The 72,089-nt window shown below is 45.5% G+C and overlaps 1 protein-coding gene across 2 annotated transcripts; it reads right to left on the bottom strand.

Moving 5' to 3' along the window:
• Window positions 1–1,672: 1,672 nt before the first annotated feature.
• Window positions 1,673–45,644, bottom strand: LOC128451209 (protein jagged-2). 2 transcript variants are annotated; one of them, XM_053435008.1, is made up of 26 exons: window positions 45,323–45,644; window positions 44,196–44,519; window positions 31,375–31,432; window positions 25,393–25,647; window positions 24,862–24,922; window positions 18,949–19,079; window positions 18,278–18,397; window positions 18,067–18,180; window positions 17,549–17,662; window positions 16,054–16,170; window positions 15,158–15,204; window positions 14,484–14,657; window positions 14,243–14,393; window positions 13,993–14,157; window positions 13,488–13,601; window positions 13,094–13,207; window positions 12,480–12,593; window positions 12,245–12,361; window positions 11,522–11,549; window positions 10,404–10,489; window positions 9,731–9,844; window positions 9,463–9,578; window positions 9,079–9,339; window positions 7,964–8,095; window positions 4,863–5,022; window positions 1,673–4,251 (listed from the first exon to the last, which is right to left on the bottom strand). In XM_053435008.1, the coding sequence occupies exons 1-26, from the start codon at window positions 45,389–45,391 to the stop codon at window positions 3,746–3,748; spliced, it is 3,762 nt and encodes a 1,253-aa protein (XP_053290983.1). In that variant the 5' UTR covers window positions 45,392–45,644; the 3' UTR covers window positions 1,673–3,745. The 2 variants fall into 2 exon arrangements, with proteins under 2 accessions (XP_053290983.1, XP_053290984.1); XM_053435009.1 differs by lacking the exon at window positions 16,054–16,170.
• Between the last annotated feature and the right edge of the window lie 26,445 nt (window positions 45,645–72,089).

Raw genomic sequence — 72,089 nt, forward strand, 5'->3', positions numbered from 1 at the left:
TCCGTCTGGAGACAGGAAGTGAGAGAGTTTCAGTCAAACGGAGAGACGGATTCCAGTCGTCCAAGACGAGCATGCGTCAAATGGAGCATGAAACCAGTCTGAATGTTTCACACCAGTTACTGTCGTCTGGGCCTGAACTGTGGTTTGAGGAAGCACCAGTTGCACCAGTGAACACTTAACTGGACTTTAACAGATTCTGTTGCTTAACATTTGTCTTCTGGTGAATTAGCTTGTAAACTGGTCGTTTGGGTTTTACTGAAACAAACTGAACTTGTAGAATCTGTTTTGTTTGATTTAATTCACCTTCCATTAAACTGGTGGATTTCTGAACAGATTTTCAGACCAGTCATCTTTGATGCTTTGTATCACAGTGGTGTTTATTCTGACGGGTCAAGTCTCCACAGTTCAGAGGCAACACTTTGTTTTTCAGTGATTCAGTGCAAATAGAAAAAAAGGAATCAAACCTGAGCTTGATGGGGTTCAAACAGTTTGATGGAAACACAGCAGCACGTACTGTGTACCAGCAGCTTCCACTGGTTCCAGCTCCAGTAGAATCTGGTGGGATTGAACGTGATCCACCACTGGCTCTTCCTCCTCTTCCTCCTCTTCCTCCTCCACCATCTCCTTAATCTCTCTCCAAGTAGGTCAGCGGCGGTGCCGCGTACACGACCGAGCTTCGCGCCGTCCAGGATTCCAGACACGTTTCCCATTCTTCCCAAAACAACAATCGGGTTAATGAACAACTCGGCGCGGGACACAACGTGCCACTAAGCATTATGGGTATTCAGCCCAGCTGCTGGAAGGCTTTCATGCACAGCGGCTGAAGTTAATAATTTCCTCCGCTGTCATTAAAGCGGCAGATGGAGCCGCGAGAAGGTGACACTTCATTGGCCTGGCGCTAAATGAGGCGGGAGGCAGAGAGGCAGCTGATTGGCCGCTTAGGGACTCAGATCATTAACGTTGATGTTTCAAATTACTCATGATCATGGATATAGAAAATTCCAAAAATCAAAGTATTAATTTCAAAGATTTTGAAATAAGGCTAAGTATCTGTCAAAGTATCTTAATTTACTTCTGGAACCTTTAATGGATTTTTAATGAAGCAGTCGACCCAACAATCATGTAGCATGTAGCATGTAGCATGTAGCATGTAGCATGTAGCACAGTAGCTGAGTTTAACCACCAGCCGGGTTTCATAAGAGTTCGTGCTAACGTTAGCAAAAGAGGCTGCAGGTTAGTGATATAGATTTTTGCCTGTGAGCTTATCTTTTTAAATCACGACACTTTGCTCATCATTTATGCAAAAATGGACAAACTATCATTAAAGTTTACCCAATTTTTTATCTGCACATTTACAGTTCGAGAATCAGAAGTTCGACTGCTTTAGCAACAGTAATACAAAGGGGCGGGGCTTAACAAAGGGTCAGGTACGAGGACATTAGCAACAGCCAATAAGAATCCTACATCTTAAAATATGTTACTATTAAAAAAAGACAAAAGGAAATAAGCTTTGGTATAAAATACTTTAATAAATAATAGGATTGTTCTAAGAACAAACAAAAATTCCACTAACAGACCAAGACTTTGACCAAATTTTGTACAAAGTAATTACAATGTTCTGCACATTCAGCCTCTGGGGGGGGTTATAGACATATTGAAAACAACGTTCAGACACTGATGACAGTTTTTTTAATGCTGAAGTTTTCCTGTTTGTTCTTCGGGCAGAAACAGAAACAGACTCTTTACGAACTGCGGACAACAACCGACAACAACCGACAGAGACAACAACTTGTTCCCTTCATTACACCAGGGTCGACACACGGGGAGAGGCGGGGCTAGAACACAGCCAGGAGATTCACACCACACCCCCTTTGTCTGAGATTGGGACTGCGATCTTGCTTAAGGGCACTTGGGTTCGGGGGGTTGATTTCCGTCACAGGGAACTTCCATCGTGCCATTTGGAGTCCCTAATAAAAACTTGCATTTTTCAAACATTGGACTTTTGAACTAAACTTAACCGTTACAAAGATGGGAGGGAATAAAAGGAGCCGACATGTGATGCACCATATTTATATCCTATGTCTGGGAATGTAAAATGTTGACATGTGACTCTGGACAGTGTTGGAACATGGAAGTGAACCAGTTGTTGCTTTAGTCGTTTTCAGTTGAAAATTAAAGACGAAACATCTGGAACCAAATTTCAAAAGGGACAAAAACAATAAAATGTGTCAGTGAACAGGAACAGTTGAGACGCACACACATTGAGTCGTATGTGTTGAGTTCTGGAGGCGCTGCTGCTGAGGAACAGGAGCCTAACAGTGTTTTTAATATTTAAATACATACAAACAGCCTGTGACATACAAACATGAAAAGTGTTTTGAAATAATTCTCTGTGTTAATAACCTGTGAGGACGTTTAGATGCTTTTTGGAGAGTTGTGGGTGAAGATCAGACCGTGAATTATATTTTGCTCTAAATATTAAAATCTTGTTTCTTGGCCCTTAAGACTTCAGGTTTGTACGTAGGTGTAAAAGGGCTTTTTAAATAATGTGAAACAGCTGTTGTGCGGTGGCACTAGGTTTTAAATCTGAAAATGGAGAGGACTGTTTTTTTGGGGGGGGGGGGGTTCTCTGACTCCCCCCCTCACAACAAACACACTCTTTGTCTCATTAACAGCTGTAACAAATGATCACAACACATCATGACGAACAATGTGTTTTAGTTTCAAACCGACTCTGGACACAGTCCGAACATCTGGAGGACATCTGTCTGAGAGTCGACGGACACAAACGGAATGACATCATTAGAAAAAAAAACAACCACAAAAAAAAAATCGTATTCTTTAGAATAACTATGATACAAAGCATCACTTAAGTTACTAAACTCAAATATACACAGCCATTTGTTCATATTTACATTTGTACATCACAAAGAAAAATAACCTGTTGCATGAAGAGTTGTTACGAGGACGTCTTTCCCTTTATACGTATTTAAAATCTGCTAAAAGTCCACAGGAGGAGAAAGAGGAGGGAAATCAGGACCAAGGCACTTTTCTACCAAATACTGAAAAATCTTCTCGTTGACTCGCAGGAAGCAGTGACAAGTATTTTGAAAGGGTAAGAACCTTTAACACAAAATGGAAAAGATGTTTATGGATGTAAACAGAAAACGTCTCATGCCAAATATCATACAGCTGATTCTCCTTTTCGAAAAACTTAAAACGTATATAAAACCTTTTTTTTTTTTTCCAGTATTATTTGTTTTTATAAAAAGACGTGAAGACAGTGTAGAAAAGGCCCGGCGCTCTGGGCTAAGGCAGACGGGAACTCAACGCACCGAACAGAGGAAACAACGTGAACAGCTGCCGGCCGATGTCGTTCAGTTAAATCTCCACGAGAGTCGTCGTGAAGTCAAACAGAGAAAAGATAAAATCATCAGTGAAGAGAAAAGTCTTGATTCCAACAGCGTCGATGGTTAAAGTGAAATCCAGAAAAATCCAAAAGCGTTGATGTTTATTTTCCGTTTCTTTTATTTTTTTTCCGGTTGTTTTTCTGTATTTTCGTTGTTGGTTTTTTTGGTAAAATTTCGCCTCCGAGCCGCAGACAACAAAGTTAAATAATGTTTGACGAACAAAAATAAAAAATTAAAGCATCTGTAATCTTCACTTTTGGTGTTTTTAAGAGTTGAAACGTCAGAGACACTGAAGACGTCTCAGTTTGAGTCCTGTGTCTCAGGAAGGTCCCTCCTCACACATAGTGGTCATTAATGTCCTCGCTGAGCTTGGCGGCGTTCAGGTTTTTACACCGGTTGTCCTTGGGGCTGTACGCCGTCCGGTGCGGCGCCTTCACCGGGGCGCTGTGCGTCGTGCAGATGACTCCGCCCTTTCCCTTCGTCCCCCTGTCCTGCGCTATGGAGCATTTCTGAGACAAACACTTGTCCCCGAGGCCCAGCGCCCTCTCCTCGTCTTCCTCCTGCTCTTCCTCCTCGTGCACCCCCTCCTCCTCGCCCTCCGCCCCGTCGCACGTCCTGTCCGAGGGGCCCATCAGTTTCTTGCACTCGTACTGAATGTCTTTGTCCCGGTTGTCTTTGAGGGCGTAGCTCGGCAGCGTCTCCAGCTTGTTGTTGACCGGCCTGTCGGATCGGGCCGCTCTCTCGCGCTCTTTCTTCCTCTTGCGGTTCCACCAGACGCAGACCACGATGCAGAGGATCCACAGGAGGCTGAAGACCACGCACAGCACCGGGACCAGGTAACCTGCAGGAGAGCGTCACAGGAGAAGATATTCAACACAGATATTATCCACAGAATGAATCCAGGCTCAGGCTGTAGCAGAGGAACATGTGTACGAACATCTCTCTCACATGCAGCAGATTCCAAATATCAGGTTCAAGACAAGTTCCACTGCAGCTTAAACTGTGAGCTCTGTGTGGACGGTAACAACTTTATGGTTTCTAGAGCATGTGGCACTCAGCTAAACAGTGAAGCTGTTAGAAGTTAAGGATCTATTATGTTTTATAGATTCTTTCGTTGATTATGAAACTGGCAGGACAAATTCAAAATGGCGGCTGCCGCGGTCACATCGACTCAGACATCATCAGTTTGTCTAAATTTTCTAAATCTACTCAGTTTTACTAAGTTAAACATTTTCAACTCAGAAAGGCAAATTATTGTAACATCTAACAAGAACATTTACACAAACGTAAAGTGTTATTATGCTAGCTTAGTTCCCACAGGGTATCTTTGAGGAGCTGCGCTAACAGTTTCCCCCAAGTTTCATTCTTTGTGCTAAGCTAAGCTACACACGTGACAGGTGAAGTTTGCAGTAAATGCAAAACTAGATATGTGAATTTAAGCGTGGCACTCACCAGCAGGAGGAGATTTCACCAGCGTCTCCACTTTGACCTCCACCACGGCCAGCATGACGGTGCTGTTTTGGCGTTTGGACAGAGCACCGATGATGGCGCTGGCGGCCTTTTGGATCTGTCCACGGTCGCTGTCCTCGGATCGCCCGTCCTGCTCAAAGGACTGCAGGGATGAAGGGAGAGAGAGAGGGAGAAAGACAGAGAGAGAGTGAACTGTTTGTTGGTAAAGTTTTATCCGAACCCAGATCGTGGATCGTGATCTGAGGAACCTTTCACCTGATGTTCTGGTCTGAACGTGTGGAACAAACAAGGTGTGAAGCTCCTTAACGACACCTGAGCTTTGAGACTGGGAGGATTTTCCTGAGCTACGATTGATCCAGAAACAACAACAAACCATCAAAACAATAGTTGTGTTAGTTTGTTGTACAATAGTAAAAGTCTGACCCCGAGTCTCCAAGAACAAACACAAAACCCTGAAGCTCTTATCATCTGAATCCAAAATACTCATGAACAATAATGTGAATAAAAGACGACTTGTAGGGAATGACGGAAATGTGCAAGACCACCAGTTGTAGTGAAGAGTCTGACACACACACACACACACACACACACACACACACACACACACACACACACACACACACACACACACACACACACACACACACACACACACACACACACACACACACACACACACACACACACACAGACACACACACACACAGACACACACACACACACACATGCTCGGGGCTATGAAAGAAGATAAAGAGAAGAAAAAACACATTCATGGTTTGAATAAAGCAGATTCTCATCCTAACATCTGGCAGGCTGCGGAGCCCCCCCCCCCGGAGACAACAGAAGGTGGAGTTAATTGCCTAATAAGGTTCTGAGGGTGAGAGCAGCGAGGTGGTGGGGGGGTCGGGGGGATTAGCTGTGTGCTGTGCAGTTCAATTAGGACAAACAATGGAGAAGAGCCCAGCTGTGCTGCCGCTCGGCTGGAGACTAACACTCCTCTTTTCTTCTCCGGAGGAAATCAGCCGCTCGTTCACACACCTCTGAACCCGCCTCCCGGGATGACTGACAGATCGCACCACAGACACGGGGCTGCACTGACAGACACACACACACCGAGCAACACACACACAGGATGCAGCCACGTTCACATTTAGCTCTAATACTGTGATCGGTGTCTGACGGCTGAGACGCTCGAGTTCCTCAGTGAGAACATGATCGTCATCATCCTCCAGATGAAGAGCTCGACCAATAGACACGCAGCATGTGACACACCCCCTCTGACTGACGTGACCACAACCAAGAACTGGACAGAAGCTCGATAAAGATATGAACACATGACCTTTAATAATTTCTCCTCTGATCAAACCAGCTTTGATTTGATCATAACTTTATTAACACATATTTGAGTCTCAGCAGCCGTTTGTGTTGAGGCGACATTAGTGTCATGGTCCCACAGTGTGAACCAGAAGATTCACAGACGTCTGCTGGCTTCAGAAAATGATCAGAGACCATCGATCACTTTATCTTGTGTTTAAACAGATGTTGGAAAAACAGTGGAGCTGAAGAGACAACACACACAACCACATGTTGGAAGGATTCAACAGGATCTTCAGGATTCAGTTTGTTTTTGGTTCTTGTGTTTTGGGGATTTAGGAACAGGAAAGAGATGCAGAACCTCCCCCCCCCCCCCTCATTGGTTTATGTTCTGTCACTGACTGTAACTGCATCGAGCCTCGTCCTGTTTACACCACATCGAACAGCTCGTCTGAACGTGGCTTCCAAGCTGCTCGAGCATCTCCTCGTTTTCCTTCCAGCCCACGAGTCACAGCCGGTGCGACTCCGACTCCAAACAAACCCAACGCTCCTCGCTCGGCCTCCAACATACGGAACCACTTGTTCCCGGCGTGGCAGCAGATCAGCTGCGTAGTTTACAAACACACCTCGGGATCCTTTGGCTGAGAATAAGTCGATATAACGATTTCACCCACACTTGGAAACGGACGCTGACGCTCCTGAGTGGGAGTGTGGTTTCTTATGAAAGCCTTGTTGTGGGGATTGAGTGGATGTCGGGCTCGCCGCTCCTCTTCCTGTATCTGCCGCTCACGACAAGCCTGCAAACATCACAGGGACGAGATCTAATCCCCTCCATTAAGAGCTCAGAGCCCAGAAGTGACTGATTTCCCCCGAGTGTGGGTGGCCGAGAGCGAGAGAGGCAGGGAAAGAGGGAGAGGTGAGGGCGAGTCGTAGGGAAGACGGCAACAAAGAAAAGAGTGAGGGAGAAAGAAAAACAGAAGAGAGAGGAATGAAAGACGGGAAGGTGAAAGAGACAGTAAGAAGGAAGACGAATAAACAGGAGGAGGAGGAGGGAGAGGAGGAAGAGGAGGGAGAGAGGAGACAGATCAGCAAGGTGAAACGCTAAATCTCATCCAGATGTTAAAAGCCTCGAACGCCTCTCCCTCTCTTTTCTTTACTCCCTTTTGTTTCTTCTGTTGTTTGAGTAAAAGAGGAAAGAAAGAGAAATTAGAAGGTTAAATTAAAAGGTTGAGATTTAACAGCTCTGCTCTGGAAACCATTTGCAGCGTTGAATTAAAAAACGATTTCATAAAGTGGGCGAAGGAAAGAGGGAAAGTGTTGGAGAGACGGAGAGAAGGAGAGACAGAGAGAAGGAGAGACGGAGAGACGGAGAGACGGAGAGACGGAGAGACAGAGAGACGGAGAGACAGAGAGGCAGAGAGAAGGAGAGACAGAGAGACAGAGAGAAGGACAGACGGAGAGACAGAGAGACGGAGAGACAGAGAGACAGAGAGACAGAGAGACAGAGAGGCAGAGAGAAGGACAGACGGAGAGACAGAGAGACGGAGAGACAGAGAGACGGAGACAGCGTCTGAATCTGTGATCTGAGGCTTTAACAACTTGACGACTTGATGAAAATCCCAAAGTCTGATGGACGACACGTTCTGAGGAACCAGTGTCATGACGGTTCCAGAAGAGGATACGTCCTCAACTGTGAGACCACCTGAAAGTGTGTGTGTGTGGGTGTTTGTGTGTGTGGGTGTTTGTGTGTGTTTTTGTGTAATAATTACCATGGCCACCTCCACGGCGTCGCTGTTGGAGTAGGACAGGTCACAGAGGATGAGCAGTGCTCGCTCCTCAGCCAGCGTCTGAGTGACGGGGAGGTACCTGAGCTCCGAGCAGATGTTCTCGACAGTGGTGCCCTGCAGACACACAAACACAGACACACACAGACACACATTAGTATCTGCTCTTTGTAATTCTAACCAGGACTAACGAGAAGATTCACAGTTGCTCCTCTAGTGTCTCACAGCTGTTTCCACCTCCTCACACCGACTCCCGGGAAGTTCTACAATTGATTTAAAGATTTTTTACCGACACTCTTCAGGCTCCATGTTACACATCTGATCTTTGATTCCCTACGCACCCGCTGGAACCTTGAGATACAAGGAAGCTACGAGTGACACGATGATGTATCACACACTGAGAGGAGGAACAGGAAGCAGCGGAGCTCTGCTTTGTGTACAGGACCTCCTGATGTTGTGTGTTTCAGGCAGCGGGACATCTGAAATCACTTTCCTCCCACCCTGGGTTGTTAACATTCGATAATTCGAGCAATTATCAAGAGTTAACAATGCAGGGTGGGAGGAAAATGACTTCAAATGTTCTGTTATGACATGAAACATCAACAAGGACGGAAAAGACTCGATGACGCTGGTGGAACTGGGTTTGCTGGTGGTTTTCAAACTTCTCCCACATTGAGATCATGCAGATCTGTTGGCTGCAGGAACATCAGGCTGATAAAACGTCTGCATCTAAACCCTCTGAATAACATCTCTCTTTGATATGAAATACTAAAACCACAACCCTTCATATTTTAAGAACGACCTCATTAAATTTGACGTTTAAAGAATAATTTTTTATTGCTGGACTCGTTTAATTCAGCTTTTAAATTTTATTTTTATTGCCCGAGGAGAAGGAAAAATTATAATCTGTCAAACTGTGACTGCTGAGTAGAAACCACAGAGCAGCTCTGTTCGGGTGGAAGACGATCCTGTTTTCAACCCCCGCTTGGTTTTTATCGTTAATTCCATTAAGTGTAAAAAAGAAAAAAGACCCATTAAATATATTAAACCAGAGAAATTCAGTTAATATTTTGAAGCTTCACAAACAGAACCTCTCTTACCGGCGGCACTTTGTCCTTTTTGAAGATGAGCGTGATGCGAGCACAGCTGTTGTCGAGATAACCGCTGTTGGGCTCGCACTGCGTGTGCAGGGGTGTGGGGGGGTCGGGCGTCGAGCACACGCCCCACTGGTTGCACGGCGGCGAGAAGCACGTGAGGAACTGATGCTCCACACACTCGTGGCCTCCGGGGCAGGACGGAGGGGGGGCGTCCGCGGGGGGAAGAGCCTTCGGGAGGACGCAGGGCCGGCGACCGCACCTCACCTGGAAGAGCGAGGATTCACTGCTTTAACTTTCTTTATCTAACATCATCATGTTGTTTGTTGTTGTTGTCTCCTCAGTCACATGACTCGACGGAGGGGGCTTTGGTTCTGGAGCTTCACTGACCTTAGAACAGCGAACGTGTCCGTCGAGACACTGGCAGGTGTTACACTCCTCCTCCCACCGGCTGCCGTGAGGGAACTGCAGCCCAGCGTGACGACACGACTTCCCGAGTCCGATGACTGGAAGGAATGGAGGAGAGGGTGAGAACATGAGCACAGCAGGAGATCCAGGGAAGCTCCCCTGAAAGTGACGCCATGCTGGAAGAGCCCGAGCTTTAACACTGAGCTGGAAGAAGCAGCTCTAACAGAACTAAAGGATAAAGTTTGCTCACACTCTTGACAGCGAGGTCCAGCGTGTCCCGGGGGACAGACGCAGCGGAAGGCGTTGATCTCGTCCATGCAGGTGGAACCTTCAGCACAAGGAGACGACTGACACTCATCTATGTCTGAAAGAGAACCAGCAGAGGAACGTTCAGTAAACAGCTGCAGGAGAGAACTCACTTAAATCATTTTGAAAGGACAGTTTAGACTAAAGAGATCATACGTGGGAAATAAATTCATCTTCTCAGCTACGTTGGAGAATGTTGAAAAAAGGATTTTAAAATAAGAAGCATCTGGAAAAGCTTCAGTGTCTTTTCAGGAACCGAGGAACTCCTTCTCTCTGTTGCAGAGGAGAAACTGATCTTTGAGCGATTTGAATGTGAGGGAATCCAGAGAATCTCTTTGGCTTCACACACTTCAAATGGAACTCTCTGGTGGTGAAAAGGCTTTTCTGGAGAGCTTTCTCTCATGAAGGCCGCGGGAGAGCGCCCCGACCCGTCTGACGGACCTCAGCTCTGACCTCGGATCAGCGCGGAGGCGAGAGGTTAAGACCGTCTTCCTAAAAGGCTTCCTAATCTGTCGCCCTGAAACAATCGGCTCACGCTCCCCCATCGCGGCCTTTCACCTCTGACCCCCCCGGCCCATCTGACCCCACCCTCCCCTCCGGTTCCCAGGGGGACTCACTTATGCGGCAGTCCGGTCCGGCGAATCCGGGGGCGCACTCGCAGCGGAACCAGTTCACGCCGTCGACACAGAGGCCGCCGTTGTAGCTGCGGAGGAAAGAGAGAGGAAGAAGTGAGGATGACGAGTTTGTGCAAATATGAGACACAAAGAAACTGAAGAGAGAAAACTTCTTCTGAAGAGAATCAATGAAAAGCAGGAAAAGACTTCAGATGAAATACAGTTGTTCACTTTGTTAAACTCATAACAAAAACACAAACACAAACTCTTCTTGTTTTTCAAGTGTGTTAAACATGTTTGTGAAGTAACACAACTTCAACCGACTTATTTGAATCTGACTTTCAGGTCTTTGAGTTGTTTCATGTTTCTGACCCCTGATCTGTTTTCTTAAACTCACGACAGACACTTTACGTCTGCGTTACAAGTGCACACTATACGTGCCTGCAATGCATCATGGGTCTTTAGTGAGGTGGTTCTGTCTGTCGTCCTGAGGGACAGACAAACTCTCTGTGGGACTTTTCTCCTGCAGAGTTTGCAGAGGCTCCGTTTGAGTGGCAGCCGACTGAAGCTGATCCCAGATCAATGTCCAGACTTTATATGTAAATCCCTCCTGACCACATACTGAGCGACCCCCCACCCCCCCACCCACCACCCCTCACCCACACCTCCACTCTTTACAGCTCCCCCCAGGTCGAGGAGGGTGAATGGGCGAGCGGGGAGTCTCTTCTCTCTCCTGCCCCCCCCCCCTACTCTGCCTCCACCTCCTCCTCCCAAAACCAAAACCACCACTAATCCACCTGTCAGTCATTGTAGAGGAGGGAGAGGAGGACAGAATGGGGGAGGCAGTGTTGGGGGGGGGGGGGCTTTTGTCCAGGGAAGCCTCTCTGATCCAGAGACGCTGTCAGGGGACCCCCCCCCCCTCATTTTTTACATCTCTACATTTTGTATTACTTTCGTTAATAAAATAAAATACATATAATAAAAAATACATAAAAAATTTCTCAAACGTGAGTTGATGTTTTTTAAATGTCTTGTTTTGTCCGACCATCATTAATAAAAAAAAAAACGTCATCATCATTCACAACCACTAGTTTTCAGTAGATTAATGAAGTGAATCTCACCAGGGATGTGGATTACAGTCATCGACATCTGCGAGAGAAAGAAAGTCGACTAATCAGTATCAGGTACATTTCACTGAAGAGGAATTCATAATAATGACTTTTAATTCAATATTTCAAGCATAAAAACCAAAAGAAAAGGAAACACAATTGTTAAGAAATATCACAAGTATCACAACTTGACTTAAATCCTGTGTATTGTTCTGTGATAGTGTCAAAGTAAAGTGAATAAATCTGATGATGCAGTCATACTCTGATTTCCAACCTGTGACTAGTTCTCAAGTCAGCATCAAACTTTATTATCCCGCATATAGTATATTCATATTTATCTATTTTTATATATTTATCTTGCTCATAGTTCTTATATCATACAATACCTGTTAATGCTGTACTATTCCATATTTATTTCTTACTGTACATATCTATTTATTTACATTTCACTTTAAATACGCACAATACTCTGCACTTTACTGCCTTTTTTTTTGCACTTCTGGTTAGATGCTAAACTGCATTTCGTTGTATAAGTACTTGTACTGTGCAATGACAATAAAGTTGAATCTAATCTAATCTAATTCGTAATAATAACAGAAAAAGACACGTGTACCAGAAAATAACATGGAGCTAAAGTGAAGCCTTTTTGTTTCAGGTGATTATTCTTTCACTGTTCAAAGTGTTTAGAAGCTCAGCTGATCCCAGGTCGGTCCCTCAGCTCTGATGTTCACGTACTCTGAGCGCAGGTGGGTCCTTTCCAGCCGTCCCTGCAGATGCACGTGAAGACGTCTCCCCCCCCGACACACGTCCCCCCGTTCTCACAGGGACCCGAGTCACACGTGCTGTTCTTGGCTGCGAACACAACGTGAGGATGTTTGTTAGTCTCTGACCAGGTGGTAACAGGGTCACGTCTCATCATCACAGTGTTATGGCTCTGAAGGTAGCAGTGGGAGTGCAGTGGGCTCCTGACCTGTGTTGCAGGTGCTGCCCCCCCAGCCCGAGGGGCAGCTGCACAGGAAGGAGTCTCCGTGGTCGTAGCACGTCCCCCCGTTGCTGCAGGTGGTGGAGTCGCACTGGCTCTCACCTGGAGAAAAAATACGTTTCAAACATTTGACTCGGCGCCAGCGTGAAGCAGCGATTACTTCAGGCCCACAGCAGAGTTCAGAGGCGTCGTGAGAGGGGAGAGAGACAAGCCTGCACAGCCGCCCGAGAGGCCATTGTGCTCCACACAGGAGATTAACAGGCTGAGGTAGCGAAGACAAATATAAGACCTGACATGTTGAAGAAGACGGAACGAGAAGACAAAGACGCCACTCACGAGAGCTTCGTTGGCTTTGTTTCATTTTTACTTTCCTCTGATGTGTTTCTGCATCGATGCCAATGAAAATAATCTTCTGGAGCTTTTTATAATTCAGCTATTTAGACACTGATACACTGAGTTTCTCTTCCTGTTCACTTTAAAGACCTGTTGCCAACCAAGGGTCACGTGCTCATACATGTATTCTCATTGAAGCATTTAACTTGTGCACGTACAGAACACACAGATTTCTTCACATGCTTAGAAACACACGCGTGTGGACTTACGCGAGTGGCAGGTCTTTCCTTTCCAGTTGTCCACACAGTTGCAGTAGAAGTCGTTGAGCAGGTCGACGCACTGGGCTCCGTTCTGACACAGGTTCCTGTTGCACTCGTTCACATCTGGAGCATCAAACAACCAGTCAGCACAGTGATCAGGTTATAGATTATAATATATTGATTTGACCGGCTCACAATAGAAAAATATGTTCCCGATGTTCTGGAAGCAGGAACGTAACTCAAAGTTTGAGTTAAGACAGTTTTTTACTGTTATATCGGATATAGAATATGTAAATAAATATTATACAACTCAAATGAAGTATAACATAAGTCACAGTATCATCTGCAAATGTGCACGAGGACCACTGTAGAAGGTTTGAGTGAGTTTTTGGAAACCACTCACCGACATCACACAGTCGGCCCTCCCAGCCGCTGGGGCAGAAGCACTGGAAGGAGTTGATCCCATCGATGCAGGTTCCTCCGTTTTTACAGGGGGACGACGCACAGTCATTAATATCTGCAGACAAATAAAAGGACGGATATTAACTGATGTTTGAGGTTTAAATGCACGAAGATCACAAAGGCTCATTTCAGAAGAAACACGTCCTTCTAGAAGCTTTGGAGAAAAGTGAATGTGTTTGTTTGAGTTTGAAAACAACATTTTTAAAAGTGTCCTGTTCGGGTTAAAGAACAAAACAAACAAAAAACAACAACAAAGTGAACTGTTGTGAAGGATAATCTCTCTCACTTCTCCTCTTTCCCTCCCCCCGCTGTAAACTGAGCCCAGCCAGCGATGCTCGGTGCGTCTGTATTACTGTACGAGTGATTCCCAGTGATGGTAACTGCTGATAAATATAGTCTGTGTGTGTTTGTGGCAGTGAGTGTGTGTGGAGCTGATGGTGACTCACTCTCGTGGCAGTAGGTTCCGGTGAATCCGGGCTCACAGGAGCAGCTGAAGTTCCCGGCCGGCAGACTGATGCAGCGGCCGTGGGGGCCGCACACGTTGGACGAGATGTGCCACACCCTCTTCTGGGTGTCGTTGGTGGCCACAGCGACCGTGCAGCTGTCAATCACTTGGATCAGAAAGGAGACGGGATCAGCAGGAATGTCTCCAGATGTCTTATTATAGAGCAGAGGATTGTCCAGGAGCCGTGTTACCTTGACACTGGTTGGTCTTGCAGTGGTCCTTGAGCTCGGAGCAGGTTTTGCCCTCGTAGTCGTCGGGGCAGCTGCAGTAGAAGTCGCCCGTCACGCTGTGGCACTGGGCCTTGTTGTGACACGGGCTCGGGCTGCACGGGTCGTTCTGCACCTTCAGGTGGAAAACACAAAGTTAACACACAACTGTAATGTGCAGGCGTTAGCACAGTGTGTGTCTTCACTCGCCGGATCCAACCCGCACCTCACAGGTCGTGCCAGCGAAGCCTGGAGGGCATTCACACATGAAGCCGTCCAGCAGGGCGTGGCAGCGGCCCCCGTTCCGACACGGACTGCTGGCACAGCGGTTCCTCTGAACCTCGCAGTGCCGGCCCATGAACCCCGACTGGCAGACGCACTGGTAGCCTCTGGCAACCTCCTGCAACAGAGACAAGGATTTAGCAACGTCTCAAGATCCAAAGTGTCAGAGATGAGATGAGACAAAGTGAAATCAATCATGGAGAAAGTTCAGGCCCCAACCACAAATCATTCACATTTCTATCCTCTCACTGCTGAAGGCTCTTAATGCATCGTGCTGAGTTCTGATAACAGATTTATCATCCGGGCTATTTGGTGCAGTAACTATCAGTGGAGGTATTTGGACTTTGGACTCTTGGTCTGACTTTTATTTGACTGGAAAGTTTATTTAGTGTCAGTGAAAATGTTTAAGAGTTTCTTCCAAATTCAAAACTTCACCATGAAGCTGGAGAGAAATTTGAGGAGCAGCAACAGTAACGTGTTTAACAGGATGACATTTTATAAATCACTCTTTAATGGCTGAATTTAACAAATAGAATATCCACTTCTGAGAATCCCAAAACAATATCTGAACAAATCTGAAGATATAATTCTTCAGATTTGATCTTTTCAGAATCTCACCTTGCAGGTCCCTCCATTCTCACACTGTCCGTGGCAGCTGTTCACATCTGAGGAGAAATCACTCTGATTAACTCACAAACTGGGAGGTGGTCAAATGAATGGATGCTGATAAACATGCAGCTGCTACAAGAGCGTGGTTAAGGAAACCAAAGCAAAGAGATTCATGCCCAGAGGAAGAAACACTAGAAGCAGATTCAGGTGCACGTGAGTTGCGAAAAACGTGCAGTGAAACTAAACTACTGACGCTTGACAGTTAAAACACAAGCTAAAGGAGAAGAAGGTTTGAATCCTGGAGCCTAGAGGAGGAAGTGAAGGTGTGGAAGGTTCAAACAGGAGTAAAGAGGTACAACACAGGAGGAGGAAGAGATCTGAAGCTCAGCCCCTGGACTAGCTTAGCTTTTCTTCCACTAGCATCACAAACCTAAAGTAAATCTGGTTTTAATTCACTTTAAAACCAAGAAAATCATTAAATCTAGCACCAGACTCGACCATCAGCCTCATGGGGCGCTGGACAAACGTGTCTGTGGTTGGATCAATAAACAGAAAACTGGTAAGAAGTCATATCTGATCAAGAAAAGGGTGTTTTGCTAATTTTCAATATTAGCTTGGTATCAGAGCTAAATGATTTTAATTCAAACAACAGAAAGTTTAAGAACCTGCTATACTATACTACTACTTATCTGTGAAGGTTGTAAGTGATCCAGGTCATGGTATCATCAAGTTGTACAACTGATACTACTACTACTACTACTACTACTACTACTACTACTACTATAAAAAAATACTCTGAGCTACAGACGCTAGTGGAAGTGAAGCTAGCCAACAAAGAGGGAGGGGCTGTGGCAGCTGGAAAGAAGGTTGAAGTCTAATGATTGTTTTGCTGGATTGATACTGACTGATGTCACAGTTCTTGCCCACCCATCCACGAAAGCAGGCACAGTGATATCCACCAATCAAGTTTTTGCAAGAGTAAGCATTGAGACAAGGCTTGATCCCCGCACACTCATAAACGTCTGCAAAATGGAGACGAGAGACACAGAGAGAATGAATGAGAGCGTTCAGAGGCCCCGTCACCAAGCTTCACCTCCGTCCACCTGGGACACACACGGCCTCGGGTACTTTCATCTCATATCTTTCATATGTTACATCATTATAACCTCATCGCTGCATCACAAACACGTTTTTTAAAATGCCTCTTTTGCAGTATTTCACGAGTTGTTCACTTAATTTCATTTCCTTGTGCAGTCGGAGTTCTAATTAAACGAGAGATGCATCACAGAGCAGAACGTAATGTCTCTAATGTGCATATTTATCATCGTGTGAATGCGACTGGATTCAAAGTCGAGCGACTCTAATGGCTTTTAAACGACTCAGGGTCTTTTGCAAATATGTGAAATTACAGTTCAGCTTCCATCGCCCCCCCGCCCTGCTCTATCCTCACCCGCCCCCCCCTCCCTCAGGGTTAATGTCTCTCTATTGCATTCCCTGGAGGCCGACCTGTGGCATTCCGAGTGGTCAGTTTCAGAGGCTGCTCGCCGTGCTCACTATAAACCCACACAGTGCATTAATACTACTCCCAGGAGGTAAGAGGCACCTGTTGGCCGGCTGAAATTAAACACCCTGAGCCCTTTCCCAAAAACCCAAGCTCAGAGCCAATCCACCGCCCCCCCCCCCCCCCTGTCCCGCTCACTCCCAGGTACCACCCGGCTCCCTGGGGGGGGAAGCTCTCTGAGAATAACAGAATCCGTAACACAAGCCCCTGAGCTTCGGGTGCTGCACGCACATGTTTACAGGTTATAAAATGTTTCCTGGCTGAAGTCAAAGAGGGTGAGGCTCTGCTCGGGTGCCGCCTCACCGTAGTGTACATACCCCCCCCGCCCCCCCCCCCCCCCCCGCCCCTGTCACGCCCAGTCTGGAGCCAAAGATAACCCCCCGGCAGAGTATATTTGGTCCCAAGGCTAGCAGTTGCCAGGCGGGGGGTTATTTTTAGCCTAACTCAAGTCACCTGGCTCGAGTTGCAGATGCTACACGGTGAGAATCTCCGTTTGCATGCGTTTACATAAACACACACACATAGAAACACTGATTTAGAATTAGTGACCGTCCTGCAGTCACTGGTCAAACCACACAACCGGATAAACAAACGAGTCGGATCACAAAATGAAAAGATGACTTTAGACGCACGTCAAACTGATTAGGTGCAACAACACTTCATCCAACATGCAAATATCACGTGGTTTCAGAATTATACAAATATGCATTTCCAAATGTCCCTACACAAATTACCTTGAAAAACACTTCCTGCAGATATTCAAATGAGCTATCGTCTCTCTTTACATTACGTTACATTATTACATTATGATAGTTTGGTGATTCGATTTGGAGACGTACCGATCTGGCAGGTCTTTCCCGTCCACTGTGGTGGACAGAGACACTTGAAGCCGTTCTCCAGGTCGATGCAGGTCCCGCCCTGAGCGCAGGGGCTGGACGCACATTCATCCGTGTCTGAAACGTAAACAAGGCCAATGTCCAACATCACAACCACATAGAAAACAACCTTAGACGTCTCTGTGTCTCGTGTCTACTTTACATTCTGGTTGTATATGTCGGATAGTGAGAAAGTCGTATGTGTCAACAGGTTTCTTCTGAACTGTCGATCAATTTATTGGTGAAACACTGAAAGATTATTACAAATTTGAGCAGAGCTACTTCTAGACACTGACTCGTTATCAGAAAGCGATGTGATTGGCCGGCCGAGCCCTGGCTACCTCGTTAGCAGGCTAACTTCAGTAGAAGCTCACTGCTGCTGCTCACAGATGTTAATGAGTAGTGGAATGAAGTTTGTCAGATTGTAACAACAGCCCTGATGTACAGACAGCTCCTTGAATGTGATCTCTGGAGCATCTGACCTTTAGCGCAGGTCGGCCCGGACCAGCCGGCTGGGCAGTGACACTCAAAGCCTGATGGGACCTCATGACACGTCCCTCCGTTGGCGCAGGGGTTGGACACACAGGCGTGTTCCGCTGCAGAGGAAAGTCGAGAGAAATCGTTAGAATTCATCCACGTCTTCAGGGTGTGAACTCGCTGTGACACCCGGACCTGGAGGTTTTGAACTCTCACCGATCTCGCAGTTCTTCCCGGAGTATCCGTCCGGACAGGCGCAGCTGTACTCGTTCGGCTCATTGTTCATGCACGTGCCTCCGTTCTTACAGGGCCGGTTGGTCCCGCAGTAGTTCAGATCTGCACAGAAACTCAGAGTCAACCTCGGCTGTTTGACGTCTGCAACAACAGCTTCTCACAATGACATGTTGGTATGTTTCTACCAAAACATCTGATTGTGGGTTAAATATAAATATATTCACGGCAAATGTAATTTTTCTGCTTCTTGACCAATCACTGTGTGTCCTCGTGTGACTGAGGTGGACCATTACTGAAGCATGTTTCCTGGTTCACTGATTTTAAAGTCACACTCTAAACCTGCAGGTTTTTGGTAATGTGGTTTGGTTCCAGGCACAGATCGGATTCAGTTCCTTTTTATACGGTAAGAAAAGCAAACGAGTTATGAAAACGATAACAGTGACGATAAAGTTTGAGTTAAATTTGTCTGGTTCATGTGACTGTGAACTATTATAAAGGTGGAGAGGGCAAAAATAAACATCATCGTCATCTTAGATTAGAAACCAATGGTCCACGATTCTAAAACTTAAAATCAATGGATTTCTTACATCCTCAAACAAATAAAAACTCGACAACACAACATGAGATGACAACATTCTCGTGACGTGACCGACCTTTGTCGCAGAGCAGGCCGCCCCAGTTCTTCTCACAGGTGCACTGCCAGGGCTCGGTGCAGGTCCCGTGCACACAGCCGGGGTACGGCAGACACTCGTCACAGTACGGACCCTGCCAGCCGTAGTTACACCTGCAACACACAGAGGGCGGGGGGGGGGGGGGGGGGGGGGGGGTTAGTTGGTTTTATTTGACAGGACAGAGTCGAGCCAGAAAAGAGGAGTTGAGAGAAGTTGCAAAGAGTCGGGTCAGAACCAAACCTGCACCCGAGCCTCCCTACATTAGCCGCCTCCTAATTTCTGGTTTACTTGGTTTTCGTACTCTTCTCCTTCCTTTTTTTCACGCCTCTTCACTTCCATCAATCCTTCCACTCTCTGTTTTCTTCATCAAGCTTTAATCACATCTAAACTCTGCTCCTCTTCACTATCAACCTGTTTTCAGACGTGTCTCCTGGAATCTGGACGTGAGGTGAACAGCACATCCGCCCCGCCGTTCAAATCTCCTCGTCTTTCCAAGTTCACGTTTCCTTTACATGTTCTGCCCTTTTCTCACTCACTCAGATATTTTCCGGACATTATTCAGCAAACTTCAGTAATAAATGTCCAGACTTCACTTTGGTGTGTCTGACATTTCCTTTTTTAATTTCCCCCTCAGGGCTCAGATGCTTGTACCACCAGTGATAATCAAACCCAGGTCACAGAGAGCAGAGTTCAGAGAGGCTGCATCTGTAAAACAGATACCTCGTATATCACAAGCACACTGACAATGTTGTTCTTTACAGCTGCAGCCCGAGGGAACATCAGCCACACAGATTCACTTAATAACGCAGGAGGGGGTGGGGGGTCATAAAGACACAGTGAGAGTTAAGTTGTGATAACAAACAACTCATTTAATACACTGAGGAGCGCTTGATGTGGATGATAACGTGCCTGTGTAACATCCCCCTGGTTAACATGATGAATGGAGCAGGAGCCAGAAACAAAGAAACACTTTCAAACCACGTCAGTGCTTCAGAAATGAAAAATAATTAAAGACACAACGAGCAGAAAGGTTCAGGAAACACAGGAGAGCTGCTGGAGTTTCTCTAAATGTCACCGCAGTCATCTGTTGGACAACATGTCTTCATCAAGGTGAAGGATGTGTTCGCTGAGGCTGCTAATTTTAGGGCAGCACAGTGCCAGCACACATTCCTGTGCTGTGTGTGTGTGTGTGTGTTTGTGTGTGTACTGTTGTGTTCCTACAGTACATTCACTTTATTTTTTTTAGCCTGTTGCTCTGCGACACATGGCAAAAATCTCTTTCTGTCATTCCTGGATTCCTAAGAACTAAAGAACATGAAGTAGAAATTGAGTGGAAATCAACAAGTTGAAATAAGTTTCTAAATAATTCAAAGGTTATAGCACAAGAAACGAGAAAAATTGAATTAACAAAATCCATTTAAAAAGGTTAAATTCTAATCAAAACAAGCTGAAATTAAAGTTGTAACTTTTTATATGTAATGAAGCTGTAGCAAATCGTTTTTTCGTGTCAAGACATGAAAGCTGATGCAAAATAAATCATTTAAAAAGTTCCAACAAACTCAAAATACTTGTAATGTTCTGATCAATGCTCCAGAAAATTGAATGTTAATTTAAAAGTGTCATGAAGCTCCAGCTCCAGACATTCGTGTTTCACATTTGCTTCTCCACACTGAAGACGAGAGGAGGCTCAGCCAGGACTCGAGTGGAGGTTAAAAGAAAAGCTGTTTGTTTTCTGCAGTTTCTTCTGTTGTCGTGTGCGTGTGCGTTGTGTGTGTCGTGTGCGTGTGTGTCGTGTGCGTCGTCTCTCCGCCCGCTTCCTGTGTCGTGAGCTCGGTCGAGGTCAGACTTGGAATGAGCGGCGGGTTTGTGGAGCGAGGGTTAGTCGTCTCGGAGGGGAGGCCAGCGCAGGGTTAGCTAATCTGTTGGTTTATGGCAGCACTCTGTTATTCCAAGGCCAGTGGTAACCTTGCCCCACCTGTCCTGTCATTTCTCTGTCGGGGCTATTTTAGGATGCATCCCCCCCCACCAACCCTCCACTGCCTCCCCTCCCCCTCAGCCCGGCTCACAAGCACTTCAAAATGGATGCCGACCAAACATCGTAGCAGCAGTGATATACGGCTGTGTAGTGAGCGCTAATGTGCTGTAATGTGCTGCAGTGCACTGGGACCAGAGGCTCCCAGTGCCACTGGGATCAGAGGCTCCTAGTGCACTGGGACTGGGCCCTGAACCTCAGTCCTTCTATGGAACTGAACAATGTGAGGACTGCAAACTGTCAAACACCAGCAGGTGGAACGAAGTGATCAGGTTGATCTGGTTTAACTCTTGTCTGATCACTGGTTTGAATCAACATTTCACCAGGTTTGCATCCTCTCCGCAGGTTCTCTGGTTCTCTGGTTCTCTGGTTCTCTGGTTCTCTGGTTCTCTGGTTCTCTGGTTCTCTGGTTCTCTGGTTCTCTGGTTCTCTGGTTCTCTGGATCCCTGGTTCTCTGGTTCTCTGGTTCTCTGGTTCTCTGGTTCTCTGATTCTCTGGTTCTCTGGTTCTCTGGTTCTCTGGTTCTCTGGTTCTCTGATTCTCTGGTTCTCTGGTTCTCTGGTTCTCTGGTTCTCTGGTTCTCTGGTTCTCTGGTTCTCTGGATCCCTGGTTCTCTGGTTCTCTGGTTCTCTGGTTCTCTGGTTCTCTGGTTCTCTGGTTCTCTGGATCCCTGGTTCTCTGGTTCTCTGGATCTCTGGATCTCTGGATCTCAGGTTCTCTGGTTCTCTGGTTCTCTGGTTCTCTGCTGCTCAGGCGTCGCAGTATAACGGGCGACTCCAAAGCCGCGAACGCCCACTTACATCAGGCTTCTGTCTGTAATGGGAATGGAAACAATCCACACTAACTCCCGGGTTAAATGACTCTGCAGGTTATCGGCTCCGGCTCCAATCCGCAGAGATGGAAATGAGACATCAAGGTGCTCAACCAGTTGGAGCTGGGATTGGCTCCTGTCAGAGTTTTTATATCTTAGATGCAAAAGGGTCGAAGAGGCTGAAGTAGAAACTGAACTGAGAACTTTTAAAAGAATCTTCCACTGATGTCTTATGTTTTGTTTTTATCAGTTTGTCAGATTTCTGTTTGTAGCTGAAACAGTTTGAACTGTTCACACGACAGTGACAACTTCAATCAGATCTCACTCCGAAAGTGGAGCCACAGTTACAGTGTGTGTGTGTCTCTGTGTCTGTGTGTGTGTGTGTGTCAGAGACGCTGCTGTGTATTGCTTACTACACAGCTGTGTGCATGTGGTGTTGTCCGGCGCTGCGGTCGGCCGCTGGGGCCCTGCACACTGTCAGCCTGGCAGCAGCGGTGGCGGCGTGGACAGTCTGTCTGGCTGCAGTGTGGGAGAGCCACAGGCCAAGGGTGGCATTACCCACAAGCCCCGTCGCCGGGCTACTGCTGTTCCATCAATGGAGGGGGGCCTCGGGGAACGGCCGGGGCTGAAAATACCCCGCCTTGCCCACAACAACCCCCCCGTCCCACTGTGGCCCCTCAGACAAACCACACCCAGAAGACGGGATGGTGGGCAGGGGCTGAGGTGGAGGGGCTGCTCTCTGTGTGTGTGTGTGTGTGTGTGTGTGTGTGTGTGTGTGTGTGTGTGTGACTGGTCAGGCTGAATTATGTGCAGGCGAGCCTCGCGCCCATGTCCAGTGGACAGACTTAGCCCGCTGTTGCCTAGCTGCATGTTTAGTAGTGTCACATGAGGGAGCGTAGGTTGTGAATGCGCTGTGTGTAAGAAACAAGATACCAAACACACAACTCCTCTGCCAGGCCCAGACGCTTTGCTTTTCTGTTTCTCCTCCGTCGCTGCCTCTCGGAGGTTTAACCCCTCGGTTTCTCTGGCTTGGTTTCTCCCAGTTCATTTCTCTCCGTCACTGGTTCTGACATCCGGCAGCTTTTTGTGATTTTGTCCATAAACTCCTCTCAGTTTTTGTCGTTTCATTTTGGACAGTTTACATTCGAGGCAAAAATGATTTTAACGGAACTTCCACTTTCAAGCTTCTTCTGGAGGTTTCACATTCAGCACCACAGACGGTCTGTTGTCACATGTTATTACAGCGAAGCTGTCTACATGACAACAGAGCAAACTCCTCCTACTGACGACGTCCTGCCAAGCCTCACGTTTATTTAGTTATTTAATAATTCACAAGTTTGCTCGATCCAAAACAATTTGAGCTTCTGTCATTAAAGTGAGGGAAGCACCTGAGCCCTGAGCTTCACGTCCCGACCCGACCTGAACATCAAGCTCCTGCTCCTTCTCCCTCTGGACCATCTTGTTCCTCTTGTTATTTCACTGTGTTTTTAAAAACTTGTCTCCCTGTGTCTCGTTATGTAACGTTTCATATCCTGCGTATCTTTGACTGATCTTTTTTTAATGTGACAGATTTGATGAATGTGGACTGTCCCACATAAATCAAACACAAAAGAATGCTTTTACTGAGCATCAGTTTAGCTTTTCTTCACCAGTATAAGTGTGTGTGTGTGTGTGTGTGTGTGTGTCTGTGTCTGTGTCTGTGTGTGTGTGTGTGTGTGTGTGTGTGTGTGTGTGTGTGTGTGTGTGTGTGTGTGTGTGTGTGTGTGTGTTTGTGTGTGTGTGTGTGTGTGTGTGTGTGTGTGTTCCCGATTCCAGATAGCTCAGAATCACATGTTGAGGCACATTCCAGGGTGTTCCTCTCTCTTTCAATCCTCTGGCCATTTCCAATGCAAAGTGTCAGCTTAGTGTCAGATCTGAACTAAATCAAACCTTCCTCAGTATAAAACCCTCAGCACCTCCATCTCCGCCCCTCCCCCCTGTGGCCCCTGTGCACTTTTAAAACACACGTGTTCCGGTGCGTCTGTATGTTCACATCCACACGGAGTCACGTCTGAATTTCACAGTGATGATGATTTCATGGTCCTCTCGCTTCTTGAAAAACTGAAACAACGCGTCCATCCAATCCTGAGAAGTCATCAGGAACAAGAAGAATTTCATCTTCTGATCCCGATTGATCCCAAACAGCTGAAACATCTCTGGAACGACTTTGACCGCAAATCAAACCTTCTCCCGAAGCTCCGGAGTCGTATTTGTTATCAAACATGTGAGAATCTTGGATGAAACGTACGAGCTTCGTGTGTAAATTCCTTTTTCTTCCTTTTCCCAACATGCACCAGGTTCTGTTCAGATTCTAATGCTGAACAGCTCTGAGCGTTTCGACCAAGGACAAATTGGTTCTGCAGCTCGGAACCCGACCTCAGTGGGCGTGATGATGGAGAATGGACTTTATTCCAATGGTTTATTCTATTCTTATCAACCACACAATCACAGTCACTCATTCAAAAAGCTGCTTGTGTTACCTTGTGTGTTAAATGGACAGTAAATAATTGAACGTGCCATGTTGTGTTAAATAAAACCGTTATTTGTTATTTGTTATTTGTTTCGGTGGGTTCACCACTCGGCGGTGGGGAGAGTCCACACTTCCCCACAGGCGAGTGGCAGCCATAACAAGGCCCGGGATAGGAAGAGGTGATGTGGGCTGCAGACATGAGAGGGCGAGGGTGGGGGGGTGGGGGGGGCACAGGACAAGGGAGCATAATGACAAAACAGGCCTCTCTCTCTCTCCCCCCCTGTTTCTCTGTGTGCGGGCAGGAGCAGCAGCTTCAGTACAGGAAGCAGAACAATGGCTCTGAGCTGAGGGATGGAGATGGAGGGATGGGGGAGGAAGAGTGGTGTGTGGGGTCGGACTGCTTGGTATGTCATCAACAACCCCCCCCCCCCCCCCCAGCCTCTCATCACTCTGTCGTGTCACCACTGTTTTCCTCATTAGGCTTCGTCCAAAACAAGATCATGCTTTGCATCAGTCTGCAGCTGCACTGTAAAACCAACTCACTTGCATTCCCCCGGCACGCTGCACGTCCCATGCAGGACGCTGCATCCCTGTTTGCAGATGGCTGTGGGGAAGGACAAGAGAGGAAGGGGACTCGTTAGGATCAGCTCTTGTGAAGAGTAGAATATTTTCATTTGTAAATGTAATTTATTGGACATGTATTGTTTTTTTCATAAGTGTATTTTTGGTTGTTTATCAGAATTTCTACATATACGTTGATAAGTAGCTTTGTTAGGTGTAATAAGCAACTGAAGAACTAATGAAACCATTAAAGAATTAAGTGGAAAACTTAGAAAACTAAATTTAAGTCAAGTTATTTATTACTTGAAGGCTTTATAGTTATATTTTCTATGTATTTTCACTTCAATCACTTCTCTCTTCCTGATTCTTATCAATCATATTTGTCCGATTATTGGAATCTGTAATATTTATTTTTTAATCAGGTATTTATCTGTAGAAATTGATATAAGAAGTGTTATTAACCCTCTGTGTGTTGGTTGTGTGAGTTGTGTGTTCACGCTGTGTCGTCCTCACCTGTCTTGCAGTCGGGCCCGGTCCAGCCCTCCATGCAGCCCCGGTTCCCCAGCTGGTCGCACACGTAGTGGCCGAAGTAGTCGTCTCGGGGCCGACACACTTTGTTGCACTTGCTGCCGTAGTAGTTCTCGTTGCAGCGCACGCGGACTGTGTACTCCAGACTGGAGATCAGGCTCTTGTACTCCACCGTCTGCTTCTCCTCCCCGGGGTTGATGGTTCCTTTGTGGATGCTGCGCTCGATCAGCAGCTCGTCATCTGGACGACGGAAGCAAACATGAAAATAACACGTAAGTGAAACTGTTACGTTCTTTACTCATTGATTTGTGATCAGAACTGAGGATTATGGTTTTTTTTATTATTTATTCCCTGAGCCGACTCTAGTCCATTACATCTCCAGAGCTACGGGGAAGAAACTCAACATTCAACAGGTCAAGTATTTGGGTCGTTAGATACCAACGTCAAAACAAGAAGAAATTCTGAATGACATTCCAGGGCTGGTTCCGGTTGTGGGACTTGACCCGACAACCCGGTGTTCAGTGCGATTAGAGAAACCAAGAGGCTTCGAAGAACGTCTGCTGTCACCACAGATCAGAGAGAAGGTGAAACCTCCGTCCTCCAGGAATGAGGAAGACAAAAGAGAGGAGGAGGAAAAAGAGGGAAAGAACGGGAGAATGACGGGAGAACAAACAGAGGGAGTCGGAGCGAGGGCTGCGAGGGCTTGATAACCAAAATGCTTTTTCAGTTTTCCTGCTTGGTGAAATACTTTTCTGTCCCCCCCCCCCCCACGCTCCCCCTGTCAGGATATCCAGCCCCGACTTCATCGGAGCCAGGCCGGAAATAATAAGAGACGGGAACAGACGAGGAAGGGCGACATAGGAAAGACCCTTTAGCTTGTTCTCAAGGAACAGAAGCTCAGGGGCCTGGGTTCACTGCTGCTGAGGAGGAGCTGAGGAGGAGCTGAGGAGGAGCTGAGGAGGAGCCGACGAGGAGCCGACAAGGAGCCGAAGAAGAGCCTAAGAGGAACCGAGGAGAAGCCGAGGAGGAGCTGACGAGGAGCCGAGGAGGAGCTGAGGAGGAGCCGACGAGGAGCCGAGGAGGAGCTGACAAGGAGCCGAGGAGGAGCCTAAGAGGAACCGAGGAGAAGCCGAGGAGGAGCTGACGAGGAGCCGAGGAGGAGCTGAGGAGGAGCCGACGAGGAGCCGAGGAGGAGCTGACAAGGAGCCGAGGAGGAGCCTAAGAGGAACCGAGGAGAAGCCGAGGAGGAGCTGACGAGGAGCCGAGGAGGAGCTGACGAGGAGCCGAGGAGGAGCTGAGTAGGAGCCGAGGAGTGAGTGAGTTCAAGTGATGGACAGAATAACAAAATGAACAAAAAACTATGAACATAAATCAATGTGATTTATTTTTATTTATCTTAGAACTCAACTTTTCTCTTTTTGTTCTAACTTTCCTTTTCTGTTGGACTTGAAAATGACTCAATACAATAACCTTTTTAATAAACTGCTCATCTGCAGCTTTTAACTGGATTATATTAGTTTTCTTGCTGGTGTGAAGTATTCGATTAATTTTGTAACATTTATCTTTTTACAGCGTTTATTTGTTTTTATTGTTAATAGAACCTAAAGTGTTTATTAACATTGTGAATATTAAGACACATTCCATCGTGGTGAAGTTTGACTCATAGAAAGAAGACTCCCTCTCTCTCACAGCGAGTCCCCACACTGCCACAGACTCCGGTCCCGTCCCCCCCCCCCACCTGAATCACCCGGGTGCTCGCTCACTGCTGTTCATCTGCAGCAATTAGATATAAAAATATAGACCAATCGCGAGCTCTCTCTGAGCTGGAGGAGCTAAGAGAGGCCGCTGTTACCAGGCAGAGCAGCAGGGCCATGAGGAGCCGGCTCGGAGGAAACACCAGGACCTCCAGACCGGAGCAGAGAATCAGTTCACCAGATCTCAAGCTGACTGTCACTGGAGTGCTTGTGTTTGGAGAGCGTGGCCCTTTGACCTCTGACCTCTTCACAGCTCCTCACTTGTAACAGAGCTGATCTCTGAACTGAAGGCAAGACTGCGTTCACACTGGCAGTTAAGATTTATCTACTCGTGCCCCCCCCCCCCCCCCCCCCGTCGTCCTCCATCGACTTCATCCCTAGGAATAAAACATAACGATGATAAAGAAAGTGATTCTACAAATTCCCGGATCGGCCCCTTCAACCGGGATCCAAGCCAAATTTTAATGAGCTCTCTTTTTGGCTCGTGTCCCATCTTTCCAGGAATGCTTCGTGGAAACCTTAGCAGAAGTTTTTACGTGACCTTGTTGAAAAACAAACCAGCAAACACACTGACAGGGCCGTAAATATAACCTCTTTGGTGCAAGCTAATAAAAGAACTAATCACTCGGCCTCCCGGCTTGAAGCTCCGCCCCGTTTCTTTGCTTCTTATCTCTTCAGCTCAGATTTCTCTTGGATTTACGTCCCGGACGCTGAAACACCTGGAAGGAGACGCGGTGTGGAAGCATCAGCCCAGCAGCTGGTTGTCAGGGTGTTCCCTTGTTTTGGAAAGCATCTTCCTCCAGGTGATGCAACCAGACACTTAAGATATGGTCATAAAAATATGGAAGACACGAGAAACTCTTAATCACTTTCAGACGGTGTCATTACGAGAGCACACCGACACTTAACTTTTACAATTCTGCAGAAAAACCAACCAAGACCAATAAATGTGTCTCTCAACATGTTCTGACATCACCAGCGTGTCATTGGCTCTCGTCTCCAAACCCACTGGTTCCCACTGAAGATCCTTAGTCACAGCTCACGGGTGATTATCTGTATCGGTCATGATCTTTGAAACGTTCCTCAAACAGCAGAGAAAAGGGGCTTTTTCAGAGGAGGATTATTCCCCATGTGCTGCTCTGGGGAGTTTTAGGGAACAGCAGGATGTTGTGTTGTTTATGGTTCATGGTGCGTTCAGGGAACACGTAGCTCACAGGCTCAGAGGAATAAGAGAAGCATCAGGCTTTGGTAATTACTTGTTAACACGACACATGGATTGTTGTTTGTTGACGACAATTAAAAAAAGGACCATTCTTCAGATCCGGCGTCACACGAGCCGACAATCCAGCAGCGCCCGGCGTCAACAACAGCTCGGCACTCTGTTCTCCTGACGTTTGTGTTTTGTTCTGAGAGGCGAGGAGCTTCCTGAGGTATAAACAGACGTCCCAAAGCCTGGTCTTTCCTGAGGCCTCTCCAACCTGCCGCCCAGACCTGTGTCCACGCAGCTGCAGCCGCTCACACTGCAACACACTCAGCTTCACCACATAAGAGCCCTTTCACCAAGAGATTCCTCCAGAAAACCAATCTGTGGTGCAGAAATAAAACATTTCTCCCCATAAATTACTTTTAACAATTAATCATGTGAATCTTGGTCATAATTGACTTGTTCAGGATCATTACACACACAGTCAAACGCCTCTGCTTTGTGGCTGCAATGAGAAATATCAGAGGAGCCATGTAAGGAGTGTGTGATGCTCGCTGCTCTTAGAACTCAGATGTCCAAAATGACTTAATTTACTGTAGGCCCACTTTAGATCGAATGTGCACCGTGCAGCTGTATTATGTAGGAAAACAAAGAGCCGTGTAATCTGGATTTGTGTTGGCAGACAATCACACGACTCGAGATTTGGCTCTCAGGCAATAAAACACTTGATTGGGACGAGCACAGATTCTTATTCCAGTGAAAAAAACACACACACACACACACACACACACACACACACCCAATCGCTCCCTCACCCTCTCACAGCATCACGCTCACTTCACCTGCACGAACACCCACAGCTGGATTCAACATGTCCGAGCCTGCTCTCTGACAAGTATCGAAAGTAATCGCCCAAAAATGCAGGAAATCCCAAATGGAGGCAGAAACAGGCAAGTGAAAGTAGAATCATGAAGAAGTGGAAAAATCCACCAAAATAACCATTTACCACACACAGAGTGAAACCTACGACTAAGGTTTCACATATCATGACAGAAATAAACGGAGCCTTCATTTGTATTTGTACGTTTCTTCTGAAAACTTGCAAATGTGGACAAACTGGAGCAGTACCACCAGAAACCATCAGGGGCAGTGTAGACTACAGTTCAAGGCCGATAACAACAGGACACAAGGAAGACATTTCTGATTGATGATCCTCTCAAAGTGTAACTCCAGAAAACTAAATGAAATAAAACTTTCAATGAAACCATTAAACAAATCTATAGGTGGATTGGCGAGTAAAGACCAAAGTGAGCTGTCACCGTGTTCCAGGATAATGAAGCGACGACCAGTAGCCAGACAGCTGCTGGGAAGCTAATGAGGAGAGAGGGAGGACAAAAAAAGAGAGCTGCAGCCCCCAATTAATGGCTCAACAAGGCAATGGGCTCACAGGTTTAATATAGAGAGCGGGGGGGTAGTGACCCTGAGGACGAGAGGCAGCGGAGAACAAACCAGCTTCCTGTCAGTCACAGGTCCGATTCTTTTTGGTGGCTCTTATTTCTTTTATAATGTTTTATATTCTTTTTCACGACTAGATGGAAAGTGCAGATCATTTTCTTTAAGTTTGTTCATCTGAGAGCAAAAGTGTGAACGTCCTGTTGTTATATTGATTTAAATAGTCATTCTGTCTGTGGCTGTTTCCCTGAGGGTTTGTATCCATTGATTTGTTTTCAAACCTCCAGCTTCACATTCTGTCCTGAACCATCTTCCTGTTTTTGGAACTAGATGAAACTGTTCTGTACCTGGAGGAACTGTCTATTTAAAGTTTTCTCTTTTGACTAAGTTTAAAATCTATATACGTCACAATCTGGTACCAGCTGGGATAATTTGAATGTAAAGTTGACTTCACCCGGTTGTTGAAGCAAGACACACACAAGAAGCACAAGAGTAAATTTACACTATATATACTTAATAAGTTAAAGACGTTTGATGATGAGATTCCAAACTGGATCAAGCTGCAGATAAAAACCAGCTTGTTACCGATCAGACACAGAGCTCAACATGTTGCCACACAGTTCCACGGTGCTGCCATCGGATGTGTCTGAACACATTACAGATCTGTGTCTGAGCCACATCGATACTGAGCAGCTACTCACACAACGTGAAAGGGAAATTAGATTATTTCCTTTAAAGCCGAAGTTTATCGTAAGTCTCTAGAAACAATCTGCAGAGTCTCAAGGCTTCAGGTTACGAGTATAAATACACAAACCTCGGCACTGACTAGTTCTGTTAACGTGTAAGAACAATACCAGAACATGTTAACAGTGACAAACCAGCTCGTCATCACTGAACCAGCAGACGTGGACTGGGATTCACAAACATCCAGACAGGACTGAGTGACGTGAACAACCAGAGACACAATAACAAGCTGCAGAAGACACAAAGTCCAGTTAGTGGAAATCGTCCAGAGGGGAGATCTGTGTCTGAGGCTCTGAGATTTTCGTCTGGAGATTGTCAGAGTGACGGACGTGAAACCTGAAGAACACAAACATCTCAGGATGAAGAAGAGGAGCCGGACACGAAGAAGACGAAGACGTCAACTTGGAAAAACAAGGAGGTTCCAGATCTTCTGGTGATGAGGGCCGACGCCGGTGTGGATGAGCTATAAACAACAACACTGATCTTTCCTCAGCAGAGTTTATACGTCATGTCCCGCCTCCTGCTGCTCTACAGGCTCCGCCCCTCGCCTGGATGTGACCCACGTGTAACTGGTGATGTGAACTTGGACAATGTCCTGCTCCAGAAAATGTCCCAGACCCATGTTCCGGACAGTTTCACTAGTTTGTGTCTGACTTGATATTGAAGAGGAGATTGTGATGTTACATGGAAAAGGAAGAACAGAGTCAGGAGAAGAAAAGAGAAGAGAATAGAGTTCTGTGACAAACTGTCTGAGAGAGGATTTGTATTTTCCATGACCCTGTGTTTCTCCAGTGTCTGGGGGTGGAGTCTTACCGTTGCTGTGTGTTCCGTTGTCCCTGTCCCACGCCTCCACGATCACAGTGTACGCTCGCTGTGAAGGAGAGAGGGAGAGGGCAGAGGTTATCAGAGTGCACACCAATACAGAAACACACACACACACACACACACTCAGATATGCTCACTTCAAGACGTGGACCCGGTTTACACAGAAACTCAGATATGAGTCACCGTCACTCATATTTGGCATAGAAGGGGAATAACGGTGGGAAAACCAGCCGGGTTCCCACACTGCTGTGGCTCATTAGCTTCCCTGCACCGCGGGCGAGTTAATAGGTGCAGGAGAACGAGACATCCACCACTTCACTGTGATAATCTGTTCACTGAGATTCAGATGACACCCGGCTTCTCTTTGTCTGATTCCCTCTGTCACCTTTTCTTTGACACGCCGTCCATCCCAGAGGACGAATGTCTCCTCGGCTGCTCGGGGAGGGCGACGCCCCCTTTTTGTGGTAATGTATAGATTCTCTTCTCTTCAGGGATCTAACGAGGGCTCTTTCTAAATCACTCAGCTAATCAACGATGAAATTATACTTTAATGAGCTCTTGTATTAAACTCTACAAGCAGTTACACGCCTGTTTTAAACTGTTTCTTTGTGACTGAGCAGATTCTGAGCTCTTCTAGGTCACAACTTAAAAATAAGTGTTTGAGCCAGAGGCTGAAAAGAGGAGATGCAGCAGTTAAACGTTAAAACCTTTTTTACAGTAACAACACTAATTGAGATCATCAACCTGAATATGAAGACAACATGTCTCCTCTAAGATGAACGTCCTACCCCACTTGTCTCCGCACACCAGGGGCGAGACGAATAAACAAAAGCCATTGATGTGAAACACAGCAGCTCATTCTTCAGGATCATGCAGTGATGAAGATCTTGACCTTCTCGTCACATGTTTAAAGAAGAAGAGATTGCACTGCCTCACGAGGGAGACGAGGGGGACGAGGGAGACGAGGGAGACGAGGGGGACGAGGGGGACGAGGGGGACGAGGGAGACGAGGGGGACGAGGGGGACGAGGGAGACGAGGGAGACGAGGGGGACGAGGGGGACGAGGGAGACGAGGGGGACGAGGGAGACGAGGGAGACGAGGGGGACGAGGGAGACGAGGGGGACGAGGGGGACGAGGGAGACGAGGGGGACGAGGGAGACGAGGGGGACGAGGGAGACAATGACCGCACCAGGATCCTGTCTGTCAGTGTCTCTGAGGTTAAACTACGTTTGTGTACAGTCTCTGGTTGACGCCATTATTCATGCACAAGCTCAGAGAAGTCGACCTCCTTTGTGTAGCATTTTGTCTGCTGTGATTCAGAGTTGTGTGATTGTGTAGCAGCGCAGCCGGCCTGCACACTGGGCCTGCACACTATGCCCTACTTTCCCCAGCCGACGGCTCCGACTTCCCACAACAACAGACTCAAACTCGGGATTGTTTCAGGTGCAGGGCTGTTTTTTTTTTACTTTTCACGCGCATCAGCAAACAAACCACGATGGCGCTCGCTGTCCGTCGCCTGCATGGGGCCGGACGAGCAGCTGCGAGTTCCCATGACCTGGGCCTGACTCAGAGCGACCGAGGGCTGCAGGGAAGATTACAGGGGAGGTGACACGGTGGTGCAGGCAGAGATTAGAGGCAGAGACACGACAGAAACATGAAACAAACAGGTAGAGAGCTGAAGTGCTTTATGGGACTTTAAAGCTAATTTTATGGTGCTTTAAGTCTGAGGGGGGGGGGGTAGTTCCCAGTGTGCAAAAGACTGAAAATGTGCAGGACAGAGAAAAAGGCTGTGTTGCTACAAGTAGGAGGTTGATTCATGTGCATTCACAACAAGCAGGTCTGGAGGTGTTTAGTGAAATCAGGCAGCTCTGGCTTCTTTGAATCTGGTTCCCACAGAAAACAGGACCAGTCAGTGAGACCAGTTCTGCTTTGGCAACCAGTTTAATCTTTTTAAGACCATTGTGAATGAAGCTTAAGACCTTTGTCATGTAGGACAGATATTAGGAAATATTTCTTCATAATTGAAGATCATGTGAAACGCCACGTTACCGTTTATTACAGCGTTTCAATATTTGTATAGTTACACACTACACGTGTCACCCAAAAATGTTTTTAGTATCGGGGAAGTAACAATTTATGAACGTTTACTTCCACATTATTAAGACCCAAATATCGTTGGTTGAATTTTTTGTAAAAAGCAACCAACCGAGTCGAGAATCTACTTCCTGTTTAAAACAACCATCACGTGACCAGTGTACAGATTTATATTCTTTCCACGGTGGAGCTACATTAGTTTTAGTTTTCAAAGAGCTGCTCAGTGAGTTTCAAACATTCGTCACTTTCATATTTTATATTTATTCACATATAGACACGTTTTTCAAACTGTGCTCGTCTGTGATCAGCCACAGATAATCCACCAGCGACTCCAGCTGTGATTTACGAGCCCAGCGAGGAGCCATAACTCTGAGATGAGTGAAAAGAAGTGGACATGATCATAATCAATCTTCCCCTTTGTAATCAATTTTAAATGTCACAGCCACCAGCTCCAAAGGAGACCGGGCCCCGGGGGAGCCTGACAGGAGTGTGCGCTGTGTGTTACATGTGTTTGAGTGTGTGTGTCCTTGAAGGATGGGAGCAAAGTGTCACATCCCCGCTGTCTGCAGTGCGACCGCCATACGGAGTCGGCCGTGTGTGTGTGTGTGTGTTGGGAGACACTTGACACCTCCTAACCAATTTACAGGAGTCAGAGGGATTTGAGTTTTCATTAGTGGAGGAGAAACCAGCTCCTCGCCGCCTTCACCTGTTCAATGAATAAATTACTGCTTCCCAGCGACAGGAACAGCCGCCGGCTCCACGCAGCTCTGCAGAGAACACGCTGCTCTGTGAATTCACTGCTTCCTCCAGGATTATCAGGTTTATTCTGCTGCTGCTACGATCATTCGAAAGTCACTTCAACTTTAAAGTCAAGACTTTTGACTTAAGGCGTCTTGTTATTTGGAGAAGCTCCGGACACTAAACCACAACTGAGGTCAGGAGCATACGATGATATACAAATCAAACTGTTCCAGTGGCACGAATATAAATTACCATCAAGTACAAACAGTACTAATAATTTCAGGAAAACTGACAAACACAATATCAGCTTTTCCTGGTTGCACTTTAGTCTCTGCAGCCAAAAACCTTCCAGAGAGGAGCTGTTATTCTGATTCTATCACCATCTGAAAGTCTTTGTTTAGAGGCATCTTTGATTTTTATTTACTGATCAATCAGATGATAACAATCTCCAATCAATTAATAGTTTATCACAAGTTCTCAGCTCTTAACGAGGATTCTACTCAACAGCGTAAGAAAAGCAGAAACACTGATTGAAGAAGCTGGAACCATTTCAGTCATCTTGCTACAGCAGGAAACCAAACTTGATTTGTTTTCATTTCATTTGTTTTGTTTGTGAAACTGAAGAAACAATAATCAGCAAGAATATGTTCCATTGTTTAAACCACCACTGACTGAGCGTGTACAGTGTAAAAAGATAAACAGATAAAATACAAAAATACCTGACACACCAACGCTTTAATCTCATGACTTTTAAATGGGAAGGGGAAGTGAAATCGAGAAGAATGTTCTCGTCCTAATTGAAAATTCACAGCAGCAGAGAATTGTTAATGAGAGAGAGAGAGAGAGAAAAAAGAAGAAAGACCCAATTAACAACTTTTCCGGAGCCGTGATGAAGAAGAAGAAGAAAAAACCCGCAGCAGCAACACCTGTCACGTCACACCTGTTAGTGTATTGACATGAATAAAACATGTGGCCCGCGGCGTCGGGGAGCCGGGATGGTTAATTTAGCACGTTATTAACGGAACAAGCCCTCCTCCTCCTCCTGCACCACCTCCTCTTCTCTCTAAGGAGGCCTCGTGCAGACAGCAAATCTAATCAAAGCTAATCTAATCAGGTCTTTATCCTGAGCTGCAGAATGGTGATATGACCCAGTTCACTTTTCCCACACCAAGCGCGTGAAAATCTATTTCTGCCGCTCTGGGTTACGCCGACTCCTCCAGCGATGCAGAGGTTTTCTGTGAATTAGTCTTTCAGAGAAGATCAGAGGCGTGTGTGTTCTGAACAGACGGGACGAGACGGAGATTCCACCTCAAATCAAACGGTCAGGCCCCTGAATGCTGAGTCTGTTGCACAATGGACTCGTCTTCATGATTCCTGCTGGGTCTTCGTCAAATGAACGAATCAAAGACATCAGAGGAGTCCCGATGAGCTCTGTGAGTCATCTGAGCATCGGGGTCAGATCTTTATGAACTGCTCCTCAAATCATCTGCAGTGACTCAACATCCTCTGTCGCTGTTAAACTCAATCCACCACACAGACAGTCTACTGTACATGTGTGAATGTGTCACAACCGCAAGTCAGGAGTCAAGATGTTGGGGTTTCCTTACGAATTTAAACTCATCACAATCACGCTCATCTGCAAACTTTAAGACTCGGAGATGAAGGGAAGAAGGAGAAGAGAATCTTTATCACTGTAGATAATAGTCATAGTATAATTAATTCAGGACCATCAGTCTGCATAAGTTAGATTTGGTGGCATGGTTCTGTTCTGGGACGTCTCAGTCCTTCAATGTGTGGAGAGTCTAAGACAGAGAGAGCAGCAGCAAGACCACAAAGGGGAACAGAACAGAACCAGCATCAATGACAGAGATGACACTGAATAATTCAAACACAGCGTGAAGACAGGGGGAGCAGGGGGGAGCTGGGGGGGGGCTGGGGTGGAGGTGGGTAACACGGGTGGGCAGAGGAAGCAGTTCAAATACAAATACTGGTCTGAGCTTTGCCAACGAATGAGTGGAAGAGAGTCAGCTGAGTCCTGAGATCAGCTGCTGGAGCCGTCAGGTGAGATGAGCTCGATATATTACTAATGATATCATCAATTAGTAATAAGGATATATTGTTCATGTATATGGTCAATATGAGAATATATAGATAAAGAAAGGTCAACCAGTATGGAGGAAAACCCAGAGGCTACTGATTTGATAAGAGGCTGTAAACAGTGTGCAGTGGAAGAAAAGACCAGAGAGAGAGAGAGACAGAGAGAGAGAGAGAGAGAGAAAGAGAGAGAGAAAGATAGAGAGAGAGCTTCAGTCTGGTCATGACCGTAAAAGTCCACAGTGACTGAGAGAATCTGCTCCACAACCATTTGGAGGCTGATTTCAGGATCAACTCTTCACAGAGAGGATCCTCGACCCTCCAGCAGCAGCACGATGAAACTTTGGAAAATGTGACAGTCCCATCCAATCAAGCTGCACCAAATTCAAATCTTTCAATGTTTGTCCGGATCTGTGCAACAATTTAATTAGTTGTTTCTTGGCTCATCTTCCACCGAGTTCTCTGGAAATCTGTTCGGTGGGATTTTGCTAAATCCTGCTGACAAACCAACAAACACAAGCGAAACCCCTCATCTCCTGAACACAGCTAATGACAGCTTGTTATTGACCCACTGGGACTGCTCCAACATTTTTGGTTTACGATCCCATAAAATTAGATCATTTGAGTAAACAGTCCAACCAGAGCGTGGAGGTTGTTCCGACCACCGGATCGTGGACTTGAACCGGGGACAACGTCTCGTTGCCTGGAGACTCGCAGCAGACACAAGAGGACGAGGAAAACAAACGAGTGAACAAACTCTCCTGAAGTCGCTCTGTTCTCGCTCTGGATGCAGCCATAGATCCAGAGCTGTGTGGACACTTAGAAAACCAAATCCAGCATGTTGCCCTCCAGAGCGGCCTTATGTAAACACTCTCAAATCCATTCCTGACATTTTGCCCAAAGCTGCTGCCCCCCTCCTCCATCTCTGTTCTTCTTCTCTTCAGGCTCTTCAGGTTTTCTCCTCCCTCCACTTGTCTTCAGAACTCAATATCTCGGCCACAAAAGCAGAAGCACCGAGTCATTGTTCCCGTTGAAAGGTGCAGTGACAAAGGGATTAAGGCAGCAGCCCTCGTTTCCACAGGGCCGCTGGGAAAGTGATATTCACGCCATGGGAAGAAAAAAAGACCAGAGACATCACTGACCCACCTGAGCACAGACACGACAACTGAACGGGCCGGCGTCCGACAACAGACATGAAACAACTGGTTATGTGCAACACGAGCTCCAGTTACTGTTCTAGCATCGAGTCATAGAGTCGTTTCGAGTGGTGACAGAGCTCTTTTGAAAAGATGAAGTCAACAACACGTAGGTTGGAGAAAAATACATAAGATGTGGTTAATGAATGACTTTCACCATCAGAAATTCAGAATAATAGAAAACAGATACATCCCATGACAACTTCTGCTGATGAAGACCTTGTAAAACTGCTGAAAGCTCCAGGACCAGCATGTACGTGGACCTTGAGTCTGATTGTGGATCTGAGGCCTTGGGAAGATTCTTCCAGTCAAAGAACGATTCTAGTTGGTGTTTTAAACCCTCAGGACACAACTTCTATAAGTTATGATGGTAGAGTTGTCAGAGGAACAGATGAGGACAATAATAAGACAGCAGTGAAACACGAGTTTCAACCAGACGACACTTTAAATGAGGGTTACACTGACGTTGAGTGGACCTGACCTGGTGGAGGTCTACGCTCTAGTTTGACATGTTCTGGATTCAGAGGTTTGTTTCATGGGTTTCTACGTGAAGTGGAAGGTTCTGGGTCAGGATCCGGGCCCCAGATGTGTTGAGGAACGCTGCCGAACCTTCACCGCTCTGGAGAGGAAGCTTACATCAGGCTGCTTCCCGACTGCAGCAACTCACAGACAAAGGAGAACGTTGTAGTGATGCTTGTCCGGGAGGGTTTCCACCCGATTCGAGCTGAATGATGAGTCAGGGTGTGTGCGTTCATGCCGAGCGTGTTTGCAGCGGTTCACTTGAACTCTGGAGCTTTTACATCTTTAGTTCGGTTTATTTGTCCTCAACGAGAACGACAGTCGTTTCGGGAAAGAGAAGAAAAACTACCAAGAATTCTGTGCACTCCTAAAAATCCCCTTTAAGCTGATAAAAACAAACTTCCGACCGGTTGAGTGTTAAGTTTTCTTAAAACGTATGATGGGGGAAGAAAAGCTCCATGTGCTGAAACTTCGGATCATAAGCTGCGTCGCAGTGGGAGCCCCGAACGAGTCGAATTCAAAAGTACAACACAACGATCTCTCCTCAGTGCTTCGGACCAAAGAAAGCAAACTGTAGGTGTGATCACACCCTCAAAGCTAGCAAAACAAGCTAACAAGGCCGGACCACAGGAGCCAGAGGATTCCTAACGCACCAAATATGTAGCTACAGGGTTTATCAGCCTGGTGGGTTCTCAGAGAGGCAGATTGAAGAAGAGAAACACGAGATAGATGAGATATTAGGAGATAAACAAACGCGGAGGAACAATGAAGGGTTTGGTCATCGACAACATCCAACTCGTTTCTATTCCCGATCGCAGCCTCCCCCTCTTCTCTCTCTCTCTCTGGCTCTCGAGGTCCAGCTCCATTAAAGCTGTGAGCGACTGTCTGAGTGGGTAATAACAAGCTTTAATCACCGCTGCTCATCTCACTGCTCGTAGCGCATTTCACTGACTCGACGAACACACGCCTGCAGCTGTCGGACATACATGATAAACTCTGAACGGACTCCAGCTCTCACACATAACGTTCTTCCATCCAAACAGGACAGAAGCAGAATCTGAATTTAGGGCCTGTCCCGTTTTTGAAGGCCACTTAAAGTGTGTCCTTCCATTCCTGAGCTACCCAGGATTCATGGCCCGCCAGAGACGACGCTAACGATGCAACGTAAGAGCGGGACGAGCTGGTGACGCATATTGGAAATCCTCCCCTTGACCAGTGGGTCTAATTTCAGTTTGATGGGGTAGACCTCTGAAGAATGCACCCACTGCATTGACTGGCATCACTTTCATTCTCTCACTCCTTCATCAGCAGGTGAGGGTTCAGTGTTTTGCTCGTGGGTGCGTCGGAATCGAACCACCACCCAGTGTTTAAATCCAGATATGTTCCATCAGCTGTGAACAGGCAAGATGATGACAGGGCTGCAACTGACAATGGTTTTCACAGTCAATCGATTTTCCCGATTGTCAAAATGCAATTTTAAAACAATAATCCACACTTTCTATGGTTCATATTCATTTGAATCTCACATGAGACTAGAATGAAACAGCAAATATTCACAACAGAGAAACTACAACTAGAATATTTCTCTCTTAAATGTTGGGATGAAGCTGAATTCACTTCTTCCTCATGTGATTTTGACGGTTTTACAAATAATTTACAAATCTACACAAACAATTGCAAACAGATTATGAACATACAGCCTACAAGCAGATTTTCTTCCACACGCACACACTTGTTTATTGTGTGTGTTTTCGTTCCCTGTAGCTTTACGTCAACATCCACCACAGACCACGAGGTAAACACTTGATTTACCTTCAAGAGGACCCGACACGGGATGTGAGTCTGTTTTGTGTAACAACATGTGTGAAGCTGTTTACATAAAAGCAGCAGCATCGAGAATCGATCCGCCGGTCGGACGGAGCAGCTAATCACACATTAACACGCCTCGGACCGGAACCGGGTCAGCTGACATGGAAGCAGTGGCAGCGTGGGAAAGACGAGCAGACCCATCCTGACCACAGTTAACTGAGCGGAGAGCTCGGCACAACATCATGTAACAGAGCCCTGCTGCGGTGGAGCTGCAGGCTTTCAGGTTTATTACAGAGAGGAGAAGCTGAGGGGGAGCGAGCTGCATACTTCACGTCTCAATGTGTTATTTTCCAAAGAAGAACATGTTTCAGATTATTCCTCTGACGAGTTGATGTTCCAGGGTTAAGAAACGTCCGATGAGCAGAAAAGAAGTGAAATGAAGTCGGCTCTCGTTGCTCTGGTATCAACTGTTTGTTCTTCTTTCAGAGAAAGTTATGCAACACTGATAAATAACCAATTGTACCCGACTGATATTTCCATTCAACTGTTGAACGAGAAGCAGTGATGTGACAGAACAAAGCACTTTTATATGTATCTGTACTTTAATTATGTCGATTTATTTTCAGGTCATTTTCACTTTTCCTTTGATACATATCTCAGCGTTGAGTCAAATGTCCACATTGTTTTCTAGATTTACTTCCACCGAGGAGGTTTAATCTTTATGGTCTGTCCATTCGTCTCTTCGTCAACGTGGACGTCATGTCTCTTTCTCCTCTTCCTCAAACTAATCAACCATGAAAGCATCAGCGCGCTGAGAGGAGCTCCTGATGAAGAGCAGGCGGACGAACGAGCCAGAGACGCACTCGGCAAATGAGCGGAACGAGCTGCAGAGGAGGAAACCACCGAGCACGGAGACCAGGTTGCACTTTGCGATTGCTCTCCGATACTCCTCCGAGGGAACTGATCCTACCCACTCTTCCTAATGCTGTTTGACTAAAACATTTATTCTCTGAGCAGGAGGCCGCGGAGGTCTCTGAACAACAGCTGTTCCACCTCTGTCCTCTCAGCTCCGCCAGGCCGACGAGGGAAATCTGGCGAGAGCGGGGGCCGACCCGAAAAAAAAAAGAACAAGCTATGAAACTGAAGGACCCCTGATCCTTGATTTGCTCACAGAGGGGTGAGGGGAGGACAGCAGCTCTAAAAATACCCCATAAGGAGAGGAGGAGAAGGAGAGAGGGATGAAGACACAGGAGAGAGTTTGGCTAAGGAGGAGGAGGAGAAGAAGTAAATGCTTGTTTTGTGTTTAAAAAAAAGAAGCATCTTAAGTGTCTGTGGCCTAAAAATACACTTTCCTTGTGACTGAAACTCACAAGGAAGCTGAGTTTTGTTGGGGGGAGGGGGGGGGGGGGGGGGGCGGCTTCCTCCCCTCTTTCCTGTCTTCTCCATCCCTCGCTCCATCAGTCAATCCCTACTCTACCCCCCCCCCCTTATTCCCTTTCATGAAAAGATGTCAGTGAAGACCCAAACCGCCGGAGGGGGAATGATCAGTAAAAGAGAGGGCAGAACAATGACCTTCTTCTTTTATTTTTATTTTTTTCAGCCGTTAATTCGTGTCAGGACCAGTGGCCCAGATACTGGGGCCAGATACTGAAGCCTTCCACCATAGCAGCACCAGAGGCTACAGGCCACGCACAAAACACATTCTGTTAGTGCCGCTGCTCGGCCGACACACTGTGAACTACAATGTGTGGCGGGAGGAGGGCGGCGGATTGAGGCGTCTGAGTCAGGAAGCGAGTGAGACGTCTGTCATCATCTGTCTCAAAACAGCATTTATCAAATAATCAGACAAAACTTTCTTAAAGGAGTAAATGTGTTCGACATGATGATGAGGACAATAAGGAAATCGTACTCGCAGAAGAAAGCCATGAGATGCAGTCAAAGTGAGTAAGTCGACCTTGACTTGAGAACTTTCTTCTGTTATTTTAGCAGCAGTTTTCATCGCTGTATAAATGGGAGGAAAAAGAGAGAACACTCACTCACTCACTCACTCACTGATGAAAACAGCACAATGGCTTTGATGGAGTCATTTCCGCCGATTAACAGCAACTAACGTGCTAAAGAAAAACATAAAAACTTAGCGCTAAAAGGAAAGTCCTCCTTCACACAAAGGATATTCTGTCATCACATTTGCTTTCTTTATGATTGTAAATTGTGCCGTAACAATCAGCTGATTCATTGAGGTTAGGTCAGAAACTCGGGGTTTAGTGCCCCCTACTGGGAGCAGAAGATACGCCAAAGTTTCAAGATGCTTTCTCGGACGTACAGGGGCTTTTTTTTGGGCGACAGAGGAGTGGTCGACTCTGGATGGAACGATATGCAATGGATGTTGTAACATAGAAAAATCTTAGTATGATAAGTTGTATAATTAAATATACTTAAGGTATGAAAGGTACGTTATGAATTAAATTCCTTTGCCTTCATCGTTAAGCCAAAAAGCTGACAATAGTGATATTTTCAAAAATCCTTCAACCGCTTCAATTTTAACAGCCTCAGAAGAAGCTGAGAGCTGATACCCTCCTTCATAGATGTCTGTCACACACACACACACACATAGACACACACACACACACTGCTCCACCCCCTCCAGGGCAGATAGTGGAAAATACTGACCCCACACACGCCGAGTGAGACAATGACCCAATAACGGACAGAGCGTGAACCTGAGAGGCGGCGAGGTAAAGGCATCCCCCGGCCCAGATTGACCGGGACTCTTCACTTGTTTGAGTAGTTGGTGACACTGATACCCAGCGCCTGTGTCACACACACAACTTAGTGGTAATCGTATCCGCCCGCAGGGCCCCAACTTACTACTTCCATCTTCCCCTCTGCTGACAGCTGACCATGGGGAGTGATGAATGGGGAGGTCACGCAGCTAGGCGCGCTCACCGAGCAGCCGATATGTCCGATATGTATGTTCTGACATGAACACGCCCACGCGTCTCTGCTCGCTCGAGGCAAATATGATCGGAATGAGTTTTAATAGTTGAATGAGTGAATGATTTCTATCATTTCATCAGACTTGAAGCATCATGTTTCAGGCGTATCTTCAGATTGTTCATCTAAAAGCAGGAACATGCTGTTGCTTGTGTGCGGAAACTAAGGAGCCAGCTTCTGTTAAGCTTAATGACCATGAACAATCTTAATGAAAATATTCAATGAATCACGAAGCAGAGAAAAACATGTCATGAGTCTTATTTTATCAAAAGAAAGAATCCGCAAGTATCACTTCAACCGTCTCGGCTACAGAGCGAGTTACTCAAGATTTCTTAAGAAATAATAAAGCTTCTGAAAATAAAAAAACGGATGCAAGTTGCTTCAATGCACATATGAATTGGTTTTAGTCTGAAGCTTAAACTCTTGCTTTGCAGAGAAAATTTGACTTTTACAACCAAAACAACTTGTACAGTGTAAATTCTTCCAGCATAACTGACTTAAGTAAATGATTGTTTATCTAAAGAGTCATAAATCACTTTTCTCTAGACTATGTGGTTAAAGGACTCTGAATTATTCACAATCACAAAGACTCTCATTATGACAGGTCACTCAGCTGATGTGGGAATCAAACCTGTGATGTTCCCTCTATATGACGTCACTCTGTCCATTACGGATACAGATCTCTGGGTGTAACAGCAGTGTTCATAAAGCGCTGCTCCTGCTTCCCACGCTGGCTGCAGCAGCTGGTGATTGGCTCAGATCAGGTAATAAGTTACCTGCCTCCTCTTCATCAACACTCGCTTGAACCCCCCCCCCCCCCTTCCAACACTGGCCCCGCGGCCCCTCCTCTCTCCTCTGCACAGTCTGCAAACTGCAGCGCGTTCAGTAACTCATCAAACCCAGACACAACCGCTCCACCGCCGTGCGAAAAGGCCCTGCGTCACGCGCGCTCGGGGCTATGGCGAGGAGCGGAATGCGGGAGATGTTTGAGGATGTAGAGACGTCCAGGGTTGGTGATTGGACAGGCGGAGGAAACAGTGAGATCCTCAGAGAGACTCCAGAGAGCCACGGAAAGCTTGTTGGAGACAGAAAGATCCATGCGCCAAGTTGTGCCAAATCACAGTTTGTGCGGCAGATGTAAGAAAAGGTTCCAAGTAACATGAAAGCATGTCATATCATGTGATGGAATGATAAACTCCCAACATCCTCACATATTGCACACATGACACGGGATCCTGAGTTCTGCTGCATCCAGGTGAATGTTTGAACACTTTTACGCTTAAATTGCGTAAAATCCAACTTTCTAAATCAATAACCCAAACACTTTCTCACATTGCAAAGTGACACAATGATCCACTTACCGGCCACGCGAACTGGAATGGAATGGCGACCTTCCCCGCGTCGTTGCTCCGGCCCTGTGCGCCCTTCTGGCCGCCCTTGAACTGAAAAGTATTCCCACCGATAACCTTAGTAGTTTCCGAGCCGTAGGTGCACGGCCCGTTGGTCGTGACCTCACTCTGATATTCCTTTAAACACACTCGGAAGTAGGTGTCGCACTCGTCCGCGCCGCAGTGGCCCTCGGCCGCGCTCTGCTCCGCGTCGCAGCAGTCGCCGTTCTGGAGCTGACCTCTGGGGTTATCCACCGAGATCAACTGCAGCTCGAAGTAACCGGTGGACTGGGACACCTGGGGAGGACATGGGAGTGAGGACGGGCTGAGGAGACTCACACTGAGGACATGTACACGTTCAAGGGGCAAGTTGACATATACGCACGACAGGAAAACAGATATTCATGCACGAAACTGCTGTAAAATGAAGCGTTTAGCCCTGAAACAAGCGGGAGCTGAGCAGGTTTCAGGGCAGAGACAGTGAAGAGTCTCCGCAGCTCCACCGCGGTGGTACATGTTGGCACAGCTGAGCTTCAGAGCTGGATAACACCACAGTTACTCTAATTCAGCTCAGTCTGCAAATCAAGCTGCAGGAAAACACCTCACATATAAAAAGAGCTTTAGAGTTAAATATCATATTCATATAATTATCATCTTTACATTCTGTGACTTGTTTACTCAGCAGGTGAAGCAACGTCAAACTATCCCACACAGTTATTTTGCGCAATCATCGCAAAAACAGTAATTTACGCACGAACATTGGACGAGAATCTTTGGTGATGAAACAACAGAAATTGCACCAAATCATACCCGTTATTTCTATAATCACAAAAACCTCCAATTGATTAGAGGATCTTCACTCACATGTCCAGCTCACTTTACACAAGAGCTTTTTTATTGGACTGTAAATTGGTTTTATTTCCCAAAGGACGCGCGTAAATGTGGTAAATCCTAGATCACATGATTCTAACCACAGAGCAGACGATTCAATTAAAGCTGGAATTTAACCCTCAGTCACACAAAAAAAAAAAACACACACGCACACACGCACACAACTTCCAGTGAGAGCAGCATCAAACCCAGTCAAATAAACTTCTCACCTCGGCCCACAGCGTCAGGAGGAGACACACTAGAGAGACGCGCTGCACTTTCCCCAGATTATTCCACATGTCTCCGGCTGCTCGGTGTTGGTGACCATGAGGGAAATGCAGAAAATGTCTGTCTCAATCAGTCAAAATGCTCATGAAGAAGAGGGAGAAGATGAAGAAGAGGAGGGAGAAGCAGTATCCTCCGCGCCCCGGTGTCCGAGGCGTGCACAGCGCGGCTGCTCTCCGGGATGCCTGCGGCTCTGGAGGAGGAAAAGCGCACCGCTGCTACTGTTCGAGTCCGCGAACGCTCCACAACCAGACGCGTCAGCTCCACTTGGCCGCTCGACGCACTAAAGAGAAGTGGAGCCGCGGCGCGTCTCTGCTGCCCACAGCCGGAGCTGGGTGCTGCTCGCTGATGGACGGCTCCCTGGGCCAATCAGGGGCCAGCCGGGTGGAGCGTTTCACAGCCCGGAGCCAATCAGAGGAAGGGGGCGGGTAGAGGACTTCTGGTGGAATTATTATTAAAGTTTACTCAAACAGGAGCTTGTACTAATATTTATACTTTGCTCATGTAGTTAAATGATGTTTCACTGTAGATGTGTCTCAATAATACATTTATACACGTTTCTTTGTTTTAGGTAAAAGTGAAAAGATTGTTATTAATATAAATAATAGAAAATGTCATGGTTGAATATGAGACCAATGAATAAACAATAAGAAGATGTAACAGGTTCCATGTGTTTAGTGCTGGTCTGTGCACGGCTCCACACTGACCTGCAGGCACAGGAAACATGGCTGTCAGCGCCCTCTACTGACCACATACAGCACAGTGATGTGATCAGACCCCCCCACCACACCCCCTCACCATTACTTTCATATTATATAATTCAGAATATGATTCAATCAATTAATCTACAGCCTATATAAAAATCACAGGAGAAAGACGTGTGAAGAAAAATCTTATATTAACATTTAAACAAAAGTATTACCAAGATTTAAAAAAGATCAAAACCATAAAGTTGATCGAGAGGAGAGGTGAAGCTCCATTCAAGTCCCACTCAGTTTGTAAATGAGTCAGTAGGAACCTCGACCCCGAACATCTGACACTGAACTGATTGTTGATTGATAAATGATATCAAACTGTTTTCCTGAACAAGCACCTCACGATGAAGCCTTGGGATTTATAACATGTATTCTCATGGAAAACCGAATAACTGACGTGAAAAAAAGAAAAACCTAACAACTCAAAGTTATATATTTTTATGCTCCCAACCTTAAATGTTTAAAATAATCCCTGTATTCATATTCTACATATGATGTTATCAAAACTTAAAAAGTCAACAAGAAACTGCTGTCGAGTCATTTGTCAAAACAGGAAAACAAGCCACAACAAACTGACATGTTAACAGCTTGTGCAGTTGTCAGTTTACATAATGGAGAGTAGAGATCATAAAACCCGGCAGGTGAGTCTGTGCCAACTCTACTTAACCATCCCTTCAGCTATAGCGTGAGCGAGGCTATAAATAGCAAGTGAGTGTTGATGGAAGCTTCAGACAGAGGCAAAATAAATCAGGTTTTACAAATCATGTGTGAACATCGCTACGGCAGAGCTAGCATGCTAACATGCTAACAGATGAAATGCGAAGGGATTTTCTACGTTATCCTGAGGAGAGCATGAACATCTGAAGTAGAATTTGTAGTAATTTAAGAGTTATTGAAACATTTCACTTAAAACCACAAACCAGAGCATCAACGCGACAAAGTAGGGGCATCATCAAAGTAAGATAGATGTATCCTCTGGGGAACATGATTAACAGAATCTGGTGCCAATGCGTTTGACAGATGTTGAGATAATCTGAGTCTGGACCAAAGCTGTGGAACCAAGACCGTCGACCCAATGTTACCACAGCAGCATCATTGCATCCTTTACTATGTGTGATCCACCAAGAGTCATGGGGGGTCATGGTGTCTAACCAGCTGACACCGGGCGAGAGCTGGGGTTCACCCTGAACAAGTCGCCCTAGAAATATGATGGCTAAAATAAAGCTTCATGTATCAATCACATTCTTATCATGTGAGTAGTATTCTTTTCCCGCCATATTTGTCTCAGCTTGGACTCACAGATGTTTCTCTGATTTGAAAGTTTCATCTTAGAACAACAAACCCTCTGTCATCCGTCACTTCCAACACGCAGAGGAGATTTCCTGTTGCTTTCATATTCGACACACCAGCTTTCATTTGGGCAAACGTGGCGAATCCAACACAAACGGGTGGTAATGGTTGGTGGTGGGGGGGGGCTAGTAAGACAGCTGTGTCTCTTCATTCAGATCGTCCTGCAGCAGCTCCAGCAGACAGTGGATCAGTTCTGCGGGCTGGTCGGTCAGCGACAGGTGGCCTCTGACACCCGGCAGCAGATGTTTCCTCCCAGCGAAGCAGGTGCAGGCACACGCAGACACACATCTTGTCATGTGCAAATACTTGTGTACATATGATTCATTCACACGCCTGCACACGGACACACACGTCTTATGTTCATCTCTTTACGACGCCTCTTATCAGCGGTGATAAAGAGGTATGTGAAGCGCAGATAAACTCTGGAAGTAATGAGGTTAATTATCTGCGTAGGATTACTGCAGGATGGACGGACACTTCACAGAGCTCCTCTAAAGGTATAAGTACTCACTTATTTGAAGGTACTTTTACTTTACATGAGGACATGAATTAACTTTTCAAAAATAAATACTGACCCTGCAAACCAATAACTCCCATTACACAGAAGATGAGATCATAAACTACAGCACACTCGCTCTTTTGTTTTGTTGGTTCCTTCTTCTTTCCCTTAAAGACAGCGTTTGCCAATTGGAACATCTGCTCCGTGTTGACAGCCATTACTCTAACATGGAGAGAAAGTTGGAGATGACAGAAAGCTGGCTGCTCTCTGCCACACACAGGAACCGTCACTTAGGAGTGTTTGTTCTATACACAGTTTTATGAGAATGGACTTTTTTTACTTTATCTTGAAGCGTTTCCATGAAAAGAGAAAGGAAATGACCGACTGACCAACCAACCAACCAGCAGACAGAAACCATCATTCCCACAGCTTCAACATGAGCGTCGGGTGTTCGGTCAAACACCAAAGTACCAGACAAAGTTTTTGAGAAGTTATGGGATAACAGGTAACTTGAATTTCAAAGCAATCTCCCAAATATCTGCGCATCACAAAAGTTAAGCCAAACTGTCTGGATTGCCCCCTGGTGGATGGCTGCAGTATAGGTCATAAATCCAGCCTTCTACATGTTAGCAGGTGGCACATGAACCAAACTAAAACATTAGTTATGTGTAACATCATGATTGACAGCTGAGACTGACCCCTGATTGGTCAGGTTGGTGCATCAGCAGGATCCCGGGGCTCCAGACCTTGATCACTAACAGACTCTGACTCCTCATGGCATCACCAGGGTGAGATGTTCCTCCTTCCATTCATCTCTATATACAGTCATATTCATTTGTCTTTATGGATTACACCAGTTGATGCTTCAAGGTACCTGCTTCATTCTAAGAGGCCGAGAGTCACATATATTGAAGTTTCTCATTGAGTTCAAGTGACTGGATGTGACACTTGGTTCTTGTTCTTTAGAAAAGGATTACCCCAGCCAGCTCAGTGCCCTGTGTCCAGACCTGTGCGTGTTGACTCTTGGTTTGGGAAATGGAAGATTACGACAAAAACAAAAAAATGTGTTTTCACATTCAAGACATGAATGTTTGAAGGATTAAGAAATTCAGCTGGAGATAAAGTCCCATCTCACATAGCTGGGGCCTCTAATGCAGAACAGAGACTAAACAAGAGCTGAAGTCTCCACATGCTGATCTGGAAGCTGCTGTTTACGAGCGCTGCACCACCTCACGTTAGACTACAGCTGCCGAGCTGCAGGGTTCCCTCCGAGGAAATTAAATCCTGTTTATTAAATTATTAATAAGGTTAATTCATCACTAAGGAAACATCCAGATTGTAAACACACCTTTTGTCCTTAAAGATCTTCTTTGAAGCTGCTTGTTCGAACAGTGAAGCTCAACGTTCCTGCTCTGATTCCACTCTGTGTGCTGCCGTGTTCTCTCCCATGTCTTTTATTGCATGTATGTTCAGCAGGATTTCACAAGCTCAGCTCTGTCTCCGCTCGGATCCCACTGATGTAGATTCCTGCGCATTAATCACACCTGGTGATTAAAGTAATTGTTCCCCTGATGACTATGTTTTATGAAATGAGATATTCAGACTTTGTCTCTCTGTCACTGTAAGAAGTCCTGAGTCAGGCCTGCAGGCCAGCCGGCGTGTGACTACCTGCACCAGAGGAATCAGTCACTTTGCACTTTTTATCGCTTTCTTTTGTTAATCCCATGACATCACTTGGCAGGAATGTCTACAACTGCATTTTTTTATATAACTAATATGCAACAGACAAATATGTTCAATGGCTCTTCGACAGTTCGCTTTCACATAATCAGAAATTGTTTTATAAAATGTATTTTCATAATGACATCTGTAGCAACGTCATAGTTTCTGTAGGTCACCTGTAGTTTCGGTAAAGACTTGTTTATGAGTTCATGAGATCATGACTTGGACGCGTTTGCTTTTTAAATATTTGACCAATGACATTATCTTTCAGAACCTGAATCAAAACAGCTGCACACCCAGAGTCTGGCTTCTGCACAGTAGCATGTTGCACAGAAAGGTTTCCATGAATTAGGAACATCGAAGTGAATCTTAGAAAGCAGCCAACACAATAACTAACGCAAAAAACTATTTTAGTATTTAAATTAGCCAACGAGCGAAAAGGTTTGTTTCAAAAACTGAATATTATTAATTTAACAGAGTTTACCTGGATAATTTGTGATGCTGCACTTTTCCACTGGCACCTGAAGTTATTTCTTTAAGTACTTTATTTAAAAAAAGGAAAGGGAACCGTTTGAAAACAGTGGTCCTCGTTATGTTTTACTAAGCGATTAGCACTTTTATTTTTAAATCGATAAACCTTCTTATTATTATATACAACCGCTTGTGACCTCCGCCATGGAGGTTGTGTTTTGCCTCTGCATGCTTTGTTAGTCAGCAGGATTGTGCAAAAAGTACACAATGGATTTCCATGGAACTTGCACATGGGCCAAGAAAGAATCATTTTGTCATGGATCTGGGAAAGTGGGGAATCCAGGATAACAATGATATGATTAATGTATTAAATGTAAATAATTCAACATTAATTATCACAGGACATAAATAAACATGAAAATACCTTGTCATGTTAAAAACAAACAGCACAAATTGTATCTGGATGTTTTGATCTTCACATTTCTGCCTCTCTGTCGCCCCACTCGTTTTTCTGACCTCTACCTTTTCCTCCTCTTTCTATGTGACTCACGAGCTACTGTTTCTCAAGTCTCAAGTTGGATATCAAAGACTAATGTGTTTCCAGGAAGGAATATGCCCACAAACACAATCGCTTTCACCTTCACCCACAGCTTCTGCACACAACGTTAAGTGCAACGGCACACAAACAGGCTGAGGGCTGAGAGAGCTGCCATAGAAACGTTTACATGTCCCATCCTGAGGAATGCAAACAGAACGGAGTCGAGCTCTTATCTGACAAAAGAGTAAACTTTAGACAGTCCTGTCGCGGCTTGCCTGTGTGGTCCGTCCACGACAACACCGCACGCTGCAGGATCCTGCTCTCAGAATGGACGATTGTCTTTCTTTTTCAATCCTTGCATATCCCAGCAACTTGCATTCTTGTTTACACACGGAGCTCGGGCGGGGGCTGGTTTCTGAAAGATCACGTGCACACTCACTGCCTTGCTCAGGGGCATGCGAGGGTCGATGATGCTCCTCAGGGAGTGGAGAGAGTTGCTCACTCATGCTCAAGTTCCCAGCAGGGATTCAAACTTGTGATGCTCATCACAGGGTGGGGTGAGCGTCTGGGCCAGAGCAGCTCGGAGCTGTTTGGAGAAGCCGACAGGTGAGACTCAGTTTGTGCCAAGTCAGTTATCAGCCGGTGGGAGTCGAGCACATCATCAGGCTCAGATGTGGATCAGCACCTGGATGCAAAGCTCCAGTAAACGTGAATGTTGTCAGAGATGGAGGAAAATAAAAACAAGCTTTTGTGTTTGAGAAGAAATAGACAAGATGTTAGGTCACACCATCGGATGAAATCACCACCTGACAGCTCACTGGCATTCTGGAGCCCACTCTCCTCCTCCGCACATACCGACCACAAGCAGGCTTATCTCCAACTTATGAGAGAACTGTTGGAACAGGCTCTGTAAATGAAGAAGTATTCACCACATACCTGCCCCCCCCTCACACATACTGTCCCTGTTTTGTTCGTACGCAGTCAGTGGAGAAACTCAATGATATGTCACTTTTCGTTAATTGTTCAACCGTTCGTATCAAGCAGTTAATCAGATCTGAAGTTAAAGTGTTACTGTTTACAGCAACTTACTGGAAACACTCCACACCTGAACATACATCAGTGCGATAACAACTTCCTAAGATGACAGAAACCGATATGTACTCTGACTTTTTAGTGCGGTCCATGTCCCATCCACTAACCTGGAGGAGACATGGTTTGTGACCTCAGCTGCAGCCAGCCACCTTGGGGCGGTCTAGATTCTTTGGCTTCACTTCTTTTGGGGATTGGGAGAGTTCCATCTTTAGACACAGTATGAGGTTCCATGGAGGTAGCACTGGTTTCTGATTCGTCCACTGAATCGAACAGCACAATTTATGATATTACACTTTTTTTTTAATTATTATTAGAGTTCGAAACTCCCAAATCTAAGTGCTTTGTCCTGAAAGAAAGATATTTGACCTCGAATCGACCTCAAGAGCAATCGCGCACAGACGCATGTTTATGCAGCCTCAACATACCTTCACACACAGACACACACACAAATCGGACGCCACCACTCACACACACACACGCCTACACACAGACAGCACATAAGCAGGGCAGGTGGCAGGTGAGCAGGTGTTCGCTGGCGGGAAGGTTCAGGTCCTCTGAGTCGAGGCCGGTGTGTGAGCGGCAGCGGCAGCAGGTGCAGTCGCTGTAATCCGGAGGCGTGCGTCTGATAACACTGGAGCCATGATGGTTTACTGGCTTTATCACCTGCAGCGAGCAGGAGGACAGACACTGAAACCTTTACAGCCGTCTGTCTGACTGAGCTTTACATGGGGTTTGATGTTGAAAGGTGAAGTTACTGCTGAAGCTGCACCGGACTGAACAGGAAGCTCGACACGGAAGCAAAGCTCTGAATTCATCCGTCAGGTCATGTGCTCTGAGTGATGACCAACAGACTGACACCATAGATACCAGTAGATGGATGGATAGATAGAGAGTTCCACAAGGATCTCAGACATCGGAACCAAGAGAAGAACTCTGACTAGAACTCCTAGAAGAACCAGAAGTAGATCTCCTACTCCATTTCATGTTCAAGCTATATAAATCACTAAACTCAATTCAGTTAAAACACAATTTAATACAAAAATATAAAACAAAGCCTTATGAAACTGTTTGAAAGTCGTTAGAACCATCTGCAACTCTGAAAAAGTATTAAACCTGAGAGTTTGTAACTGCCCCACTGAGGAAACTTTCTGGGTGAGTCTACATGAACACAGCCTGAGACCCTTCACATGTAGGTGGATTTAAATAAAGACCTTTTCTTCCATTGTCTTTACCACGGACTGATAGCAGAGCTGCCGCCGAGCGTCTCTCAGCTCGCTGCAGGTCGGTGGAGGCTCTGATTTCACAGCTAAAACTTCTGAACAAGGCCAAAAACACAAAGCAGCTCCCTGTCATCTAACACGGCAGCATATGGGCCCCGGTTCCCACACCCAGCTCCATGTAAACATCTTATTAAGCTCTGCAGGGCGGGGAGCACTCGGCCATAAAAGGAAGGAACAAAACAGCAGAACCCCCCCCACCCACACACACACACACACACACACACACACACACACACACACACACACAGACAGTGTCAATTAGGCCCCTGTCTGAGATTGCTGGCTGCCTGGCTGGAGGTGCTGCAGGTCCTGTGAAGCTCCAGGTAATCACTGCAAATTAATACCTGCACAAGCTCAAGGGGCTTTTCTGTGAAGTCTGAAGGGAAAAAGCTTTTAAAAGACTCATGGACGAGGCTCCTTCCTGCATCCTGCTCACCTGAGGAGGCCGATCACTGAGCACAGGGACTCGATCCCATGTTCACATCCTGAGAAGCTGTCAAAGTTTCTAACGAGTAATGTGTAAATCTACACAGGACACTAAACACAAACTAAGGAGAATCACTTCTGCACGTCTCTGGTTCCCTTTTCAAAGCAGGTATGGGTTTCATGACGGGTGAGAAGGTCAACGGGGGGGGGGGGTGGGGGCAGATCAGGACATGTTGAGTTTCTAAGCTGGTCATCATAGAGGAGACACTGGACACGAAGGTCTGGAGGTTTGAGAGAAGGTGTTAAGTCTTGACCTTTACCTCAAGGTTTTCACAGAATGTACCTCAGTGGAAGGTCTCGACCCGACAATGCAAAGTGCCTGGAGATAATGAATACTGTGATTTGGTGCAATACAAATACATCCACTAAGACCAAGGACCTGTATTGTGTCCGTACACATCGTGTCCCGATTTGTCAAAATAAATAATCCTGATTATTCAGCATCAACCCTCTCTGTACTCTGTTTAAACACACATGGTTCAGCTTCATGAAAATCCCCAGCAGTAAAAATCATGATCAGCTGTTTGAGAAGCTGAGAAAATCTCTTTATAATAATTGTCTCTAAGCCAAAATCAAAGTTTCCCATGAGAATATCAATATTTTGAGCTCAGACCATGTTTAATGTAAAAATGTATAACTACAGTAAATTAATAAAGACTAATACAATACTTCACTGCTGTATTTAAGTAAATGAACTGAGTTCCTTTACTCTCCCTTTCTGAATAGACTTCATGCAGCAGACGCACCAACATGTCGGTGCCTAATAAACACCGACTTCCGGACCTGAAGAATGTCATTCAGTCCAAACACGTTAGTTTCTCTTAAGGTGGATATTTTTGCTTTGATTTCTCTTCTTACTTTGCACAACATCCCTGGTGGGAGGCGAGCTGGGATGCGGGAGAGGCTTCACTCTCACCACCATCACCACAAGCACAACCAGGAGCAACAAGTGTGTGCTTGACTGCATATTTGTGGAGGTGGGCATGTTTGCCTTGGCTCACACGAATATCTCTGATTAAGTACAGTATAGGTGATGCCCCAATTCGGCTGCGTTTACAGGGGCGGAAATAAATCAGGTCTGAGCGCAACATCTCAAGGAACACGAACTGCCCTAATTATCTTTAAACGAATCTTATCAATAGAAATGGGCGGGGGTTAGAAACTCGGCGCCCTGCTACTTGATGGCGAACACTGTGAAGGCAACTTGTAGTTCCCTGTATTGTATAAAAAAAGAGTCCGTGCATGCTCAGATCTAAATTATGATTCATTACGTGGATTGTCGGCTCATTCCAGTGACAGCACAACGGGGAAAATACATATTGTCTCAGAGCCGCAGCGCTGTAAACGTCTGCATCTACAGGCTGGTGGTAAATGATTGAGGTGTCCTTTCAAGGCGAAACACACCATTGTTCCCTAACAATCCACAATCTGACACAGGAAGTGATACACAGGACACAAATACAATGACCAGCATGGCTGCGAGTCCGTGACAACAGAATGGCGGCTCCACGGAGCAGTGGGAAAATGTTCCTGTGGCTGTGGAGCAGCCGAGCACACACCAGGGTACAAACACACACCAGGCAGATGCAGAAGTCACAACACAGATACTGTACACAAACTTCCAACCTTTAAAATAAAAAAAACACAGCAGATGTTGAAACAAAGTTATCGCTGTGAGTCGCAGCTTATCGTGCTTCTCCTGACGAGAAACACCAACAATTAATCAGAGAGGTTTTCTCACAAGAAGTCGAAGCCAAGAGTATTTAAGACGTGGTGATAAACTTCACAGGTACTTTAGGAAAACTCAAAACCAAGAGAGTCTGGAGCCGATCCAAACAGGGGCCACTTGACGGTACCCTCTGTGCAACCTTCCTCCTGAACCTGGAGCTGATCCGCTTCGAGTCACACTTCTCTTGTAACTCTTTTCCTGCCTTTTTTGTCTTTATATAGCTTTTCTCTATTTTTAATAACAATCAGGTGAAAGTCTGAGAGTTGCATTGTTTTCCTGAAGTTATCTGGAATAATCTTGTCAATTATAATTATGGCTGCTGGAGAGTTACTGTGGGGTTGAAGTGTCGACGCTCCAGAACAAGCTGTTGTAAAATCCTTTACTAGTTAGTAGAAGATTAAAATACAATACTACCATATTAAATAACATCAAAGTGGACGCTGGTTAAACCCTCTCAGCCATGGTCGATTCTAGATAATAGGTAATTTAACTTATGGTACTTAAACATTACTATTAACAGACACTTTCAGTTGATACACAGTCACTTGTGCAAAGACGTCCCCCCCCCCCCCCCCCCCCCCCCCCCCCCCCCGGCCTGGGACTGATGAATGTGTCGATGGTTGAACGATCAGAGATCAGTGACACGCGGGTCAATTTGACTTTGAGGCTTTGGTGTCAAACCAAGCATCACCGGGTTAAACACATTGACCCGAGCAGCAGCACCGACGCTGACCCTCCATCACCGCTCCTCACTTACTGCCGCTCTCTGTTCTCTGTTTACTGTCAGCTCAGATAAGGAGTCTATTCACTTTGTTTGTTTATCTTTTCTTCTGTCCTCTTTTCTTCTCCGGTTAATAGGATCTCCAGGGAAGAAGCGGCACTTTGCTCTAATCACTCTGTCACAGCTGAAATCTTCTCTGGAAATAATAAAAACAAATATTCTTGTTCTTCTAAGGAGCCAATTAGGAAATGTCCTTTATTCAGGAGTTAAATTCTAAACAGAGAAATGAAAAATCCTCCTGTAGGACGAGGGAAGTTCTTTGATTTGACATGAAGCTGGGATATCAAATTCAGACATCTTCACATTTTCTGTTTGCACAGATTATTCCTCAGCCGACAAAGTGCGGAGCTGCTTGTTAAGATCACACGTCCGACCCGAGCTGTGACTCGGCCTTGACACCACAGCTCTGCACTGATTGTACTGGAAGAAGAAAAGAAATGAGAGGGGAAGGCAATCTGATAGGAATGCCTCTGGAATTCCCCGGAATCTCCCCCCTTCCCCTCTGCCACTTTCCCCCCTTCACTGTCCGCGAATCCATAAGGAGTTTTAACGTGCAGCACAATGGACAAGGGGAGCTATTCTGCGACCATAATGCAAGGAAGCGTTACCTCAGCGCAAAAAATGTCAGGACTATAGAGGCCCCCGGTCCTGGAAACAATCAGTGAGGAAACCGAGGCAGGTGCCCACCTCCTGTGAAAATATCCTACTGCGACGTGCAGAGGGAAGGGCCTGTCGACAGCAGCAGCCGGGCAGGGGAGCAATTAAACCATAAAGTCATAACGGCACAACCACAAATCACAGCGCTGAATAGCATGCTGTGCACCGCAAAACACAGGCACTCACATGCAAAGAGGTTCATCACCATATTATTACAACGCCAGTCTGGGAGAGTTACTGTCATGTGCTACACTTGATATAGAAATACAGGCATGTGCAGAAATCACCTGCCGTCAGTGGTGAGGACGCAAAGGAGTCAATTACAAGAGGCTGCGTGTAGATTCTTTAATTAAGAGATAAACCAGTTTTATCTCAATCGCTTTTTCCTTAAAACAAGTTTGAAAAGATTTTAAATTCATTCGCTTGTATTGGAATTGTTTGTTTGCTAATGTCCATTGTTTTGTGGCATAATGAGCTGCTGCAGTTCAGAAGGGGGCAGTAATGCAATTCAAAGTTATTTACCAACCCCCATAAAAACAAACGGAAGAATTCCCTGGAATCGCCGCTGTGAAATCGTTTCCCACAAACAGAAGGTGTGGTCTTGGGTTCTGGCCAAATCATCTGTTCTGTGCGTTCTGAAAATTGTAATATTAAAAAATCTGTCATTATGTCTGTGGGCTCCCAGGTTTTTGAAATCGATCAAGAGTTGTTAATCCTCTATAGCGCAGAAGCCTTTATTCAATGACTTTACTGACAGTCTAGGTTTAAGTGGGGAATGTTTTTTATGGATGAACTAAACCTTCACAACGTTTGAAACTGTGAATTAGATGAAACAAGCTGAAGTCCCTATGATCACAAGGAGCTGACAGTAATTGAGCAGCGCGAGCTAATTGTGAAGCTGTCTGTGCTGCAGACGCGTTTGTTACGTGTGAATTACTACGTGTGCTGTTCTCGGGATAAAGACAAGATCAGAATGGCAGCTTTATTTTCTTAAGTGATTTCTCTTAAGCTCTCTTCCCTTTGAGGCTCATAATCTACACAACCACACATCAAAAACAAAGTACAACACAGACACACACCCTCTACACTTCCTGTCTGAGACATGATACTTGATGACGGTCTAGGCTCCACATATTGTGTATGGTTCAATAAATTACAGGGACATTAGAAGCACTGAATACTGTATTTTGTCCTGGTTTTTATCCAACATAATGAACAGCTTGGTGTCCCATGAGGGACGACAGGGATCAAAACTCTGCTGCCTCCCAAAGGACTTCCTTTAATGTCTTTGTGTGCATGTGGATTTGATACCCTCCCTCCTTTAAATTAGATCCCATTACATCCATTAGCCACAGAAGCCTGTTAATATGTCTCTTCAGAGGGAGGAGACCCCGACAGAAAGGTCTATACCAACCTATTGTGACTGAATCCTCCATTAGGTTGTGCTACAGACAGCAGGCATGCTCCCAGTGTGCACTGGGCTCCATAGTATAAATAAAACAAAGAGAACAATTAAATTTGATGTGAAGTAAGTGCGAAAAAACTGTGACAGTCCTTGAAAGAGTCCAATTTAGTGCAATTGTTCAAATGAAGGGGAAGGGGAAATGACTCATAATATAATATGTCACATATCTGCGAGCTGACACCAGTAGGTTTGTTGCGTTAATGCGCACAGAAAAAGCATTATCTACTACTTTGATGCTAAATTCAGCCTGCCTACAGAGGTTGGTAAAGGTAAATGGATGTTTTGACAGGCCAAGGACGTAATGACCTCCACAAATCCAGTAGCCACTTGGGATGCTCCGTCTCACAATGGGACCACCGTCGGCTAAACTCAGCTGAGAACCTGCGAATTTACTGCATTATAGTTTTTTTGTTTCACCATTTCCCTCTGACCTTTCCCTCTTCCACCCGGTGTGCCTCCACCAAGGAGACGGCAGAAAAGATAAAAGAAAAACCAGCAACATAACACGGGTACAACAATCAAGACTGAAGAAACATTTATGGGAGCTGAAGGTCAAAAGGCTGGAGCTGTGTGACTCCATGTGTTCTTGGGTGTGTGCATGTGTGTTTATCGGGGCCAGGATCTCCTGGGGAGCGGCAGTATTGTTAATACATGGTCGTTCTGTGGTACTGACTGACAGACGGGTGGAAATATTCGCTCCCGGCTTTCTTAAGAAGGTGGCAGCGGGCAGCAGTCGGCTTAAGGAAATGACACTTTCTCCCGAAAGATCTCAATCTGGAGGCGCACGCAATCCAGGCACAACAATGCTGTGTTGAAAATGGGAGTGGACCACGTTATCCTCCCCGGGCCGGCCCGGTTCCGAGCCGAAGGAGTGGTGCGGCTGGTGGTTCTGATAAGCCGCTGCCACGAGGAGAAGGGAGAACCGTGGAATGAGCTGTTCGGATCAACACCCTGAAAAACTCTGCATGAGGTCCCTCACCAGCGAACACTCCAGAGATGTGAAGACAGGAGGTTTTAAAAAGGGGTGACTCATTTAAGGTGCGGTGCCTGAGCAGCTACTCCCAAAAGACTGAGGATTAGTAACGACAACAGGGAGGAACAGGAGATAGGACTTGGAGGAGGACATGAATTATCACCTTTTGTGCATATGTTCAAATAGATGAACATAAATAAATGATCAAATACCTTCGACAGTGACCACACCTCATAGGAGTGTTAGAGCTGCGGGTGAACTCTAGAACCAAGTCAGGACGATGATATGGATACGGGCAACGCTAATGCCCCTGGGATTCAGCTGTTCTACGGAACAGATGCAGCAGAACAATTAGAGGCTTCAAGAAAACAATCAGTTTTCTATAAATACAACCTCATTTAAAAGGGACCATCATTACATCCCGCTGCAGCTCTCTAACGCTTCAGAGCTTCCCCCTCAACCTGACACTCATGTGACCAAAACGAAACATGAGTCCTGAAGACGACTCCCTGTTGATCCTGATGTTACGACCACGTCCGCTGGAGATATACTTGCTTTAGGAACATGTATACAACAATACTTTGGTGTGTACCCTGGTTCTGTTCGTTACAGGAGTAGTACACAGTAAGTATGCTCACCATGCATCTGGTCATCTGCTTAACGTGTGGTTAGAGTAAGCCAGTATATATCTCTGGCGTCATTGTGCAACTGGACTCCATCAGGGTCTGAGGCCACTTTATCCTTCTAATGTCAGAGTGAAGGCTGGAGTGTTCGATGGTGGAGCAGCAGGACCATTACCCACTCAGATCCTAATTACAGAGGCCGAGTGTGGGACACAGAGTGACGGAGACATGCCTGGACATGTGGAGCTAGTCCAACACTTGGGCCCCCCGACACACACACACACACACACACACAGAGACAAACACACACAGACCCCCAAACACACACCTGTAACTAGTCCCCAGTAACTGCAGGTAGTCAGCCACTCTGTCAAGCACACGGTCTTTGAGTATGAAGGGTTTTATGGTTCATTTGAGCCTTTTGAATTATAAGGGAGTGGTTTCACACATTGGAGAAAACAATGAGCAGTTAAGTTTTCAATCGCAGGAAAATACTGTTTCACTTTGCTCAGCTCAGCTTCCTGTGAGTGACAACTGGCCTCAAACTCTGTTTAAACCTCCTCCCATCTGGTCCTGAACTACATGCTGAGACTGACAGTGGGAGTAACTACCTGCAGCTGCTCTGAGACTCATGTCAGCTCCAGGTAATTCGCTTGCAGGGAAGTTTTAACAGGTCACAAGAAGGTTCCATTTTGGTGTGAAAACTATCGTGAGGTGTCCGTGCAGCAGTGACCGACGTGTGGAGCCACGGTATCAGAATCAGATGTGGGGGATGAATACAGTCAATTTAAGTGTTTAACTATAACGTATTTCTAGACACGCAGAGTTTGTGTTTGTCCGTGTGTGAGTGTGTGTCTGTCTCTGTGTGCGTCTGCTGTCCCGTTGCCTGCACGCCTGACTGAGGCATGAAGGCCGGACACAGACGAGCGGCTTCTGACAGGCATTTCAAACCCCTCCTGCCCTCTCCACCGTGTGGCCTCGCCGATAATGGGAACCTGATCGGAGAGAGAGCATAGCGGGCGGCGGGAGGTGCGGAGGGGGCGTGGGGGGGCGGGGGGGTGTTGTGTGGTCCGTCTTTTGTGAGAAACTCTTCAAAGCGCTGGCCCTCCTATTTGTCCACTGGAGCTCTTTGTAACGGTATCCTCCACTGTCATTTTGCCCCTTTTATTTTTAGGCAGGGCTATTATTGCCTCCATACCCCTCACATACCCCGAGGCTTTGTTTGCAGGGGCAGGGTCAGGTTTTAACTTTTTTTTTCTTCTTCACCATGTGCAGAACTGTCTTTTCTCCCTCTCCTCCACATGTCGTTTGTACAGAGTAATGGATCATTTCAAGTCTCTCTGGAACGGGGGGGGGGACTTTGGTTCAACAGATATTGGATCAAAGTCCTGAGGTCTTTAATTGGATTGCAAGATTATTTTAAAATTCGATTTAATCAACTTAAGTTGCAGCCTGAAAAATCGTTCAGGAAATGCATCGATGGAGGAAAGACTGACTGGTGCAGAACGGACATGTGGGCCTCAACTATTAAGACAGTGAATTTGACCCAAGTCCCAGAAACCAAGCAGTCCTTCAACACTAGATCAGTATCGTGCTCGTCAATAACAATTTGTTGATTTCATGAGAAACATCAAATAATAAACCAGCCCTTGTCCACATGATGGGTTTAGTTTCGGTTTGAAACTGCTCTTGACCTGCGAGGGGACAAACGTGATTTGCAAGGTCCAAAATGTCCCCACAAGGGTGTAACACTGCACAACAGTTCAGTGCAACCTTGCTCTAGGTATGTGTCCTTACTGCTCTACTCTAACATTGACCTGTTCCCTTGGTCCCCTCAGACGTCCATCACTACAAGATTGTTTTTGTTTTTCATACGTTTGTTTATTATGATGTTCTTGTTTTTTCTCAACTTGGACTGATAGCCTGAGAACGACAACGGGGGGGGGGGGGACAGGTGGAACGTTTGTCGATGAGGGACCACTGTGTTCCTGGGGACACTGTGACAGATGCATGCTAAGGGACAGAGCTCTTCAGTCGCTGCCTGTCTGTCCGTCTGTGTGTGGAGTTGCCAGCTTGCTCGTGGACGCTTCCTGACCCGCGGTGCAGCCGTGCATTCCACCCCTCTCCCCACATCAACCTGTTCCCCTGTAATTTCTGACATGAGTAGATGAATAATAGATCAGAGGCTTTAGCTGCCCTGTAACTCGACCCACGTCCCAGGACAGGAGGCAGGCCAGCGGCTTAAGCCAGCAGGACACGTGACCACGGCAGAATGGCCATTCACTGTGACCGTTGATGAGTAAAAGCGGTATTATCACGGACATATGGTTGATATGAACTCCTTAACTGGCCGCTGCCTACAACTGTGGCCTCAGTGTGCATCCAGCTGCTCCAGTGCACACAGCTGCTGACAGAGCGATGTGTGGGATCCACAAGTGGGACTCTGGACTGTTTGTGAGGTCCTGTTGTCATTACAACTTCTCTTTCAATGACTTATAACCAACTCCATGTTGAGTTTACTGAGAAGAGTTTATTATTCATGAAAGGTCAAAGGATTTACTCACATCAATACGAGAGTCAAGACTTTACTGCACCAACTTGTCTGTTTACTTGGTATCTGTGGGTTTTCAGAGAATCTGTAGCCCAAGAGAAAGTGTCCGAGCTCGATGTTCTCCCCAATTTCAGTCCCTTAAAAATGCCTGACAGTGCAAATGGGATGATAGAAGTATTGACCCAGTTAATTAAGAATGTGGTCACACAATAATTATCTCTTTACATCTGGCTGAGATCCAACCACAATGTGAGCCAAACCAGCTGCGGCCGAGTTCCGCCCTGGTACCATTCAACGTTCTCACCTTTTTGAATCCAAAAAGCAGAGACTGGGAAGTGTATGAACTAAACGTTGCAGCTTTCACCACATTATCTGATTCAATATTGATATTGTAATATTGATTAACTGATCTTTAAAAGACAAAAAAGTAAAACCCAGCGTGACAAACACAAGCTGGGCTCTGAGCAGACATACAAACCGGCCTTCTGTTGAATAAAGAGCCGATTACAACACAACCCCAACTCAACACAGAGCACGTGATTCACACACTGACCAGAGAATAATGCAGCACGCTTGGATACTCGCACAACAAATGCATGAAGAGGGCGCACGCACAAATACACAAACACACACACACACACACACACACACACACACACACACACACACGCCAGCCTCTCCGGAGTGGATCGGGTTTCCTTCTGTGTCCAGTGGCTTATTAAACATTAAGCTCAACAGCTTCCCTACAGGAGGGAAGAAAGGTCCCTCCCCCCCACCTGCCCCCTCCCTGCCTCCCCTCTCTCATTACAGCTGTTGAGGTATGAGACAACAGGAGCGCGGCCACAACAATGGAGCCGGAGGTCGTCAGCCAATCAGTGTGTTCGCTGCAGCGTTCCCCGGCGACAGCAGGTAGGCCAGTGGGTGAGATTAACTCCGACGTCTTTTTTTCAAATTGAGCTTTTCACGAGGAATGATAATAATATACAGTAAATACTCAGTGTGTCGTAGCAACGGGAACTCGTACTCACACACACACACACACCTGTGCAGTCAGCGCATGCACAGACACACACCTGCACTGATTAATGATGGATGGACTTTCAAGATAAAGTACAGTTAATGGATGTTTTCATGGCAACAGAACATCTGGCCCATCCCACCTGAGATAACAAAATAAAATATGTCTTCCAGAAAAAAGACATAAGACTTTATATACTTTTAAATGCTGTGTGTGCAAATTCTTTCTTACAAGTCTTGTTTTCAAATTGTGTTTTGACACTTACATTGTTGAGTACGGACCTTCAGACTATTCAGTTTATTCTGAACCAAAATAACAGGAAGGTTCCTCTCAACCAGGTCAAGACCAACGGACCAAGGTCTAGTCTGACCCAAAGAACCAGAACCTTGGTTCCGTCTGATCTGGGTCCAGATGAGATCAGACGGAACCGGTTTGCAGTGTGAAACCACTTTCTGACCAATGGCAGGAAGGTGAGCCAGCATTGAACAACAGAAGAAGAAAGAGAAGAGGAAGTGGCTCCAAGGATTGCGTACAAAAAGGACTGCACCTGAATTTGATGATGCTGAGAGTAAAACTATGATATTACAGTAGCAATGAAAGACATTAGATAAACAAGAAACTAATTAACGCCCACAGGACGTACAGTATGTCGTTCCAGTGCCCCGATCAAATGAAAACAATGGACCTTTCGGATCCAATCTAAACTGACATAAAAATAATTCCCATCTGAGGATGTTTCAAAAGTATCCAAGGATCAATAACCCTGGCTCTAATCTTGTCTGGATTAGTCACAAATTGTTAAGAACATTTCTCATGTGTTTATAATCCTCGTCATCCTGAAGGTGTTTATACTTGAGAGGTTTATCACTGTGAGAAGCAGCAGGGTCGAGCTCCGAGGGGGTTTCTGAGCCTCTCCGGTGTTTGTGTGACACTCCCTCAGATGTGTGTGTAGTTGGTGCTTTGAAACCCGACACCTGACAACAAGCAAGCAGTGTGTGTTCTCCACTCACACAGGGTGAGTACAGTACAACGCTCATCAGCTGCACGTGACCTGAACACGTCTGCATGGACAACAGTGACACCTGCTGGCAGCACCACAAACACCCGTCATTACAATTACTCACTACAATTACAATACAACTACTACTACTAGCAATCATAATCAGAAACTTTTTCCTGCCTTGTATAAATAATATTTTATTATTTGTATTTATATTTTTATTCTTATATTCCAATATACATAAATTCATTTTTAACATGAGCAAGAACATGAACACGTCCGAATTAGATCAATTTTACTCTGGTTCCACATTTTCACACCACTGTTTATGGAATAACAAATATATGTTGATTTTTCTTTAAATGCATTTCCTTCCCTTTTGTTTCCAGCGAATGAATCAATCAAAAGTAAAACTTACTTTCCTCATTCATAATAACACCTGTGGTTTCAGGTTTACAAAAATATAATAATGACAATTAACTTGATTAAAAATTCAAGCGTAAAATCGATAATATTACCATTTGATTTCATGGAGTATTTGACACATGTAAGTGTGAGTTGGAACAAGCAGATGAAAAATATACTCGTACACCAGGAGATAATTTAACCAATTTTAAGCTATGAAAGTGGGAAAACTAACTATGTTCAGAGGTTAAAATGACCTGTCAATCAAACCTCAAACAGCGTAGAACAGACTTCCCTTCCTCGGCTGTTTAAAGAAAAGATGACAGTCTACATGAGAAACGTCAGATCAGTGAATCGACCGTCATCCAGACGTGAAACCTGAAATCAGTTTCTCAGCTTCTGATTCCGACGAGGCCACGATGACATGAACGCTTCAGGGCTCATCACAGACTTCACTTCAGAACTCTGCCATCATGTGACTCTGATCTTCATCTAATTCAAGGAAACATAGTTGTTCTTCTTCCTCCTCCTCCCCCCCCCCCTCCTGCAACTCCTGACTCCCTCAGAGACTCCCCTCATCTCCCCTCATCTCCCCTCATCTCCTGTGTGCTCTCAGAAGCTCTCCTTCATCTGACAGTCAGGTACTGATCGTACACTATCGGGCCACAGGCGCTTGAATTATCTAATTATCAGTCATATTGGATTAGTGAGAGGGTGGGGGGGGGGGGGGGGGTGATGGAGCTCCTTCAACTTCCTTTTGAATCGCAGTCTGAACACAAGCTGTGTTTTCTCAGAGAAAGGAGGCAGAATAAAGGAAAGAGACACATAACCTGAGCAAAGTTTCATTCAGACTAACAGGGACATATTTCATATTGTTATTATTGTTATTATGTGTGTATGAGTTGTTGCTGTTTGCCTTGAGTTGTAAATAGCAGATAAAGTATTTTCATTAGAACTGAATTGTGTGTTTGACACTGGACATACACATTAGACAGAAGCTTTGTATGAATCAGTACAGAGTACATGTTTCATATTTACAGTAACTTGTTTAATACCAGTAGTAATTTCAAATAGTGATTTAAAAATGCAGTCAAATTTAGAGCATTTGCAAGTAAAGAATACTTTTATGAATAGGTGGCAGCTTTATTTTAAACAGAGTCATGATTAAAACCCAGAGGTGGATTCTATATTAGTCAAATATAAATCACGTCCTGAAAATTGAGCTGAGAAGCAAATTGAACATCTGTAAAGAGACATTGAATCATGAAGCAGGTGGAGGAACAGAGAAACCTAATGTCTCTGACATGATGACATCACATTAAATGGTCTGTGTTGTCTGTGTTAGCTTGTAGCTGCTCATCACCCGCCAATCGTTAGCATCGCTGAAAGCTGACTCCATTTGTTTAGAGTAAAAACAGATGAGTTCATCTTTGTCTTGTAGCATAGTGTTAGCTCAGAGTTAGCCTAATGTTAGCTTAGTGTTATCTCAGTGTAAGCTTAATGTTAGCTCAGAGTTAGCTTAGTATTAGCTCAGTTTTAGCTTAGTGTTAGCTCAGAGTTAGCTTAGTATTAGCTCAGTTTTAGCTTAGTGTTAGCTTAGAGTTAGCTCAGAGTTAGCTCAGTGTTAGCTCAGAGTTAGCTTAGTGTTAGCTCAGAGTTAGCTTAGTGCTCTTTATAAACACGTGTTTAGTCGCTTACTCACGTTTGTGTATTTTCTCTCCTGACGTCACGTACACCTGCCCTGGCTTCTTGGTGCAGCCCCATGTGTGACCTCATACGCCGGGTGACACTTTATATTATTGAAAATTTAATAAAACTTCTTTGACCCAAATTTGTATCCACACGTACATGATCATTTGACCTTTGTTCATATACTGTTTCTTTTGTTTTGTATTTTTTGTTCATAAACACTGAAGCTAAAGAGATGAAAGCAGGTTTGAGTCAATGACTGAGAAGATTCATGGTTTTATTCTGTTGAGATTTAGAAACACTTCATGTTTAGATTTACTGTCTCACAAATAATTCACTGCTCAGGTCTTTATTCAAACGTCAGATTAGAACCAAAGGAAGCTGCAGTGGAACAGATTGGGTTTGAAAGTCTTTTCATTAACCACTTAACTAGATTTCCTCCTCAATGGATCTAAGTGGCAACACTCAGCCACCACTTAACAAGAGCTACACACACACACACACACACACACATACACACACACACACAAACACACACCTCAGTCCCTCTCAATTGGTCAGCTGGTAATAAGCAGCCTGAATAAACATCCCTTAAAGTAGCACTTGATGGAATCGCACACAAACACACACACACACACACACACACACACACAAACTGGGAATGATGGTACGACCACATGAATCATGTATGAGGAGAAGTTATTAGTGTTTTTAATTAATTCGGGTTTCTGCTGCCTGAGGAGGTGCTGAGGTTTTTACTGATAAATAAATACACAGAGAGGAAGGAGAGGGGGGAAGAGGAGGAGAAAGAAGAGGAGAAGAAGAATAGCGAACAGGGGGAAGAGGTGGAGGAGGTCACAACAACAGTATTTACAACATTGATTAGAAGAAGCAGTTTTGAACATAAAGGAAGTGTGTCATTAAAGAAGTAAAGAAAGAGAGGATGAATGATGGATAATAAACGACTGGAGTTCTTTGATTTAATTTAATCACAAAGATCATGACAGAATGTTTTCAATATAAAATAAAGCATCATTGAAGATGAACCTTAACAAACAGTCACTGAGGCTAGAATACAATGATTGAACGTTGACAGAGGGTGCAGTGCTGTCTCTCCACCACTGGACGGCGCTGGCAGCCAGTGTATATCCTTTAAGTGCAGGGTCGTTCAGGTCATCTGTCTCCCTGCTCCTCCGAAATTGAAGGAAGATTAGGAACAAGAAATGATATCTTCACAGCCTTACACACAGATTTCTAGCAGCCACACTTTCCTCATAGGAATGTAGATTTGATTTCTATTTTAACAGATTATATTTAACAGAAAAACAAGGTGTAAGAACAATAATTTGTGGTTTTACTGGATGTAAATCAGAGCCGTGAGTATTGTGTTTCAAATACTCCTATATCATAAATAAAATAGACTAAAGATGAATAGAAAATGAAATCTTCATATATAATCATTTAAATTGTATCAAATATCCTGTGGTTTTGTTTAATATTTGTGTATCTGAATGTAATTCTCCCTCTGGCACATTAAAATATAAAGCTGCCTAACAATTGAGCTGTTTATCACTGCTCTCTGACGATGAGACCACAGTGGAGCCATTAAAACATAAATATAATGTATAAATACTGTGATACTGGGCCTCCTGGAATACACATCTCCATGGTAACAAAACGTAGCGCAGGTTAATATTTTGACTGGGCAGAAAAAAATGTAATTACATCTCGACATTATCGTTAAATAACATCAGTGTAGAATTGACTCTGGGCCCATTGGAGGGCACTGAGTCAGAAACACCTCAGCCTCTTAATGATGGAGCGAGTGAGTTATTCCTCCATTGTCCTCGTCTCAAAGAGGAGAGATTGATTCTGGCTCAATCTGTGGAGCACAAAAAAACCTTAATGTGGCCGTTCAGCCACCTTCCTCCTCCTCCTCTTCCTCCTCCTATTCCTCCTCTTCCTCCTCCTCCTCCTCCTCCTCCATCTTCAGCACCTCACTCTCCTGCTCCAGGTTAACTTGATTATACATGCTCCTTACGTGTGAATATCTCAGACTTTTCTCTAATCACTGTTGTGATATAACCAGGCCTCAGCAGAACCTGCAGTTAACGAGGTCATAACAACGACTTGTGATGTAAAGTAGCTGAATTCTGCGTAAAAAAAAATCGCTACATGGCAAAACACACTAATTAGCACATTTGTGAAATCATTACGTTGTGTTGCCTCATGTCAGCAGGTTTTTGCCATAAAGATGGACGACATGACAGCTCAAAAGAGAAGCTAAATCATCTTGATCGCCCCCTGGTGGCCGGATGCAGTATAAGCTAGAACATTTTCAGATAAGTCCTTTAGCCACATCTGGTATAAGATATATCTATATAAGATTCTCCTGTTTATGTTCATTTACAGTGTTGTTCATGAACCCTGCCTCCTCCATGTAAGCATATGGGACACGCAGCTCCTCATCAGTGAGCGGATCTGAAATATCACAGCTTGATTTACTTATGTCGTATACACATATATTTATTTATTCATATCCTTCTTTAGTCTGTAAGGTTTGTTTATTCTTTTATTCGGCTCTGATGGGGCGAGCTTCATCCTCTTGAACTTTGACAATAACGTTTCTCATTCGGTGAAACGTCATCTTGAATCTCTTTTACCTTCTCGTATCAGCCTGCAGATTAAAAAAGGGAAAATGAGAATCAGTGAATCTCGACTTTAAATACTTCTTAGCTTCATACACGTTCTCTGGAAGCATCATCTTGAGGCTCACAGAATATGTCTCTAATGTTGTTAGCATAATAAAACACGTGATGACTGAATGTGCAATCCTGGCTATGGAGGAACCCCGCCCCCCCCCCCTCCTCCTGCCAGAGAGCGCTGTGAGGTGGCAGATGAAATATTAATCTTCCTGAATTTATCATGGGTGACAGCAGGTGTGTGTGTGCGGGGGGGGGGGAGAGAGAGAGAGAGAGAGATGGTGAACAGAAAGATATTTAACCAAGACATCACGGAAGAGGAAGAGGAGTAGAGATGGTTCCCTCCTTCCCTCCTTCATCTCCTAACAGCATCTTATTTAATTATTTTGGTTCAAACATGTGACGAAAACCATCACATTATATATAAATTGAATATAATTGAATATACATTTTTTAATTTATTCAAACATATTTCACGCAGGTTGATTTCTTGAGATTTCTTATTCTCTTACCAATATTTTCAATCTTTGTGTATCTACATATTCAGAGGTGAACTGTTTCCCATTCTGTGACCTTGAACAATAAGCGGCTCGAGTCTCTTATTGGACCCTGGTGGGAAACAGGGCGGGTGGAGCTCTGGTCATGAGACAACTGGGACGGAGACCAGCACGTGAACTCCATCAGTCGTCTCCCACAGAGCAGATTGCTCATGGTTAGTGTCGGTGAGGGCAGCAGAGCGGAAAGAGAGGACACAGGGAGGAAGGGTTTGAATCCAGCTGTTTACAGGACAAGGAGAATATTATTATTATGACCAGCGCTCACAAAGACATCTGCAGCTGCCATCAAGAAGAAGATACCACAGAGCTTCCAGCTATTTATCCTTCTTTCAGTAGAAAACGTATCAAGGTCGTTTCATAATGTCTTTATAACAGGTTCATCAGCTGCAGCCATCTTGTTGACGGGAAACGTTTCATGGGCGATCCTCTCATCTCAAAATATCTCAAAAGACTGATCTGAGTTCAGATTGCTCTCAGTCCAAAGTGTGTTATCAGCTGATTATTACATTCAAATACAACTTCCCACAAGTGGAAGTGAGGGTGAATCCATGTCTTCAGAGAGTTTGATCTGTGTTCGCTGCTGATGAGCAGTCGTTCATACACAAACACCAACATGTGCGATCTGTGCAGTCGTGTTGACCACTGAGCAGATGCTCCTCAGCAGTGGGGGGTTAAGCACCTTGCTCAAAGGCACCTTGGCTGTAATCGTCTCTCTTACCCTGCGAGGATGGATCCATTCTCAGGGGCGCAATCAGAACTGTTAGAGTCCAGTTTCTCACATGTAAAATTGGTTAGTAGCCAATTTTATTCAGGCAACAATTAATAACAACAAGAATAAAGGAAACGAGTGATAAAAAGAAAGTGAAAGTACAAACATGAGACTGTGCCCATAACCCAGCTTCCTGTCTGTGGTTCAGGAGGGATCCTGACACAAAGAGGTCAGACAAAACAAAGAGTCAGAGATAAACAAGTTCCCTCCAGAGGCAGCGAAGATGAACCAGGACAAGAATGTTATTTATAACACAACTCCAGATTCAAGGGATTTCATCTGATGTCTTCAAACTAAAGACAACGAGTGAATGAATTCAGAAATAGAAACTTGATAACTTGTCAGCACTGTCAAAACTCAGAGGATCGTGGTCCCTCAGTGGTTCAGGTGCTGAAGGCTGCAGGATCGATCCAGAGTGTGTGTGGGGGGGGGGGAGATTATGAAAAAGGTTTGCTCAGCTGTTCATGGTGTGTTTCTTTGACGACAACAGACCCTGACCCTGCACCCCCGCCCCCTTAATCAATAACAACAATAAATGTTAAAAATGTAAATCGTACAATCACGCGGATGCTGCTCCCTGTGTTCATCCCCCCCCCTCACACCCCCACTCCTCCTGCCTTCTGGGTCACCACATGTTAATCTGCTGTAATCACCTGCAGTGGAGTCTGTGGAGTCTTTGGAAAATCTATTCATCGAGAAAAGAAAGGAAGAACGAGAGAGGGTTCACTTTAATGCACACTTGTGTTTTCATCCCTGTTTCTTTGACTCACATTCAGACCCTCTGGTTAATTTCAGATTATCCAGGATCCAGTACCCTTCTGGAATCAGTTTATATTTCACGTTCTACTCAGTGTCATCCTGGGTGAGATCTGTTTTTTAAAGCTACTGTTGGACCATGAGCTCACTTACACGTCAACCATCAGGCTGTCGGAGACGATCAGGAGAGACGACCGAGGACGAGGGCTGACGTGGTCGTGTGGTTGGAAGGCGGGTGGTGTTTTGACAGATCTCACTTTCACTGAAGTCCTCACAATGACAGGCTTCATCCAAACAATGACTCTATTCTGTCAGGGCCTTTAATGAAGTGATCAGCTGAAGGGAACTTGTTGTGTTTTCTGTATTAAAGCAGTTTAGCTCACACTTGATTCGGTCATTTCACACTTTAACTCTAAACTTATCATGTACAACCCGAAGTTCTTTAAAGTACGAGCTGTGCAAGCGACCATAAACTTTGACCAATAAACTCTAAATGTTGAATTCCCGGTTGTGTTTAGTATAAAGCTCCAAGACGCTTCTTTAAATGTCCCTTTAAAGACTCATAGTTGTGATTTCTTAAGTTCATACATCGAGGGCCAAGATAAAGCACCAGGCTGTGATTGTTTAGGAGGCGCATGGAGCCATGAGACCTGTGAAATATAGAATTTCTGTCCAGTTTTCTGTAAAGTTTGGTGAGTCACCGAGTCTTTCATGTGACGACACAATCGGGTCGTGTCACCGTTCGATGCTCGAGCCACCGTCACGTTTGTGACCAACAGATTAAAAACAACCACAACACAAATATTCCCACACTATTACCTCATCAGCCGTCCATTCAGATTGA

Source organism: Pleuronectes platessa, chromosome 11 (assembly GCF_947347685.1).
Source record: "Pleuronectes platessa chromosome 11, fPlePla1.1, whole genome shotgun sequence".
Lineage (NCBI taxonomy): Eukaryota > Metazoa > Chordata > Actinopteri > Pleuronectiformes > Pleuronectidae > Pleuronectes > Pleuronectes platessa.

Bases quoted from the DNA above. Each gene is read 5' to 3' on its own strand.
- LOC128451209 (XM_053435008.1), bottom strand. From the start codon at position 45,391: ATGTGGAATAATCTGGGGAAAGTGCAGCGCGTCTCTCTAGTGTGTCTC. The intron at 19,080-24,861 runs GTGAGTTGGTTT...TGTGTGTTGCAG, and splicing joins AGCGTGCCGGGGGAATGCAA to GTGTAACTACGGCTGGCAGG. The intron at 18,181-18,277 runs GTGAGAGTTCAA...TTTCCTCTGCAG, and splicing joins CGGGAAGAACTGCGAGATCG to CGGAACACGCCTGTGTGTCC.